The 72089-nt window shown below is 37.2% G+C and overlaps 2 protein-coding genes across 5 annotated transcripts in view; both read left to right on the forward strand.

Annotated features, from left to right (window-relative positions):
* Positions 1–442: 442 nt before the first annotated feature.
* On the forward strand, positions 443–44536 carry NEK1 (NIMA related kinase 1). 4 transcript variants are annotated; one of them, XM_026846849.1, is made up of 35 exons: positions 443–685; positions 1580–1728; positions 1805–1901; positions 3845–3942; positions 5422–5505; positions 5949–6016; positions 6137–6223; positions 7305–7359; positions 8600–8800; positions 10674–10734; positions 11856–12013; positions 14063–14119; positions 14373–14432; positions 14574–14621; positions 14711–14785; positions 17821–17999; positions 18082–18213; positions 21423–21525; positions 24506–24589; positions 25133–25216; positions 28167–28244; positions 29274–29369; positions 29898–30071; positions 31499–31564; positions 31655–31886; positions 32940–33092; positions 33747–33932; positions 35319–35439; positions 35646–35728; positions 36650–36867; positions 39364–39518; positions 40387–40598; positions 42722–42855; positions 43147–43279; positions 44283–44536. In XM_026846849.1, exons 2-35 carry the CDS (start codon positions 1612–1614, stop codon positions 44294–44296), a joined length of 3903 nt encoding a protein of 1300 aa, XP_026702650.1. In that variant the 5' UTR covers positions 443–685; positions 1580–1611; the 3' UTR covers positions 44297–44536. The 4 variants fall into 4 exon arrangements, with proteins under 4 accessions (XP_026702650.1, XP_026702651.1, XP_026702652.1 ...); XM_026846850.1 differs by lacking the exon at positions 14063–14119 and having other exon boundaries at positions 32937–33092; XM_026846851.1 differs by lacking the exon at positions 14063–14119 and having other exon boundaries at positions 444–685.
* Positions 44537–64523: 19987 nt separating this feature from the next.
* Positions 64524–72089, forward strand: part of SH3RF1 (SH3 domain containing ring finger 1) — an 83495-nt gene continuing 75929 nt past the window's right edge. Inside the window, exon 1 of the mRNA XM_026847207.1 lies at positions 64524–65009. Coding sequence (XP_026703008.1) covers positions 64623–65009 — 387 coding nt within the window. The 5' untranslated portion in view covers positions 64524–64622. The remainder of the gene's footprint in view (positions 65010–72089) is intronic.

Raw genomic sequence — 72089 nt, forward strand, 5'->3', positions numbered from 1 at the left:
CTAATGCATCTGGTTTAGTTGTAGTACGGGTAGGTTGTTTCATTAACAAAACAGGGGTAGGAAAAGAACTTAGTAAAGCCATGTGAAGTTAAAGTCCTGTCCCAGCTGCTATGTTTTACAATTGCCCAAAAATGAATATTGATGTTAACATTATCACTTTCAGAAGTGCGACTTCATACACACTAAATTGCCTTTTTGTACTTCAAGACAAAAAAAAACCAAACCAAAAAACCAAAACAAAACATCAAGACATTGCAGACCGGTCGTTTTCACTTTTTTTTTTTTTGGTTTGTTTCCTGGTAGTTATCCTTAGTCCTGGTTGTCTTCCCATCACCTATTTTGCAGAAAAGATTACTTGAGTTCTCCTGTATTTTGTCTCTCTATACTAATCAAGCTTATTCATTTTAGTCTGCTTTCATGGTATGGGTTCTTCATTTCCCTGATGCTTTAGCAGCATCTGTGTCTGCTGCTTGGTAATTCTGTGACAAAAAAAATGATCCTAAATTGAGGAGAAGAGCCTCACCTGAGATGCACGTGGAATATGGATCTAAGCTACAAGAGTCTGCTGTTGGGAGGCAGCTGGGTACAGCAAAACACAAATGTTCTTGGTGCTCTCAACTGAGGCTTGGATGCAGAAAAGCTTGGGAACTTTCTGTCTTTTTCAGCTTACAGAAACTTCCTCAGAGTATGGAAGTTCTTTCTACTGTAGAAAAGATGACCTTTTAGGCCACTATGGATTTGTTTTGACATTTATCACTTTAGTCCTTGGTTTGCCAATCCTCTTTGCTGTTCTGACACTTCTCTATATTGCCATACCTTCCACATACAGATCAGTAGTGGCTTATTTTTCTACCAAACTGTTTTCTTAATCCAGAACCTTAAACACCATCAATACTTACCTGAATAATCTGTTTAATCTCAAAAGGTAGTCTAAGTGGTCAGATAGTACATTAAAAATACTGATTTCCACCATTTGGTAATGAATTTATATGCAACATGAAATCTGAGTTTTTCCAGTCACAATTAAGGTCCCACCTTTCTATATCAAATAATGATTCTAAACTTCATGGGGATCTGTGGAATTCAGTCCATTTTTTGGCTTCATTATAGTGGCTAAGTTCCAAAATAGTGGATTTAGAGCTTCTTGAGAAACAACATGTAGGGATATTTTTCCCCCTACTATCATGGTTCTTCCAGATAATGTTGAACAAAACTTGTTAACCTGGTGCTGTAGCTCTAGGTGACGTTTGTGTGCTAGCTGAATCAGAAGTTAGAACACTCACTTCTTGCTTTATTTGAAGATAAAATACATCCTTACTTTATACTGTTTGTCAAGATGAAAGATTAAACCAGTTTTAGCAAGGCAGCCCTTTTTCTACACCAGGTGAACCAACTGTACCAAAATTAAGTTGAGACTAAGAGTAGATGATTTATAGAAAAGCTACAAAGCGTGTGATGCGACTGAAGAGACAAATGGATTGACATTTTGAGTAAAAAAAAAAAAAAAGTAACATCATCTGCCAGGCTGAATGACTAAGGATGGCTAACTAAATCTGTTTTGTGGGGTTTTTTTGCCTAGTGCTTGAGTAAGGATGCCTTAAGAAGATAACTATGGATAAATATATTAAAGTGCGGAAGATTGGAGAAGGATCCTTTGGGAAAGCAATTCTTGTTAAAGCTAAAGAAAATGGCCAGCAGTATGTTATTAAAGAAATAAACATCTCTAAGGTGAGTGATTATTCTTTATTACTGAACAATTCTTTCTGTATTTTTGTTCTCAAAAATCATTATTTTCCTTCTGAAGATGTCAAATAAGGAGAGAGAAGAATCAAGGAGAGAAGTTGCTGTATTGGCTAACATGAAACATCCGAATATTGTCCTGTATAGGGAGTCATTTGAAGGTAAGTTTAATTAATGCAGTAGAACCTGAAGTAATGGTAGTAGGTGACTGTCTGTGCCCTACTTATTGCAGTCAGTTTAAAAGTCAAGGGGTTTTCTCTCTTTAATTAGTCTTTCTTATACCTTTATTACTTCAGTTCTTTTTGTTGTATTTTTTTCGCAATTTCCCTACACATTTAAAAACAACAATTTTTAATAGTGTAACAATTAAACAGAAATGTTCATGTCTCTTCCTTACATCAATTTTGGTCAATGTTTAAATGAAAGGGTTATAGTCCCTTGTTTCTCCAGACTGTAAGTATCCGTGAATGCTTGTGTATGTTAAATACGAGTACAGTCTAAATTTGGGTATTGATAACCTAGCAAGAGCAATTTTATCTCAAAATCTATTATTTTAGAATGCAGTCTACAGTCATTGCAATCCAAGCATTGCTTTCAGAGCTGGAAAAATAGATGGGACTGTTTACCTTATCAAGCTATGAAGGAAGGAGAAATACATTTCCACATTGTTTTCGCACTGAATGTCTTGGGGAATGAGCAGAACAGATAAGAGTATTCCATAGGTTAAAATACTATTTTAAAACTTAAATATGATTTGAGATACTGTTTAGGGACACTGCTACTTTCTTCTTTCCTTCCTTTCTGCTGACTTTCATCTATCTTTTCATTGGGGGCTTTTATTTTTTCTATTAATTAAATTAGAATTTTGTGTCATTGCACAGTCATAGTCTGGTTTATAAATCCATGTTTACATCTTTTCTGTAACAGAGGCTGCTTTTTTTCTTTCTTCTTACAAGGTAGATCATGTAGTCTGTAGTTCACAAGACTTCACGCTGCATCTTTATTGCTAAAGCACATTGACTTTGAATATACTGAATTGGTTTATAAAAGAGAACTATTTCAGCAACAGGTCTGGAAGAAATCCAGACTCTTAGGATCCTCTTTTAAAATAATACTGATTATAAAGCTTAACCATGATACAAACAGCTGTTAAGCACAAAAAAAATCCTCATTGTGATGTTTTGAAAGACATTTCAGAAGCGTTGTGCGGGAGTGAAAACAAAGTGATTTAGACAATTTAATGAATTTTGACTCTCTTTAGAGTTTAAGTGCTATGACTAACTTATAAGAGTATTTCTTTTGAGCAGCATGTGATTGATTTTATCATGGGTAATATGTAAATAGTGTAGTTCTTGTGGTTTTGGTAACTTGCAATTTGCTTCTGTCTAATCTCTTTTTTCATCAGTAACTGGAAAATACTGCATCTGGGAACAAAACTGTAATTTTGTATGAAATGTATTATATTTGCTCATAATTCCTAGTGGAAACTTGTGTAGGATTTTTGTAAGTCTCCTAAAATGTCATTAAAAATGAGAAAACAATTGTTTCCTTCAGTCATTGTCTGCTGGAAGTTTTATTGCTGTTCTTCAGTCACTGAAATGAGCTGTATGAGAGTTGATGATTGTCACATTCTTGCACTTAGTGTGAGTCCAGGTAAAAACTCCCAAGAAAGAATTAGGCAAATCGAGGCAACTACCTAAATTAGAACTTAAGATCTCTATTTTTATGCTAGGGGATCTCTAGAATGTTTGAAAGCAGGTTGAAGAATGGTTTTATATTGCATTCATAAAGTGACAGCTTTAATTTTGTAGTGGTTTTAAACCCCATTTTGGGGCGTTGGTTCAGTAGATGTGATTTCTTTCTCTCCGTTTCAAAGTAGTCCAATGTTACCAAAAATGGGAAACTTATTTTGTGAACTTCAAAATAATAAAAGCATTTTTGCTTTAAGTTTGAAAAAAGGTCTAATAAATTATACCTGAAACTGCATGTGAAAAGGTTAATTTTTTTTGTTGTTTTTTCTGTGATAGCAGCGAAGATATTCAGAAACTTATGTTAAAGATGGATCTTTTTTTCTTTTTGAAGTAGTTTGTGTTTTATTTTACAGAAAATGGCTGTCTCTACATAGTGATGGATTACTGTGAAGGAGGAGACTTATTTAAAAAAATAAATGCCCAGAAAGGAATCTTATTCTCTGAAGACCAGGTAACAGCAAACTGCTGCTATAGTGTTTTGTTGCATGATACTTTTTCATGAGTTTTAAATTATTTTGCTTCAGTTTGGTGGATATTGTTGCTTAATCTAAAATGAGGTTCTCGAATTGTGATTCTCATTATCAGCCACAGTTGTAGCCTTAAAAAGAAAAAGAATAGAAAATGTAGCTGGGAATCCTGGGGCTTTGTCTGTATGTATAAGATGATTTAAAAAAAAAATTATCTCTTGCAAAGTAAACCAAATCTGAGACAAATCTGACAACATGAATATTTGTAAACCTTTGATTTTTTTAAGGTATAATGAAATACTGATTCTCATTTATCAGAAGCATAAAATAGCAAACTTTGTTAGTATAAGAATATGAAATATGTCAATATGAATTTTGAATGAACATCATTCAAAAGTTTATTTTTCCATTAGAAAAATAATGTATTGGAAGTACACCAGCAGATTTTGTTTTTCCATGATACTGGTTATAAACTCATTTGTACTGTGGGAGAATTTGGAATGAACGAGAGGATTTTATGTACAGGTTTGATTAAGTGAAGATAGATTATATAGGATTCAATTTTTTTTATTAGAACTGACAATATGTTTCCTTCTTTGTAAATGGTTTCTGTGCTTTTGTCTGCATCCAGTAGGATCTCAAGTTACCTGTGGTTGGAAAGGCTTAGTAGTATAGTAGGTCTATTGATGGTGCTTAGAATAGGGTAAACATGAAACATTTTGGATATAATTTGTAAAACTTTTCACTTTTGTAATTCGGGCTTACTTTTGCAATAAGAACTTAAAGTGGAAGAGTGAAAATTGCAGCTTGTATTATATTTTGACATGTATGTACTTCTAAGTTGGGAATGTGAAACCACTATTCACATGGAAAAGTTATTACTGTTAGTCACTTTTTCTGTTGTGATTTTTACAGATTTACCAAAAAAAAAAAAAAAAAGAGTTTGGTTGTCTTGTTTATAATTATCTAGTTATATGTTGTTTGTTGCTTTTCTCATAGAAATCTGCTTTTTACTACTTGTTAAGATAAAATTACTGTATGATAAAATAAGTGTTTCTGTAAACATCAGTATGGCTTTCGAGGACTCCTAGAAAGTTGATAGACTGCCAGAAGACTTGTATTGGTTACAGCAAAAGTACAGTCTTTAAGATGCAAGTTCTATGTCTTAAATGTTTTAGCCAATCAATCTTGCATACTTTTGTTAGGTTTATAATATGTAATAGAAATATTAATCTCAAAATTAATATCTACTTTGGGTAATATGCATATTTAATTTAAAAATTAGCATTATAGCGACAGTACTGTTATGTTTTTTATTATACTACGGTATAAATGAAGACAGGTTTGTGGAAGAGGGTAAAATCTTGAGTTATAAAACTGATTTGATAATATCTTCAGTTATGTAACTGGGGAAATTTTCAGATAAATAACAATGCTGATGTTGCATTTTCTTTTATGCATAGATTCTGGATTGGTTTGTACAAATCTGTTTAGCACTAAAACATATACATGATAGAAAAATCTTGCATCGGGACATAAAGTCACAGGTATGTAAGTAACTATTTTTTTAACCAACTTTATTTCCAAAATTATTATATTTATATCTTACTAGTGTAAGTTGGCAATTATAGAAAACAATCTTCTTATGTAAACACTTCCAATACTGGAAACACTTTTTTTCCTTCAGAATTGTCAGGAAGAGCTTTATATGATATTTGTAGAAACAGATTAGGCTATTTGGTGAAGCTACTTGAGTGTTACTTCTATATTTATGTGTGGGGACAGAAAACATATTTTAAGATGTGTAATAGTGTTTAATTTTGATACAGTAGGACTGGAGTAAGACTGGTGTGTTGTAGTCAGTAACACTACTGCTAGTGACTTTGAATAGTAGCATAGGGTTTACTCTTCCCATAACATGTTGAGAACAAAAAGTGTGCAATTGTATGAATGTTTTAATTAACAGACTTCTTAAAATTTCTATATCAAGAATATATTTTTAACCAAAGATGGAACAATACAGCTGGGAGATTTTGGAATCGCCAGAGTTCTTAACAGGTAACTCCATTTTGTTGCTGTTTTCTCTGACTTAATCTAAATCACTTTGATATAGGAAAATGCAATCTGTGCACTTCATGTGAGTTAACTAGTTAACGTTAATTCTTATTTTTTTCTTAGTACCGCAGAGCTGGCTCGCACTTGCATAGGAACGCCATACTATTTATCACCTGAAATATGTCAGAACAAACCTTACAACAATAAAAGGTACTAATAAGCACTTTATTAAACATTTTTGGTAAGGAGAAGAAAGTGAGTTTTTAGAAATCTAAAGCTGTTCTAATAATATGATGGTGAACAGCCATTAGTTCATCTCTTACCCAAGAAGGTACTGAATCTCACTGTACAAGTGGCACCTTATTAGGTCTGTGCAATGGGATGCAGAGATGACTTAGCTTAATGCTCTGAGTTCTAGATCTAGCAGTGTTCTTAATTATGGCTCTGCTTTTGCCTATCTGCATGCAACTCGTACTGCCTTAATTTATGCAGTATGAATGTGAAAGTGTGTTAAGGATGAAATCGCACACACAGTAATTGTATTCTCTAAGCATGTGCATGGATAGGTGGCTCAGCTTGCTTCAGATAACAAAGTCATACAGATACTTATATGTTTGCTGTTGTGGCAGTAGGCTGTATCTGGTAACAGTGTGCCTAATGTAGCTAAAATGGTCATTATCAAGTTAGTCTTATACTGCACTAAGCTGCTGCACCATTGCTCTGAGTGCCTTACACTAATTTCAATTGGTTTCTTAAAAGAAAACAATTATTACAGTTCCTTGTCCCTTAATTTCTTCTACATGGGATTTATTATCCAATGGTGTTCTAACCAAATTCTGTAATCCTGTAATGAGTGAGGGTAGGGTAACTCGATGTTAAACAGAGTAAACAGACTTTGAGAATTGTATTTGCGGAATTAGGTGGTGAGTTTTGTTTGGGTTTTTGTTGGTTTAATTCAGAGACTTCAGGTGCATGTGTATATTTAAAGAAAAAAAGCCTTTGTCCCTATTTTGTTGGATTTCTGTGCTTGGGAGTGGTTCAGATGAAAAGGTCTAAATAAAATCTGGAGCCAAAATAACCTCATCTGGTTTTCAGATTGACCTTGGTTTTGGTGGTTGTCTTTTTTTGTTTGGCCTTTTGTGGTTTGCAGGGTGGAAGATGTACATACAAGGGAGCTTGTACATACTCAAAATACAACCTTTTCCTTTTCAAAGATAAACTTCATAGATATAAGTTACTTGGCAATGTCACACCTAGAACTAATTCTTAAGCTATGTTCTCTTTGATTTAGTGATATCTGGGCCCTTGGTTGCGTTCTGTATGAAATGTGCACACTTAAACATGCGGTGAGTGGAAAGTTCTTGTGTCTTTAAAAGAATAGTGATTTCAAACAGGAATTTTTCCTTATGTTACACAAATGCATTTCAGGTCATTGAAAGGCTTTCATGGTGACTGTTTAAAATTACCTTCAACTCCTCTTTCTATACTGACCCATATTTTCCATCTGTTTTCGTTCATGCCAATCTCTGTAGAAATCTTAGCACTGCATATTTTGTTTTCAGTGTAGGTTTTTAAGGAACTGTGTTAGCTGAAAAAATTGTTGGGTGTTGTAACAAATGATACTGTGAATAGTGTTCTTTTCTTTCAAAAACCTGTCATTTTCATTGAAAGTCTGAATTTGGACTGCCAGCTTCTGTGCAGATGGATTAATGCATTTCTGTTTAGAACAGAAGAAACTCCCATGGTGAAAGGGTTGCCTTCTTTTTTTTTTATATACATGGTTGTTTTGAATAATATATCTTTATCATCCATTTTTCGGTTAGGAAGGGAAGTAAAAACACTTCTTTCTGTCTTGTTTTGGGGTTTTTGTGTGGTTATTTTTAATGGCTATTTTTATTAAAATAAAAAGATTACAACAACATGAAAATCAGGGGAAAAATATCAAAGGATAAGGATTTAATTTTAATTTCAAGTTTTTTGTAATTTCTTATTGCTTGTTTTTTTTTCTGTGGCAACAATGATAACCATGTTGCCTTTCTGAGAGTTGATGGCAATAGGTTGTTTTCTGTGAGCTGAGTGATTTGTAGTGTTTTCTTTTTATTGTACAAAGGAATTGAAATGGTGTGTTCTGTTTCCTGATCTTAAGCTGAAGTCTAAGCATTCCTATGGATTTGACACTAAATGATTATGAATGCTTTACATTCCTTCATTTGAAATGTGGCCCCACTAAAAAGGGCAGAAGGCATGTGACGGTTGAAAGTGGGACAGGAGGTCAAGCAGATAAATATATAATTCTTTTATCCTTAATGATATATTATTGTCAGTCTAGATCTGGCGGGAAATAATTATTTGTAGCAGAAATTACATCAATAATATGGAATATCTGTATGATTATATATTTATAATACTCGGCGGCAAATTGTTTTAAACCACTGATATAAACTGTTGATGGTCTTGAAAATTTCTTTTGGTATGTTGAGGCAAGGCAATGTGTGTTGTTTGTTTTCTTCATCTTTATATGCTGCCTTGCATGTGGACAGACAGTAAGTAATATGCAGTAACTGTTCTCTTTCTCATGTAATACAGTTTGAAGCTGGTAACATGAAGAACTTAGTACTGAAGATAATCTCTGGGCCTTTCCCTCCTGTTTCTATGCATTATTCTTATGACCTACGTAATCTGCTGTCACAGTTATTTAAAAGGAATCCTAGGAATAGACCATCAGTAAACTCCATATTGGAGAAAAACTTCATAGCCAAAAGGGTTGAAAAATTTCTCACACCCCAGGTATGGACTTGGTTTTTCTAATTTTGCTAAAAACGTTGTAGACTTTTCTTTATTCTAATATTAATACACAGCATGACAAATTGGAGTAAGATATTCCCTAGAGCTTTGGTAAAGACACTTTCAGTTGAGGAAATAAGAGTTTTACTCTGAGCTGTTAAGAAACACAATTTTTCCAGCTGCATGACTAACATATTTGACTTAGAGATAGATACCACCTAATCTTAAAAACAACAGCAAACCCCCATACCCAGAAAACACCTTTTACTAACTAGTACATTTGTATTCAGCCAGAGGTGGTCATTATGTGACACAGCTGTAATGCCTGTTTTCTTTGTTTATCCATGGCTAAATGTCCTCTGCTTTTCTTAGTCTAGGCTTAAGAGATCTTTCATAGTTGACATCTTCAGCCTGTTGCAACTATTGCTGATATCCCTGCTCTTAACTGTCAGGAAATCAGTCTTCCAGTTTTATATAAATTCTTTAATTTTCATAGTTACAGTAAAGAATTGATCTAAATTAGCGTCCTTTTTTTTAAAAAAAAGGGCTTTTTGAAAGGTACTGAAAAGTCATGTTTCTTTTCTGTCAGTAGGTGTGATAGAAACATTACACTTCAGTTGTTACAGCTTACTACCCAAATAAATCCTTCAAAATCAATGAAATACCATTAGTAGGGGAGACTGTACTCATGTGTGACTTCTTGCTTACAGAATCTTTTGATGACAGACTGTACAGGTTAAAAAGTTTCTCTGCCATCGTGTGTGGAGTCCTAAGTTCTGCACTTTGGTTCTTGGAGGTTTTTTTCAGTTTTAACTTCTCAGCATCTATTGTAACTGACTGTTAGCCTCTAAGCAAATCAAAATAATCTGGATAGTTCAAGATTCTATAAAGACTGTTCCTTAAAACCTTGTGGTTTAGGTTAATCTTCAGTTATCATTGCTGTCAGTTGTTGTCAGAACATTAAATGTAACACATTCTTGGCATGCTCTGTCTCTAGAAAGGTGGTCTTGTAGTATGGCCATTATCTGTCTGCAAGTAGCACTACTCTTGTGAAAAACACCTTTGCAGTTCCCATCCTTTGAATATTCTGTATTGGTAGCACCAGTGGTGGCACTCAGATTGTGCAAGAAGTTTGAGAGCAGGATGTTAGAAAACGAGGGCATGGTGCTGGCTCAGCTAAAAGTCTGTGTCACTCCATGTCCTGTGAGCAGCGAACACTGACTGTAAACAGTGCCTGGTTGAGGCACAGAACAAGGCAAGCCTACGTGACATTACCCTATGATACTCCCAGCCTTTATCTTTTGTTGGCTCAGCTCAGGAAGCATCGTCATTGATATTCAGTCATCCTCAACAGATTTCTAGTCTGTGAGCTTATCTGATTTCTCCTTGTACCTGTGTAAATTGTAAGAAATCAGTAAGAAATTTCACAGGTCTGCTACTTGCAGAAAGCATCAACTTCGTTTATTCTAAACCTTCCTCCTTATATTCAGTTGTACCCCACTTACATTGGTATTATTATTTGCTGCCTTTGTGTGTTTCTCTGCAAAATCACATGTGGTATTCTAAACCTGTCACATTACATCTGTCATCTTTTTATAGGCTAAAGAGCAAGCTTATTCATTCAACACTTTTAATTATCCTTGCTGCTCTTTGAACCTTTTTCATTTCTACTACGTGGTTTTTGAGGTACTGGGTTCAGAACTACATACAGTATTCAAGATGATAGCCTATTAATGTTCAGATATTCTTCATTCATGTTAAATTTAAGTTACAGTAAGTACTATTAGGTGTTTACTGGAAGTGGCACTCTTCTCTGAAAAGGTTTTTTTTCTGGCTTCAGTCATACTGTTGGCTAACGGTTCAACTTTTTGTTTAGCTTATTGCAGAAGAATTCAATCACAAAATCTTCCAGAAGTTTGGACCACATGCTGCACCAGGTAAGTGTGTAATGTGCTTTTGTTTTCAGCTCTGGCAAGATAGTGTATGTAGCTTTGTTCTCTGGCTGTTTTTGGAGTGTTCTTATACCTGATTCTAGAAGTTTCAAGAAAAAAGAGAGTAACAATTTATTCCCCCTCCCCTAGGGGGCTGGATATATGTAGGGTACAAATGGTGCAAACACAAACTACAGCCCTGTAATATTTTAGGTGTACATTTTCCTTTTACAGTATGTAATGCTTCCACAATTTAAGGAGTGAAAACTACAAATACTGGAAATAATTTATATGTTGTTGTACGATTTTTTTTTCCTTCCTAATGACAAATCCATAATGAGAAATACCATTTCTTGTAAAAATGTTGGAGGTTTCATTAGAGATTCCATGATTAATTCCCGTTTAATTCAGCCCAGAGCAGTAGAATTTCTACTACTGGTAGCAAATTAGATCGTGGTTCATTTTGTCAGGATGTTCTTACCTTACTTTGTTTTTCTGCATTTGTTTACCCTTTTTCTCCTAGATTTTCTTCCCCTTTCTTTATTTCCTTGTAATTACTTGAAGCTGTGGCAAGTGCTTTGGAGTCTTCTGAATGTGTTGTGTGTTTCACTTCAGTCCTGCTATTCTGTAGCAAGAGAGCTCTGCTAATAGAGAATCAAATCCACAATATTGGCATATTTTCAGGAACTATACAGTGAAAACAGTATCCCTGAAGGCCACTGAAGCTCTTCCAGAGCTGCTCATCTGCCAACATTAGTGTTGCTGTTTGCAGTCCATTGTTGTTAGTGGAGGGAGGCCTGTCTCTCCATTCCATTAGGAAGACTTTTCCCTGTGTCCATGACAACTGGATGGTAAAGCATGGTAGCTGAAATAAGCTTCAGTTCTCCAGTTTGACGAGTTGAGAGTGAAAAAGCTCAGGGATTGTGTTCTGCTCTATCTTATCGAGCATGAAATTTAGATGAGCTGTTTTGGATGACTGGGTATACTGCACTTGCACATCAGATCATGTGAATGACATATTAGCAGTTCACCCATTTGCCTTCAGCTTTGCTGTTCCAATACGTTGGAAAAGGGAAATACGGTACGCTGGTCATAGCTGTAAAACAGGGTGGTTTTTTTCTTTCTAGCTAAAAGACCAGCTCAGGAACAAATACTGACTTCAGTTGCACCAGCTCAGAAAATTACCAAACCTGCTGCAAAATATGGAGTGCCTTTAGTGATCAGGAAGTCTTGTGATGCACCTAAAAAGCCTAATGAGAAGAAGCCATTGGCTAAATCTAGGCAGGTAAGAAGCTAAGTTACTTAAATTGAACTGTTTTGATCATACCTTATTTGCATGCTGTAAAAATACTATGCATTCCTTTTCAAAGTGTCTTCTGTGTGGACACATGTATCTGCAGAGAAAATAGTAGTTCAAATGCTTGATTTGCTTCATTATTGATTTTTTTTAGTTGTTGTTGTTCATTTGGTTTTAATATAATGATTTTTGGAGACTGCTAACTTAGGCTTGGTTTTTAATTCCACTGCTGAATTAGACATGCTTTGTATGTTTTTAGTTCCTTTGTTGGTGTTGACCACTCTTGGAAATACTGGATATCTGTCGGGTATATCAAGATCACTGATGGCTGGATAAGAATCTTTGCATCTTTCTTCCTTGTTCAAAAATTATCTCAAATTTTTCAAAACACAGAAAACTTTTTTAGTAACTTTCTAAAGAGTTGTCAGCCAGAGAAATTGTGTAATTGGAAGAGGAGTTTCCCAGGTTTAATTCCATGAGCTAATGAGAAATAGTCTTCTGTATACCTTCATACAGTACTTTTGATCTTTCTTCCAGTCATCTTCTCTGTACTCCTTATTAGATAAAACTTTTTTTTTTTTTGTCCTCTCTCTTTTTATTCCTTTAATTACTGCGTGGCCAGGAGATGTTTACAATATAGCTAGTTTTAAGCTATATGCATGCACCAAACAACTAGCAACCAAGAAGCTTCCACTTCAGCAAGAGAACTAATACAAATGTTCTTCTGAATAAGTAGTATTTTTGTTGTGGTGGTGGTTTTTTTGTGAGTTTTGGGTTTTCTCCTCCCCATGGCACTTCGGGGAGCATAATACTGAGATCTTTATCCATCTGTCAAACTTGATAGGTGGATATAAAATTATCCTTGAGATATGAATTATCCTTGAGGTTTAAAAGTTATCAGAGGTTTAGGGAAAAGCTCATTAATTACAGAAGCCTTTTTGGCTTGTGATACACAGTTTGAAAGAGAGCAAGAAGGGAATGGCCAGATGACTTGTGTGTCCTTATGAGACCATGAGGTTTTTATGTTATGAGTCTTGGTTGTGCAGCCACCCACCAGTCTCTTGTTCTTTATAGTCAGTTTCACTAGCCAACACTGATCCAGCTTGCATAGAAACTCAAAGTGGCAGGGTAGCAACTGAAGAAGTATCCTCTTCCTGCATGTAAGGAGTCAGTACCGTTGCAATTTAAAGGCATATTCTTTGTGTGGATTGTAGCTCATGACAAGGGATAAAAAGTAGGATAGAAACAATAGCTCCAGTGTAACATAAATTTTCTTCCCTTTGCTGCTGTTCCAGGGTAGTTGAGCTTACAGCTCTCAACTGGCTTTTCAGAGGAGCATGTAACAATCATCTCCTTTGTTTAATGATATTATGTTAACTCAGTGTAGTTGAACTGCATTGACTTAAGTCTCTAAAGACTTCTATTTTCTGAAATACTTGATTCTTGAAGTACTTATTTGATAGGATTTTAGGTTGTCAAAATACTATGAAGCTCTTTGTGTTCTAGTATGTTCAGGGGAAAAAAAAACCTTTAAAAGTAGCCATCACTTTTTTGAGATTATAGTAAGCAGCATGGTTTGTTACATATAGCTGCTTCTTACCAGTTACTCAATAGTAGCTGTGTTCTCTTCCACTGGTAAGAAGAACCTTGCTTAGAGTTACCCAAGTGAAAGAGCCTAATGATAACCTAATAAATCTGTTCTTCAAATAAACGAGAGTCTTAATATCTAGGAACCCTCAAAGATTTGTAATAGAAAAAGTCTATAATGCTGAGAAGAAAAATTAAGACAGAACAGATTTAAAAATAACTGCCTTCACCTTTCAAGACAGCCTTTAGTAGAGGATGAACAAGTACAGTAGCATGTACCCCTAGATCCTAGCAGTGCTCTTTATTTAAAACTTGCTGAGTAGTTAATTATTTAACAGCCATTTTGCACATACTAATTTGTGAGTTTAAGATTTGTTTTTTCTCCAATTAGAAATTTTGTTCTCATTCTGGCATTGTGCTGTCTAATTGAAGGTTTCACCTTTTATCCAGGCCTTTCCAACTCCAATGAAGAAAACGAAACCAGGAGAAAGGAGGAAAATGTTTGAGGTATCATGAAATCATCTGTTAATTTTCAAACTAAGCAAAAGCTAAGTCCAGAGCAAGAATGACAAAATAAAGCCTTCAAACCTTTCCTCCTTATCTTTTTTCCGAACATTATGTAAGAGTGATTTCTTTAAAATTTATTTGTTTTTAATCTTTGTGGACATACACCAGCAATTGGAGCACTAACCTATCTTGACAGAGACTTGACAAAATAATAGCTCAGTAATAAATACCAAATTAAATGTTTACTTTTCAGGAACTTTCAAAAAAGAAAAGGTTGGAATTGCCTGAAAAAGATAAACGCCCGAGAGATCAGGTAGACGGTATTTTTGAGACTTTCTTTTTCCATCCGTAGTAATTTTAATGAAATACCTTGTGGTGTGTTATATGTTGCATAAGAATATGGAGTAGTTTGATTTCCCAGTTACTAAACATGTTTAATCCTTACGCATTGCAGATCAGTTTGCTGAAGGCAGATGAAATGAGAAGACTGGAAAAAGAACGGGTAAAATATGTTTAAAATGTGTCAATAGTGAAGTTCAATTTTCACTTAGTGATTCCTTGAATTACGTTTTCCTGTATTTTCTCCTTCAGATGGAACGAATAAACAGAGCCAGGGAACAAGGATGGAGGAATGTGCTTGGTTCAGGTGGAAGTGGTGATGTTAAGGTTGGCAGCAGATGCAGAAATGTGGTGTAGTCTGTTCCCCCCACCTTTGGTTATCTGGCATGGTCTTATCTTTTCAGAAAGATCTGTTCTTGGAGGTCAACTCTTGGGGCTGCCCATATTTAATCTATGGATAATTTAAGAGAAACTGTAAAAGACTGTATTCCCTGGCTTTTTGGAGGGCATGTGCAATTTTCATTTTTAATACTTACTAAATTTCAGAATCTCTACTCTTTCTGCCAGTAATGCTTTTCATGCACCACTTTCTTTTTTTCCACTCCTGCTTTTGCTACTTTTCCTGTGCTGAATCTATGCATGAACAGCTTCTTTCACATTCAAGTTTGTTGTTGAATTCTTTTGCTGAAATCTTTTTCCAGGCTCCCACGTTATGATAACGGCCCTCTTCCCCAGTATTAAACACCAGCTTCTGAGCATTCTTTGTTCTTTAGCAACATAAATGCTTATATATGCTGATAAATTGTTTAGGACAGAGGTAAAAAATCTTGAGTGAATCTAATTATTTTTTTCTGAAAGCAGTAAACTTTCTATATCCATTCACTTCTTGCAGAATTCAATTATATAATTTAATCTGATTCCTATAACTGTTTGCCTGTTTGTGTCATAGTTTCATGGAAACATAAATGTTCTGGGAGGTAGTCTTATGAAATTAGTTAAATATGAAGGTCTAGGTACTTTCATCAGACAGAGCCAGTGCAAGAGATTAAGTATTGCTGTGGTGTAAATCTATCTGACAATAGAAGATGGATTAAAACACAGCTATTTGTGGTGGTGGTAGTGAGTCTTACAAAAATACTTGGCCTAAACATGTTTAGCAGGATTTGTGTAAACAAGCTCTGACTGAGCAGTAAAGTCAAAATGAATAGAGGGTTTATTTTCTGTTCTTATACAAGTATGAGGATTACACAAGCACTTGACTGGGTTTCAATAGCTGCTTATTAAATATTCTGCTTCAAAATAGACATCATCTTTGGATGTGTGCCACACATCATGTCAGTAAAGCTTAAATATAAAAGCACACTTAAGGTGCTGATATCTTTAATGGAAAAACTACAAGGTGCTGATTTGATACAATGGAAAAATAAAAAAATATCATTTGGTTCCTACACAGTCTTTCTCAAGATGAAACTGGCAGGCACCAATACAAGCTTCCACACAACACAAGATATCAGCGTAGTCATGTTTGGATGAGAGCTACATACGTTCCTGATTAACTTTGAGAGTTTTATTGCAAGGTCCTTAGACAATGTCTATTGCAAATGTATGAAGTGTTATGTTGTAGCTACAGCTGCATCGTTGTCAGTGTTCTCAGTCATCTAGGGAAAGTGAGGGTCAGTGGCTGTATTTTCACTAAGTGTCACTGATGTAGAATGTCATGGCAGACGTGCTTTAAAATTCATTGAAATGTCTTCTCCAAATTGGATAGTTTAATACAAATCTTACTGCAGGCTTCTAGGTTGTTATCACTCCAGGTTTCCATGTACTGTTAATAATATTCTTGACTTAATTATCCTTTTCCTTTCTTCAACATGAAAACAGTGTATCCAGTGACTAGAATACCATTGTTCAAGCTTTCCAATAATGCAAGCCATATAGTCCCTTAAGAAGGCACAGCAGGGTCATACACTGCATGATTTTCTCTTTCTGTTGTCTTTTTGGGTTGGTTGCTGGCACCTATTTCTAAGGTGCAGCAAGGAAAGAGGTGGCAATGATTTCACTTCAGCTTTGTGGTTCTAGCAGGGACTGTAACTGTTCTGAAGATTGTTGATGAGCACCTGCCTCGTAGCATTTGCCTAGAGACTGATCATACTATTTCTTTAGATAACTCTCTTGAAAACTCTAATATGATATATGGAAACCTTGACTAGTGTCTAAAGTAAGACTTTTCCCTCTATTTGTAGAAGCTATAGTCTTGTATAGTAAATTATTTTTATACAGATGAACAGCATATGTGCATATTTATTTGAATGTCTCGATAAATCTTTCACTTAGTATTCTTTCATATGGATTATGGAAAACTACTGATGGATGTTGAGCAACTGAAACTCAGAATGTGAGCTAAGTTCCACTGTCAAATATAATCTGTTCAAGAATTTCTAGGTAGGCAATCTTAAACCTGTCACATCTGCACTCACCTATTTGAATGTATTTAAAATTTTGAAGACCACTCTGGAAGGAACACTGACACTGTTGTTAAAATCAGTTCCATAGATCCGCTACTATGGGCTATTTGATTGCTTCCCCCAGCTGTAAAGGGAACATTTTTATGCATGTGCTGACAACCTTAACCTTATTTTGCCAGTTTCACGTTTTCTGCATCCATCCTTGGCTACTACTGTACACAGCTGCTTGCAACATTTTTTTTTTTTATTTTCACATGAAGGTTCTGTAGGAATTCTAATTCTTTCAGAATGACAGAGGTAATTTGCACAAAGCAGTAACTATTAGTAGATGTTCCTGTGATCTGACCTTTAGTAGGGAAGCATCTCAGTTATGGTGATGAAACCAAATTACAGCTTGGTCACAATGGGAATTCTCAGATAAATCTGCATTAATGCCATTAAGCCACCTTAGAGGTGTGCTTAACTGTTTCCAGCTTCATGGAAGAATGTGTGTTTGGCTACAAGTCACTTATTACTACTTCAGTTAGTACTGTATTGCTTCTAGCTTGTGCTAAAAATTTGACTTTTGCCGTGTAGAATGTTTGTCTCCAATTATTCTTCAATGGATTTGTTACCAGTAACTTCCAAAATGTGTGACAGATGTCTCATGTATAGCTAGACTACTATTGGAGGGAGGTAAAGTGATGTATTACTCTGGAGTACTAACAGAAAAGAAAAGTTTTTAATTTATCTATCTTGTAGTTTGTTAAAATAGGGCCATGCCAGGAATAAAAATAGGACCAATTCAGAATTGTTGCAGGACATATTAATGCTTTTATTCTGCTGAAAAGGTGAAAATTGGAAGGGTTTGTTAAAACCAGTATTTGAAATTTCTACCCTACCCCTTCTGATTTCCAGGCACCATATTATTGCAGTGGAGGTGGTGTTGGTCCTTTTCCCGTATCTTCCAGAGGACAGTATGAACACTATCATGCTATTTTTGACCAGATGCAACAGCAAAAGGAAAATGTTAGAGTAACTGAAGAGAGAGAAGCCAAATTGAGGGCGAGAGTACAAGGCCGAGAAGTAGTTGAAAGGTATGGCTACCTTCTGTTAGAAGTTGCATGTGGTCTGCTTTAGATGAAAGTAATGAAAGTTACTGTACGTGTTTATCTACAGAGGAATTCCACCTGGAATACATCCAGGAATGCCTAAGGGGCCTGCAGGTCATCACCATTTACCTGATGCTGGTGCAGTTAGGAAAAAAATGAAAAGATTGAAGGAGGTGTCTAAACAAGCCAATGCAAACAGGTTGGACTACAATAATCCATAAATCCGTCCCTACATGTTAGATTCTTGTCCTGTGTCTTGTTTCATTTAGTAGTTGGACATGTCTTAAAATCACTTTTATCCATTGGTATTGTGCTGTCTGTTTGTCTGTTAGTCCCTTGCAGACCACAATTCTTTTAGAACCAATGGAAACCTTGGCTTCCCCAATAGTGGAAAAAATTGATTACTCACAACTGTAACTAAACTAGATTTCAGACCAAACTCTTGGCTTAATACAGTTGCAGATAACATTATAAGCCTCCTCCTTTGCTTTTTTCATGGTTCCACTTTGTGTTACCTGCCAAGATGCTTCCTTCTGTCATCTCATTCTGAGTGCCTTCTCTACAGCTAGTTGTTGGATGCCCTAGCATAGGAGTGTCTAGAATGCTCCTGGAATTGTTAGTTCTTGTTTACTGATCAGTGGAAAGCTTCTAGGCTCTTTCTTCAAGATGTGAATGTCAGGTGTATGGTGTGCAACTGCTAATTCAGTGATGCATATTCTTTTCAATTACCATAAACTGAGTATTTTATATATAAAAGGATTGTAAACAAGTCTTGATTTTTTTAATTATTTCACTCTTTCAAGCAGCTTCTTCGAAATTTCTTTGCTCTTCTTCAGATCTGTTAGTATTGCCCATAAAACTGTCCACACTGGTAAGGAGTAAATGGGAAAATACCTTCTTTCTAGAAGTTTAGTACATGAGAATTACTAACTTTTCTCATGTTATTTAAACGTCTGCAGATCCGATGATATAATGAAGAACTAAATGGAGTTAATATGAGGAAAAGTGGCCAAAGAAAACATTTGTTGTTCTAAATTAATTTCATTCATTTTTATCTTTTAATATAAAATTTTTGCCTTTGTAAATTTTTTCTATTTTAAGACTTTCAACAATAATATAACATGTTTAACACTGATGTTAGTTTTGCAAGCTACAAGGTGTATTTTATTTTCTTTATAGTAAAGTGGGCTGTTGTGAACTATTTAAAATTCCTTCTAGTACAACCCAGTACTGGAAGGTGTGTTTTCCCAGCATTTTCCCAGATGATGTAGGTGTGTATTTCCATCCTCTTTTATTCTCAATGCTTTGCACTAAGTGACACAATTCCCAAACCTTGCCTAGATCAGGAAACACTGCCTTGCACATTTGACAATATTAAATGATAGTTGGCTGCACCGAGGTAAACTTGAGAGGAACTATAGTAGACAGCTGCAAATTATGAATAATGTGGACATCATGAAGAGAAAATGATTCAGTGTTTTTCAAATACATGAACTTGGAACAACTCAGTGAAAATACTGTGCAGAAGTTTCAAAATAGATAGATGGTTGGTTTTTTATTTATAAACTGGATTAGCTTTAGTCTTAGGTTGAGGTGCCATTTCTTAGCATTTATAATGTGGTAAGTATTTGTACTTTATTATGTAGCAGCAATTTTACTATCATAGCTAGCATAGCATTATTTCTCTGGCACTTTATTCTTTCAGCTGGAGGTAAAATATAAAGGTAAGTGTTCAGGATGTTTAGCTCAAACTAAGAATTTTAAAAATTGCGATTTTCTTAAAGATAGGTAATTGAGAGTATGCATTAAAGAAGCTGAGAAATCCTTAAGTTGCAGTGTTACTGATTACTACAACTAATGTAAAGCTAATTATATTTAACATCAACAATCTTTAAAAATCATCTCTTGGACAGAAATGCAGCCCATAAGAAATCTAGTTGAAATGCTTTAGCAAAACGAGTCACTGCTTTAGAGTATGGAAAACCATTTTCATAAAATTTAGTTGAAATAAGTTTTTCCTGTGAATTTGGCTTCAGACAAATAGGTTGCTGATGTTTTATTCTTTTGTTTGGGAAGCACCTCTCCTTCAACACTGTAAGCTAAACTTTAGCTATATGACACAGGTTTGGACAGATTTCGTTATCTACTAATTGAATTCATATGTAATGAACAGTTACACTAAAAATCTTGCTGTGAGTCAAAAAATATGTATGTACAAAGATTATCGAGTGTTTGTGTTTACCAGTAACACCTACATGGATCCTCTTGCCTTTTCAGAACAGCTACAGTATTTGTTTCATTGTGTCAAAGTAGTTTTATCTCTGTCTTCCTTGTAATGAATTGTAGAATATGGAAATATTAATTTCCTTGTTGCTTGGGGTTGGGGTGGTGTGAGAGGAGAGACAAAACAAGATGCAAGGATGTTTAATTACCGTGCTAATTCACTCATGAATTACTAGCAATAGCTCCTGTATTGCAAAATGATTCTTTATTTAACTGTCTCAGCCTAATGGGTTATTGCGATCAGCTTCTTCCAATTTCTTCCTGCCTGTTGCTAGACCCCTAGTACTCCTCAGTCAAACAAGGCCAGGGGAACCTTGGAAAGGGGATTGCCTTATCATTCTACCATTTGTTAGAATTTATTTTTTTTTTTTTAATAGAAAGCTTCATCTGAGTCCACTTCTAACCAATTTGTCAGAAACTGGTTCCTCTACGAAATCATCATATGTATATGCTAGGAGACTTGCCAGATGCTCAGTTACAGTAACTTGAATGTAGCCATCTTGTGTACACAAACAGGTCCCTGACCTGGGGTGGAACATGTGAAAAACTCCCATCTTGTTGTGGCTAATTCTAAGGTAGGAAAGTTTGTTCACAGTCCCTTTAAAAACAAACATTCTCCCACATTCCCCAAAAGGAGTTGCCAGAACACTCTGAGAATACTAGTACTGTAGTAGAATCCCATACTCCAATCCTAGGTCAGTCCTGAAAGACTGCTGAAGTATTTACCTTACTGACTGGCACGTGTGATGAATTCTTGCTAATCTCTAAAGGGAAATCTTGAAGGCATTTTCTTTTTCACAAACAACTTTAATGAAAAAAGCTGAGACATTTTCAGAAATACTTGCACTAAGTTTGTGTTTTGACATTCATTTTTGTTTTGATGACCAGGATCTGGAAGGACAACATGGTGTTTTGTTTTTTCAATTGTTCTTTTCACTTAGTTGAGCTTATTTCCCTCCATTTTGTGGAAGTCTGACTTGTATTTCGACTGATGAAAGGCATTTTTTGCAGATGCCTTGCTCATAGAAAGTTACTTTTTTTGCATGTGTTCTAGTTAAATGGGGTGGGGGGTTTGAATGTCTTATTTCAGAGACTTTCATCTTGCTTTGTGTTGCAATTACTCAGGCAAAAAGGATGGATAGCTGCAGATAGAGCAAAGCAAGTTGAAGAATTCTGGCAACGAAAGAGAGAAGCCATGGAAAACAAAGCTCGAGCTGAGGGACATATGGTATGAAATCTGGTCTTTGTATATGTTACTGTTTCAGCATTCTTTATGAATCTTAGAAGTAGCATCACAACCATGAAATGCTAGCTAAATATTTTCCTTAAGGTTTTTGTTTGATTGTTTGTTTTAAAAGAGAGAATTGGAGGTAGGTTTTTTGCATTTTGTTATTGATTTTATTAAAATGTAACAAAATTATGAAATGCATTTCTCATAACTGTAAACGTATTAACAAAGGAAAAATCTTTTGCAGTGTCTAACTTGATATTGTGAATTTTAGAACTTTTTCTTTTCTGTTCATAGCTTTAAAATTTTGGTTAAAATTAAACTTTAGGTATTATTTAGTAGCTTGAACCTAAAATGAAGTTTGATTAAACTGATACTACTGTATCTGATCATTAGCTGTATGTTTTACAAAAACACATTCTGCATACAAAGAAGGTATTATAAAGACATCCACCTTTGTCAAGGCTGACCTTTTTGCTTTAGAGATTAACTAGTGAACAGAATGTTCTTTGTTCTTTATTTTTGCAGTTCTAAATTTAATATTCCTTTAGGAAGTTTATTTTGCACTAAAGATACCTTGGACTCATTTGCACTAGGACTTTGTATGATTGAACTGTGTTTTTATCATGTGGAGAGTTTTGCTCTTTGACTGCTTCTCCGCACTATTCACCCAAGTCACAATAGAACTATCAGCTGTTGAAATTAAACTGACTCTGCTGTCATTGCAGTGAGATGAGACCAACTGCAGATTTATAGAAGTATCTTGCATCTGAATATCAAATCATGATTTACAACTAGATCTTTGTTTCAGAGATTATTTCACTTAGAGTAAGCAATTCTTAGATGTTTTGATGGTGAAGTATCCTTAGATTAGTATATATGTTTTAAAGCATGAGTCTTCCACTTCAAAACTATGGTTCTGTTTTTTAAGACCAGTATATACTTCTGAAAAAATTAACAGCTATTTTTAAGACTGCCTCTTCTTAGACAAGTCCTTAGTAGCACATTCTTCAGTTTTGGTTTTGACTTTGTTGGCATTAATATAAAAGCATGAGATAAATTAATGGAAGACACCCAAGTAATTAGGGTAATGTTTCTCAGGTTTCTCTGATGTACTCAGCTGAGCTCAAATGTTTTATTCTTAACTGGCTGCTGTAATAAACCAGGGAGGTTACTGAACAGTTGTAAAAGTAACTTCCAGATGATTAAGACTTGTAACTCGAAGCCAGGGTTCCAAATTCATGTATTATTATTTGCTATTGATAGCAGAAGTTCTTAGAAGCTTTCTCATATTAGTGCAGGAAGGTAATTTGACTAGCTGGCAGTAGTTCTTATATAGGGATCAGACTATTGTGCAGACCATGATGATCTGAGAGGAGAAATCAATAGGAATCAACTAATATGCAGCTCTTTGTCATATAAAGAATTGTAGGTCAAATGACTTGTAGTAATTGACCCAGCTTCTGTTAATACAGTTGCTGTCAATTATAATTTTCAAGTGACTGACTAAAGTTTGATTTAGTAGTTGAATTGATGATACTTCAAGTCATTTCTTAAAACAGCTGCTGACCTAACTTGCTACTTCACTGTTGCTGGGTGTCATTGAAAAACATTGAGTCCTGGTCTTTGGAAATTTTAATGTAGGCAGACAAATAAAAGTTAACAATCTACAGAAAGAAGATCAGTTCTCAGAAATCTTTTTTCCAGTTTTTTTCTTGTGAAGAGCAGTGATATAAATCTCCATCAGTTTGCTGAAAATACCTAAACTAACTTGAATGCTATAATGAAGAACGGTGAGATGATTTGAATAGTGCCACTTGGTTTTTGTAAAGGTCAGGAACATGCATAAAAAAGTTAAAAATAAAATCAAATACTTTCTGAAAAGGTAAATATGGGAAATCATTCCTTTCTGTTTTGTATGACTTTGATGCTCAAGATGAAACCAGAATTCATGGAGTCCTTATGTATGTTACCTCTTATCCACAAGATGGTTCATTTAATACGTTCTCTGATTCCCCCAGTCACTCAGCCACAGAAGTGTGGAAATGTGCTGTTTACTTGACTTACTGATTTTTTGCTTAATCTGAGCGAGTATTTAGCCAGAATATTTGGATTCAGTCCTCCCTATTGAGACTTTAACTTGCTGATGGTTCTTTACATTCAAGCTTCAGAAAGCTAAAGCCCTGGTATTTTATAAGGCAGAAGGTCCATGTAACTATCACATGTATGCTTACCATATTTATTGTATATTGAGTTAACAAATCAAGATATTTTTAACCTTAGTAGAAGCTTATGGTATTTCATAAAGAAAGTCATTCAAATGTTTTATAATTAATCCAGGCAGGAAACTTGGAGTTAAATGATTCTTGTACTGTTTTGTACTGGACTTCCTTAAAGGTTGAATCCTTTTGGTGACACTTGAGGACACTTGAGTTCATCACACTAACCAAGATCATACACTCTGAATGCATGTGTATTAAGCATTTAACAGCTTGTTAGATGAACTGTGTATTCAAGTATTTTGTTAGGTTTTAAAGTTTGCTACTTGTATATTTTTTTTACAATTTATCATTGTGGAAAAAGCTTAATCTAGGAACTATAAAGATGCCACTTTTATTTTACGCTTGGCTCAACAATGGCAGAAGTGCCAGCTATTGTTGTTGCCACGATTTGTATATAATCCAGATATAGCAAAACTCGTTTGCATCAGAATTTAGGCTTTCTAACATAGGAAGACCTGAATTGCAGGGAATGTAGTCAACTATATTCTTAAAGTTCTAGTCTCTCTCTTTGGCTACTCAGGATTTTTGGTTACTACTGTCATATGTTTTGTGTAAGTGGAAAGGGGTTATCAGTTAACTTCAGAACGACTGCAGATCATTGATGGATTTGGTTTCTTGTAAGTGAACAGTTATTGGATAAAGCAGATCATTTTACTGCCACAGCCACCTTAAATTTGATACCATTAAATGGCAAACAGGGTACACTGCAAAACGTGGCAGATATCTATGGAGGCAGGCCCATTCCTGCAAGAGGAAGGAAATCCAGAAACAAGGAGGAAGAGGTATGCTTGCCGCATGTTTGCCACTTTGCTCATCACACAAATAGCACTGTTTTGACCTTGACTGTGCTTCATTTCCCTGCATGGATCATCTGTGTAACAAAAGGACTTTATAAATTCCTAGGAGATCATTAACTGTATGAAGTTTTATAGTTTGGGTTGTTTGCTGGGGTTTTTTGCCTTTTAAATAATCAAAGTAATAGTTGTCTGCATCAGTCTGTCTCAGAGAGGTTCTTGAACATGCAAACATATAGATATGTGTCTGTATATCTTAATCCTGTTGTCATAAATATAACTATTCCTAGACTTCGATGATGTAAAATGTAATGATAGCTTCATACTGGAAAATAATCGTTCCAGTTTTCTTTATTTTCATTAGATGAGAGTTCTTCTGGAGATTAGTAATACAATGATAATAATAGTGTAGGATTTTTCTTTTTTTTTTTTCACCCATGTTATGTTTTTGTGGAATCTTATGTATTTTAAGCTAACCATACTGGAGACAGTTTCAGTATAAGTGAAACTTATTTTCTTTCTTTGCGTTAGGAATATTTGGCAAGATTAAGACAGATTCGCCTACAAAACTTTAATGAACGTCAACAGATTAGAGCTAAACTTCGTGGAGAGAAGGTTGGTTTGAAAAATAATCTTAAATATTTATGGAAGTTGGCTGTGGGATATGTTATTTGTATCCCTGCAGGAAGACTTTACTTGTAGGCAGTTTATATATATATTTTTTACATTTAATTCTGTTCCACAGTTAAGTGTCCTTCTATCTCTTCCTCCGGAATATGCAAAATCTGTTTGTTATTTCTGTGTTGGGGGTGCAGCTTCAGTGCCTGTAAACTAACAATGTTTTAAAACCAAGTTGACACAAGGTTACATCTGAATTTGAGACACAAAATTCTCATCAAGCACTAGTATGTGTATAGTTATTTGCTTTTTGTTATAGGAACTTCTCCAGAATTCACTTTTTAATAATAGTTACACAGAATATGTATGAAGCCATTCTTTCCATACATTCTGGAGGTGCATATTAAAGTTAGAAATTCCTTGCATGAGCTTCATTTGTTCAATACACTTTTTTTCAAACATCACTTTTCCAAAATAGGTTCATAATACAACAAAACCAAAATAAATTCATGAAGTAGATTCAGAACAAACTCTTCTTAAAGTGTCAAATGAATAATCTAAGGCACCCTTGGAAATAATCCATTTACTTACTTTAAAAAAATTTAATTTGAGAGGTAATCTATGTACTAAATATAGTTTGAAGTTTGTTTCCATCTTTTCATTAGCGTACTGTGGGATCTTGTACTTCTGGTTGGTACTTATGTTTGTTCCTCCCCTTCCTCTTTATTTGTCTTAAGAGTGTTTGGATTTTCTGAAGTGATTATGCTTACATATTCACATTGTATTTTGTGATTTAAACTAGAGAAATGTTCCTGCCCCATCCTCCGTAAGCACCCATATTAAGTGCTTTCATGCATCTTATGTATAGTGGGTGGACATATATGCCCAGTTTCTTTGGACCGCTGTCCCAGCTACACAAGAGTTCTGCATTGCTGTAGGTTTGGGGTTTTTTTCATGCTAAAATTCTGGGTTTTTTTTTCCTGTATCAGTGACTTCTTTTGAATTCTTTATTTTCTTTAACCTTGATTGCATCTCACTGGTGAGATGCAAAAGAGGCAAATTCAGTTCCTTGATTAAAGTACAAAACTTACTTGGTGCAATGATGAGCCCCTTTGAATCTAAAATGAATGATCCAGTGCAGAAGTTATGTGTGTTTCTACCTGAGACTATACAAGCTTTATAACAGGTGCTAGTGGCTAAGTCTGGCATGTGACCAACATGGGCTATTCTCCTAAATGTGTCTTGAGGAGCGTGAGGAAAGTCAAAGTCTTGTGACTCTACAAAGTTACTGTTAGAGGCCGGTCAGTGAGGTTTATCACTAGTGCTGACTCACATAAAATACTAAGCTGATGCAGCGTAAGACCATGCTGTCTTAATTGCATTTGATGCTAGTTTCATTCATAACTCAGTCTCCTCTGCTGTTTTGGCCAAGATTCAAAACTGCTGCAGTGGGACTAGTCATGTCCATACACAGCCCTCCAAATCTTACTGTGTCTCTTGAGTGCCCCTGGAATACTGTGGACAGTGCTAATATGTTACCAGTATAGAGCCATTGCTGTACTGCACTGTTACTTTCATTTTTTTCACTGAGCAGCTGCCACACTTCCTCTAAATATTAGGAGCACCCACACTCTACCTGCAGTATGGTTAACTGCAGAAGTAAAGGTACTCTCCAGAAACCTTTTCTCTGGAGGCCAAGGCTGTGTATGTTAGTAAAATCAAGCAAAAATGCTGTTACTGTTTAATTCTCTGTATGGGTTATTAGGTATATTAGGAACTTAACTTCCTTTCCCAGTGTCTGTACCTTACCTGGGGTAGTGTTGTATGCCCCAGAAGGTATGCCACCTACAAAGGAATGGAGCATAGATTAATATCTTTCCACGAAGTAAACCTAAACCAATTTTCAGAATTCAGAGACTGAAGTTTAAGAGGTTTTTTCTTGATGGCCTGCAGATGCAAACTTTAGCATGGAGGTTCAGAAAGACCATCTCAGACCAAATCTTGTCACAGATGTGTTTATTTCCTTATGTTGATTAACAATTTTGTATCCACTTCTACTGCATAGTATCCTGTTTTATATACAATAGATTAATATATGCATTCTTTCCTTTGCCTGTGAAGAGTGCCAAATTTTTTTTCTGAAGTTTTTCTATCTCCAGTGTTCTTTCCAGTCATCTTCTTTTCCTGTTGGCTGACTGAAGCCAAGGTGGGCATGACCTTATTTTTTTGTTTTCACTTAAATTACCTAATATTCTTGTTTGTATTTTGCCAAATTATTTCTGATAACTCTTTTTCTTAAACTGCAAGAAAGCTACTAAATAGGCCTTCTAAATTGTTTCTTTTAAATAAAAGGTCTGCACAAGTTGGTCACGTACAATAAAAAGCTCCCGTCAACCTTTTTGCATATCTCTGTCAGTTTGTTTTGTAAATAGGAATGTGCAGAGGCCATGGAAAGAAGTAAGAGAGATTGAAAACAGGTATTTCAGAGGTAGACCTTATATGTTTTTACTTGTTACCATTTTCCCCCTCACCCATTCCACCTTCTTTGGAGCACATACAGTGAAAGAAAATAGAGTTCTAGAGCACCAAAGCTTTCTTGTATACCTTACCTGCAGAGCATGCAACAGTGATGAGAGGTGGCAGGTGAAAGCCCAGCATCATCAGGTCACTTCCTGTGCAACACTAGGCACATTACTTTCTTCCTGGCTTGTAAAAGGTTCATATCTTTTAAAGCCAAACACACACACATCCCCAAACCTAAACAAATAAACAAAACACCCCACAAATCTCAAAAATGATAGACGTTACATTTGAGTGAGGAGTTACCTAGTGAAATTATTACCTACGTTAGTCATACAGGTACTCTAAATAATCTGTGTAGTCACTTATCACTCAGCTTTTCAATACATGAATTAATGATAATTCTCTTAGGACTCTTCTTTTGCAGAACGAAGCTGCCAGTTCTGATGGACAAGAATCAAGTGAAGAAGCAGAACTGAAACGCAAAAAGATAGAAACGCAGAAGGTAATTACAGGGAGGGAGGAGATGGAACTTACTATATCAGATAGGTTTCGTATCTCACTAAGTTTCTTACGTTTCATTGTGCTGTGAATAGTTAATTCATACATCCACTACAAGATTTTTTTTTTAATTTTAACTGTATTGAGGTAACAACTCTGTTAACTGTTTTCTCTCTGTAACTTTAAAATATATTGTGACACAGCAAGTCAAGGATTTTTCCTACCCCTACCTTGGAGATTTTTTTTTTCTAGGTTAGCTTTAGTTCTAAAGGAAATTTGGGATAACTAAAATCGCATTTTGATATTTGAAAGGGAAAGGAAGATGTACCTTAAAAATAAAGGTGTTACTGGTTAAAAGAATAAAGGAGGGCAAAACTGCTGATATAGGCTACATGTGGATTGGAATTGAAAGGTGAGCTATATACCTCTGTGATAAAGTACATTTAAAGCAAATGTTTCACAAAAGTTCACTGTTTGATTGGAACTTTATTCCATGTGGTGTTCTGTATCAATAACTATCTCTACCATACAATACATAGCAAGTATTTATCTATTCTACAATTATTTTTTTCCCCATCATCTGCAAAGAACAATCTAAAAACAAGCTAACCATAAAACTAGAGGTGAAACAGCAACTGAAGCTTTCTGTGTTGAGTAAGTTTGTAAAGTTTAAACTGAGTATTTAATATTATCTGATTCATGCATTTGGCTTCAAAAATAATTTTAAGTAGATACTTTAATTTTACATTCCTCTCCTTAAGATTGCTATGTACACGAAAAATATAACCGTGCAAATCAAGAACTGTTACTAAGTTTTGAGTTGTTGCCATTATTTTCAACATAGAAGATCAGTTGTTATGCTTGTGTGGTGATTTTGATTCTCAGTGGAGTCCCTTCTCAGTCTATACAGTAATAGATGAAAGGAAGATGAAGTAGTCCAAGAATGTTTCTTTTTTAAATGTTCCATGGAATGGGGCACTAATGCTTTTTATGATTTTAAGTTAGTCTTTTTTTGCTTGTTTGTTTACTATAGGCCCAAGCAAGTGCTCGAGCTGCAGTTCTGAAAGAACAGTTAGAGCGAAAGAGAAAGGAAGCATATGAAAGAGAGAAAAGAGCCTGGGAAGAACATGTAAGAAAATAAATCTGTTACACGCAGTCAATGTAGTTCTGTATGCTTGTATAACTGAAATCCTATACTGTGATTTTTCAATCTTAGATAATTAGTTTGCCTTCTAAAACTGTGAAGAGCATCTGTCAGTCAGAATTCTCTCATTAGAAGCCTAATCTTAGGCATACTTGAATGAAGAATTTGATTCAAGAATTTAAGAACATCAAACCTAAGAATCATTAGGATCACCTTAAGTATTTTATTAATGATCTGTAACTTACCAAAATGTCCTTAATCTTTCTTTATTTCTGTGTGCTGTGGAGTGACAAGTCCAACTAATAAATATTGCTACAAAAAGCAGGATGTTGTGAAGCTGATAAGCTGGAAATAGTTCACATGTGCAGTTGGCAGTTGTTTTTTGTGTGGAAACATGCAGCATTATTGCCCTTTTCTAAGGTTTACATGAGCCTGTTTGATAATACTGTGTTTAATGTGCAAAGTCTTGAAGGTAATTCTCTGATTTAAATTTTTTTAATTGAATCTATACAGCTGATAGCGAAAGGGGTAAAGAATCCTAATGTGCCTTTTCATCTGGGAGCTTCAGAACACAGTCCTGTACATGGACTACAAGAGCTTGGAGCAGCTCTTCCTAAGCCACAGCTTCCAGTGAAGCCCAGTACACCAATCATCTCCATGACTTCTGCTTTGAAGGAAGTGGGTGTGGTAGGTACTTTTGCTAAGAGGGTAAAATTGATGAAAGAAAAGAAACCCAACGCAAAGACATAAAAAATCCCCACAAAAAACCCATCTGATTGGAACAAGAATTTTTAGAAGAATGTGTAGATTAGATAGGAAAGAAGTCATTAAGGATACTTGCTGCTTCTAATTAGGGAAAGAGGAAAAAAAATGTAAGAAGAAACCAAAACTTGGAAGCTGTTGAAATGCATCTGTACACTGAAACTCAAATTCAGTGAGATTCAAACAAAATGGCTTATGATGAACCCTTGCCTGCAATTTCAGTTTTGATCAAGGCAGCCATGATTAGTGGAAGAAGACATAACTAGCTAGCATTTTCATTAGCCTCTTAAAGAGGGGACATAAAAAGTCTGTATCCTGGTAGAAGTGAGAAAATACATTTTGAATGATAGGACTGTTTTGTATTAATTCTTGATTTCACTGAGTTTGAAAGTATGTGCTGAATGTAAAGGTTAAAAGACTTGAATCTAATAGTGTTGTTTCTTGTCAAAAAGAGTGTTAGAGACTTACTAATTTCTATTTGCTGTGATCTTGGGTCCTGATACTATAAATGCCTACATGTTTACCGTGACTACCACCATTTGATTTAAATAACAATTGTGAAACTGAGCATACGAGTGAATCATTGTACAATTTGAATTTTTAATTTGAATGCTAACATTTGTGTTTTTACCTAAGCTATTTATAGACTTCTGAAGGCTAGGACTGTGGGAATATAGTGAAACTTAATGCTAAAGAGTATAGAGAAAATGTGATACACTGGAATATGTCAGTTGATAGCTGGAAAAATAAAAAAATCATGTTTTGACAAATTCTTATATCATTAGCATGGTTTTTTGCACGTGGATAGTTTGTCTTACATCAATGCAAGATGGTGACTATAACTGACTAAAAATGAGCACACAGAGCAATTGGAATTGGAGAAGACAGGCCTTGTACACAAAGATTATAAGTTCTACATTTTTTCCTTCCAATTTTTAGTTTGGTTATTTTACATATCACTAAAGTTGTCTCTCCTGCTTTCCTTTACAGGCACTCTTTAACTGTCCACTTCTTTGTTTTCTTAGCTTTGGAATTTGGTGGCATTTTGCTGTAGAGGTCATATCTAGCTTTATATCTATATGCTCTGCACTTGTCTGCTTAAACTGAGTCTGATTTGCTCAACACTTTCAGATAGTGAACAGTTCAAAGATGGAAGCTGCCCTTGAAATTCTGTCTTTGGGAAGCCCCATAAAAACAAAAGTATAGTACATTCTGTTTCAGTCTATCTGCAGTTGTCAGTGAAAAGGTTTTAGAGGTTATTTTTCACCATTAAGTCTACTAATATTTCTCAAGATTATTTTTTTTCTGATGTGTTCTTCTACATTGTGTTTCATGTTTCTTGGACTTAAAAGGATGAAAATGTAACTGCTATCCATGAAGCTGAAGAGGAAATAAAAAAGCCAGATTTTGCAATGCAAGTATGTCAAATTATATTCAGTTTCATTTAGTTTTCTCTGCCTTTTAAGAAAGGTACTGGTTTAAGTGATACATGTTGGCCCTTATTTCAGAATAAACGAGAAATTCTGAGAAGATTAAATCAAAATCTTAAAGCTCAAGAAGATGAGAAAGGAAAAAAGGAGTGTAAAAATATCTCTGAATCAGCTGGGTCTGAAGATGGTAAGGAACAAGAAGGTGACCATCCACTTCTAGGAGATCGCAAAAAATGGGAATCTGGGGCATCTGAGTTGGTAGTTCCTCTAGCTCAGTTATCAATGGAAGATTCCCTCTGTGGAACAGACCGTAAGTACTTTTTTTTTTTTTCGTCACCATGATATTAGTAAATCAGTTTACTATGTGTCTGTTTTTATAAAGCAAGTACTCTTTATTATTATTGTCTTGTTGTGTGTTATCTGCTTCTGTGTATTCCCTTGGATAAGGTATAAGGCACAGGCTGAGTAATTAAACGACCTACAGGAGATTCAACAAATCATTTCCTGATTTTGACAAGTAGTTACCTAATTAAATGCATGATTACTTTCTTTGAGCTTTCTATAAGTGTCTTTTTAAAAGGCACTAATTTAATGGAAAGAATAAAAAGCATTTAAGATATGTGAAAGTTTCTTATTAACTTCAAAATCCTTTTATCAGTAGAACAATAAGAGGGTTTTCTCAATTTATATCTGTTACTTTTATTGCACCCTTCTTAGCTTTTTTTCTTCTTTTAAATCAAGCCTGTGTTTCTGTCTGCTTTCTCTGGTCTTGTGGGTGGAAGACCTTTTTCCTGGTTTCAGTGTGTCTTACTAAGGATCTGTTTCACATTGTAGAAATAAATAATCATTGAGAACATGACAGACTTACTTCATAACATAGTAGTTTTACTTGGCTAGAATGTTAAAAGATCAAGAAACTTCTTTTGCTCTATTACTCTTTGTTGCATTATATCCTCTGTTTTCACTGGAGGGAGAAATAGCAGAAAGAAATGTCAAAGGATATCAGGACAAGAGACTTTCTAGTTTCCCATTTCAGGTAAAGTTAAGACCATATCATGCCAGTTTTAAACATTTCTCATACTGTTTTCTTTTGGAGTGCCTGAATTGCTGAAAAGATCTCCTGCTGCTCTTAAGTTGCAGATGTTAACTGGCATTTAATAACTCCTATTATTAAACAGAATTGGCAAAAGAAAAACTCCAGACTTCTGAGCACAGTCTTTGGGTTGTCTGACTTGGTGTGAGGTAACATGAGTTCTGGCTTTGTAGCTTTTATTTTTGTGGAGGTTGTTTGTTTACTGTATAGAAAGTGAATAAAAGTTTCTGATTTCTAAAAGTTCCTTAACTTGTGTTTGTGTCCCAGCAGGTCAAACTCTGGGGGAAGTAATCAGGTTAGATGTTGGTGAACCCCACAGAAAAGTCTGGGGCAAAAGCCCTACTGATTCAGTCCTGAAGATCCTAGGAGAAGCAGAGTTACAGCTGCAGACTGACTTACTTGAGGAACTAGATGTAATAAATGGTAAGCACAGCAGGTAATTATCTGCACTGCAAGTGTAGGAAGTGCCAGATTGCCAATTGGTTTGCTGAGAACAACTTTGAAATCACAGAAGCATATTCTATCCTTGCTCTTGCTTTCCACTTCTGAGTGTTGCCTCAGTTCCAAATGTTCCTAGAAAATGTCAGCACAAGCTGATACTGAAAGACACCAAAATATTTCACACTTGGTGAAGTGGTAAGTAATTAAGAAGCATGTGCTGAAAGGGAAGGGTCTTCATTTTGTTGAGAAGTCTTGGACTTTGTTTGTTAATAGAAACAAGCTTTTTATAAAGGATGTTACCAACTGAATATGGTATTAGATAGGTCCTGTAACCTTCTGGTTAGCATGTGCCTTGCCATATCAGTGGATAGGTTTTTTTTTCTGGTGAGCTCCTTTTTGTCCTTTCCAAGAACAAAAGGACTTACGGTTTTTCCAAGTATAAACTTGTACTAATGATAATGTAGCAAGTAAAATTCAAATTTTAGTATTTCTGGCTTTCTTCTAAAGCATGCAAATTTTTCTATTCTGTTTTCCTTTAAAGAAATAAAAATTTTCAACTTGCCTTGTAGCCACATTGCAGTTTATTATCAAACTGTGCCAAAACACTGTTTAAATAATAGAATAATTTTGTGTTAGGTACTGCAGAACTTCTTGAAGGAGGCCATCAGTCCTCAACAGAGGAGAAGGAAGAGAAAGCTTTTCCTGCTGTTGGAGCTCAGTCTTCAGTACCAGTTGGTGTTACAGAGTCTGACATGACTGTACCAGAAGAATCTCAGAGAGCTGGACCTACCCAGGTGCAGAGCCAACCTATTATGCTGGATGGTAAGTTGTTTCATTAGTAGTTCTAATTACAATCTGTTTTCCAATTCAGTGAGGGAAGTAATGATCCTGTATAATTTTATATCTTCTCATAAGTAATGTGTTTTGAGTTTTTTTTATTAACACCTCTTCACAGAATCACATAATCATCTTGGTTGGAAAGGACCTTGAAAATCATCCAGTCGAACCACTAACCTAGCACTGACAGTTCCCAACTACACCATATCCCTAAGCACTGTGTCAGCCCGACTCTTAAACACCTCCAGGGATGGGGACTCCACCACTGACCTGGGCAGCCCATTCCAACGCCTAACAACCCCTTCTGTAAAGAAATGCTTCCTAATATCTAGTCTAAACCTTCCCGGGTGCAACTTGAGGCCATTCCCTATTGTCCTGTCGCTTGTTACTTGGTTCAAGAGACTCATCCCCAGCTCTCTGCAACCTCCTTTCAGGGAGCTGTAGAGGGCGATGAGGTCTCCCCTCAGCCTCCTCTTCTCCAGACTAAACACCCCCAGTTCCCTCAGCTGCTCCCCGTACGACCTGTGCTCCAGACCCTGCACCAGCTCCGTTGCCCTTCTCTGGACACGCTCGAGTCATTCAATGTCCTTTTTGTAGTGAGGGGCCCAAAACTGAACACAGGAATCGAGGGGCGGCCTCACCAGTGCCGAGTACAGGGGTTAGATCCCTTCCCTGTCCCTGCTGGCCACGCTATTGCTGACACAAGCCAGGATGCCATTGGCCTTCTTGGCCACCTGGGCACACTGCTGGCTCCTGTTCAGCCGGCTGTCAATCAGCCCCTCCAGGTCCCTCTCTGACTGGCAGCTCTCCAGCCACTCCTCCCCAAGCCTGTAGGGCTGCTGGGGGTTGTTGTGGCCCAAGTGCAGCCCCCGGCATTTGGCCTGATTGAAATTCATGCAGTTGTAGGACCAAGTGCTTGCTATGCCTGTGTTGTAATTTGATTCACTGATGTCTTTTGTAAATTTCCAGAAACGTTTTTATGTGCTTATAGAAAACTCTCTAGAATACAAATGGAATTCTAAAGTGCTTCCAAGATTTTGTTGTTGTTGGGCTTTTTCGTTTGTTTCTCCCCATCAGTTGTGCTGGAATCTTTTCCCCTAGTCTAGCAGGTATAGCAGCACCCTGCTGACATCTGGGAGAATGTTACTGAAGTTTTTAGAAAGCATAGTTCATTGGAGCTGTAAGATACTTTCTTTGTATCAAAAACAAGCTTTTACCTTTGGGGTTAGAAAACTTTAGTTGTTTCTGCAAAATGCAGAAAATTATTAAAGCCGAAGGATTTAATTATAATCTTAAAATGTATAGTCTCTCCTGTCTTTTTGTTTGGCTGGGATTCATTTTCAATGATGTATATGACTTTATTAATTTTAGAGCCTGATGATTTGGAAGCAGAGATGTTGGAAGAAACAGAAGATAAAAAGGACCAGAGTAAGGAGAGTAAGGAATTTCCCATCACTGTTCATGAAGTGTGGGTAAAAGAGGAAGAGGACAAGTAAGTACTCTCTTCTGATCCCTCTCTCTCCAGTTCAAACAACTAGCTTTATCTGAGAAGGATTTAGATACATCAGTTAAAATGTTTAAGCTTAGGTAAAGCTTCATGGCTTGTCTGACATGTTACTTTTACTGTACTTGGTAACTTTTTCAGTAGACTAATAACTTTTTACATGGTGTTTACCCTGGATTGGTATTTTATAATAGGATACAATGTGACAGAAAAAATGAGGCATCTTCTGAGAAATTAGTGCTTGACAAGATGCAACCACAAAAGGAAGCTCCAGAAGGTCAGTCGAAGTCTCCTGTTTTGTTTATTGTAGCTGGCAGTGTGGAGTACTTGAGCCATCCCTTCTCACTTCTTCATTATCCCCAAAAGAGCAGGTTTTCTGTTTTCATTTTCTCCTTAAGTTCATAGTTCTAAAAAGAAAATTTCTGATGGATTAAGAAGAGAAATTGTGGATGTTAATTTTGCCACTTTGGAAGAAAACATGTATAGATGAACAGGACAGTGGCCCACACTGACACTTAGAAGTGAATGTTGAATTTCTGAATGTTACAACCTTTTAAAATTACTATTTAAAATGTTATGAAATATGATTACATAAAAGTGTAAATAAAAAGTGTTGCTTTGTTTATAGACATCTCAAATTAATATTGAGCTGCAGCTTTTATAAAAACATGCTTTAAGAAGCTGCTAATGATAATTTTTTTATCTTTACTGTGTAGAAGTATTGCTTGCTCTTGGAGGCCTTTGAAGTAACTTCAGAAAGTCTGCATATTTTACAATAGAATAGAAAATATATTGTCAATACTGTCAAGTACCATTGGTGATGATATTGCATCGGTTTATGGGTGGCTTAAGCAAACTGGGTTTTTTTCCAGTGTTTGGGTAAATTACGTTGAGGTGACTTCAAAGAAATCTAGTATAAGGGAGGAAGCAACAGATAAAAATGGATGACACCATAATTTCAGGCATGGACTAGATAAAAAGAAGCTAGAAGGCATGAGAACAGAACAGGCTGTAGCTGAGGGCTGTATATTCTCAATAAGTTAAAATAGGAGAATTTCACATTATATATTTTATTATTTTCCCCGTTAATTGTACAACAGAAATCAGTTCGTTATATTCATTTTAGTTACCTTTTGCTTAAGAGCTTGGGGTTTTTAATCTATTTTGATTCGTAATGGACTTTCTTTTACCACATCAGAAACTTGTTCCAGTGACTTTCTGCAACCTGAACCCTTATTCCAGAGGGTAATGCAACCCACAGCTGTACCAACAGCCTCACCAGTCCTGTCAGCTCAGTCTTCACAGGAAGAGCCTTTTATACCTCGTTCACGTTCGGTATCACCAGCAAAAAAAAAAGGCAAAAGTTCATTGTTGATTGGACTTTCTACAGGGCTTTTTGATGCAAACGACCCCAAGGCAAGTTTAAAAAACTAAAATGCAGTACTTTTTTTTCCCTATAGTAATACTATTCTTATTTTCTTACTGAGGCTGAATGAATCCAGAACAGATGGCGTAACTGTTTAAGCAGGTGTTGGTATTTGTCTAGCCGTTTCTGCCCTGCAGTATGATGTACTGCCTTCATTGTATCAGCAGGACTCACACAACAGTGAGAGTCTCTGGTTTCACCCTTGGCACTCTATGTCCAGGCGTTTGCAGAGGAATGCCACCACTTCTCTGGGACGTAACTGAGGGACTCCATGAGGACATTCTTTCCTTATCTACTTTCTCCCTTTTATGCAGTTTTTCAGACTTAGCACTACCTTGCCATCGTGAACATAAGCACTGAACAGATCAGCAAAGGTATCTTGTCATTTCTGGCAGCCAAGTGATTGCGTGTTTTCCTGTAGGATTTAGCCACCTAGCACAGGTTCTGGCTGTGAAGCCAGAAGACTGGAGAGCAAATGGAACCAACTGCTTTCTTGAGGGCATTTCCTGTGTAGCTACATAGGGTTGAGTGGCAGCTCATAGTCTGTGAAATGCGAATAGGGTGATGGAACCTGGTTTTGATATGGATTTAAAATATTTTAAGAATAGTTATGGAACTAGTAGATGAAACAGACTTCTTAAATCACGTGCAGTACTTGCCTGGGTTCTAAAGTGGAAAGTGAGCAAAAGGGCAGCTGCTTTTTTGAGAAAGGGTTCTCAGGAAACCTGCACACCTGTGTTGCATGCAGTCAGTATGTAGTAAAGGATTTTCTAGGTGGTGAAATGCCAGGTAAGGAAGAATGTTTTTTGTCTCCCAGCCTTTTTTTTTTGAGTGCATGACAGAAGTTGCATTATTGATGATAAATTGAATATTGAATAATATCTATTTGTTGATGCATTGCTAGGAAACATAATATCAGGGATAGTGCTGTTTGCATTTGGGAAGATAAGGCTTCTTGAAAATCTTGCATCTGTTTTCACAATCTGTATATTCACATCAGTGGATTTATGACTTTTGATTTCCCAAGAGTTAGGCTATCATTAACTCTCCTAGTTTATGAAGCTGTTTGGCAGTTAGACAATGATTACAGAAAAGCTAACTTATGGATAGGGGGAAGATGAACATTCTTTGTACCCTTACCAGATTTATAAAGTAATAGATATGCTTCATAATGAAGTTCAGTATGAACTGCTTCAGTATGTTTCTTGTTACTGTGTATTTGGTACATGTTTCAGCCATAAGTGTTTGTCACAGAGTTGTTAATGCAGTACCAGATGAGCTCTACATAACAGCAGAGAGCTTGGAGAAAAGCAACAGATGTGGTGTTGTTACTGCAGCAGTAGACTTAATGAAAGAGCAAAATTTCCTTTTCTCATTTGGTTGCAACAAGAGGACATTCAGTACATCTGCAAATGTAACTTTCTGGAATTTCTCAAATATGCCTCTGCTGCAGCTCTTACCCAGAAACTGAGGAAGAGTTAGTGTCCTGTCTGTAGGCAGGTCTGTATGCTAACAGAAGTAGGCTAATGGGGGAAAAAAACATTTTTCAAAATACCTGCAAGCTTTGAAATGATGGGATAGTCAGTCTTCTCACTGTCCCTTCACTTTGGTAGTGGTGTTCAAAAAGGGTTGGTCACCGCTTTGATTGCAATAATATTCTGGCCCTGTACTGACAGATTTGATACTTGAGCGTATATGTGAATACACTCTCCTGGTATAAATTGAAGCTGAGTAAATTTTTTTGTCATTAGGAATCTTTAATTAGGAGCAAACAGTGAACATGCATGTATTCAGAGCTATGCTGAAGGAAGGTGAGGCTTATTGGTAAAACTTTAGTGCAGATTAGGTCTCGTCTCTTGTTTTATTAACACTGTGGTGAATATTTAGTAATTCTGGGGGATTCTTCTTAAAAGAGAGATCTGGTAGATAACTGAGCAAACACTTTGTTTCCATGTTGCTTTATTTCCATTGCAACAAATTACTGTTGTAATTTGATCTTCTTTCTAATACTATGGAACTGCCTTGGAATATACCATAAACTATTTTCACTATTTTCAGTGACCAACCTAGAGAAATAATAAAACAACATTTTAAAAAATATTCTTTAGTCAGCTACTTAAATTGTTCTAAGCTGTGACTGACATACATACATTGTAAACAATTGCATATATATTATTTATCTACTGCAATGTTCCTTTTCTTTAGAGAGGCATCAAAGAAACAAATCTGCACAAAACCAGTATCTTTGTGTCAGTTGATGTTCTTAAAGGTTTTCAATCACTGTAACTTGTAAAGTCAGAAACTTTCCTTTAAGCTGAGAGGCAAAATTCAAGATGTCAGATTTTCAACAATTAGAGTATCTGTGCTTGACATGGTGTTTTGAAACTGACCTTCAAATGAAAAAGGACAAAAAAAATCTAAAGTATTTTGTAATCCCAGACTAGTTTTAGTGTTGTTACCAAACAGGCTTTCTCTTACTTTTGCAGATGCTGAGAACGTGTTCACTCCCAGATCTTTGCAAACTGTACAGAACTTTAGTTGATGTTCCCAGTGTAGCAGATGTGCAGCATCAACATAATCTTGAAACAGATGATACGGAAGATGAACAAGCCAAAGAAGGACACTCTGATTCTGAGGACATGTGAGTGCACATGTATCAAGTTTATCAAGTATTTCAACAGGCATCTTAGATCAAGAATATTTTTGGTTAGGCACCAACAAATATACACAGTATACCAGCATGGGGGTTTTATTCAAATTTTAAAAAACCTGTATCATTATTTACTTTGAGTCTTGTTCCAGAGAATTGTGAAGCTGATGTACTGCTTACAACAGCTGTCTGAATTTCCTTTCCAAATTCCATCCAAGATGCTATTCTGTCCGACTTCTGCACCTTGCATTCTGCTGAAGCAGATCAAAGTTGTTGGCTACTGTTCTTCTAGAAATAAAGATTTCTTGAATATTTTTTCATACATTGTGGGAATTTCGATCACCTATCTTCTTTACTGTTGCATTGGGATGTCCTTCATGTCCCCATAATTCTTTCAGGGACTTCAAAATCTGACCCTGGCTCTTGACTATTCCCTGCAGCTTGGGTAGTCTGCAGGGATAAAATGATCTGGTGTATCTATTCTGATGAAATATCTAGATTTCTTTTTGCTCCAGATACATTTTTATCTCGATTGGGAATGTTATACTTGGCAGGGTTCTATAATAGTGCACAAATACAAAGATTTTTAAATTATCTTACTAATAAAGTTGAATTGAGAATCTATCATCATCTTTTTACAAAATGGTCTGGTATCTGTTTAGTTAATCTGTTCCATGTGTCTTGCATGATACAGTGGTTATCAGTGCTGTGATCATGTTGGACTGAGGACACAAATACTTGTCTCTTCCCTGCCCCCTGCCCCCCCAGCTACATTGGCTGAACAAATGAGATGAGCTCTTCCTACAAGGTTTGCCTTGTAAAGTATTAATTATGTAAACTTTCTATCACTTTCTTTTAGTACGTTTGAAGAAGCAGACACAGATTTGCAGGAACTCCGGGCCTCAATGGAACAGTTGCTTAGGGAGCAGCCTAGTGAGGAATTCAGTGAAGAGGAGGAGTCTACTTTAAAGGCTAATGTCATCGAATGCATAACAAATGGTACAGAGCTGGATGAAGGTGATGAGAATAACCCCAGCAGTGAAAGTGCACTTAATGAAGAATGGCAGTCAGGTATAATCTCTCTTATACCTGTTTTATGTTAGTTATCAATGTTAACAATTCAAACACAGAATAATGTTTTTGCGTTGTATACTTACAATTAAATAAAGCTCTAATAGCTTTTATACAGAAGTTTTTAAAAAGCACATAATATTTAGACTTCTGAAAGTTAAGGTCAACATCTAAGCAACATTCAGTGTTGCAAATTAAATGTTGGCTGTTTGTTAGGCAGTGATTTTAAGTCATTGTTTCCTCTAGTTGTCTTAAACTTGTCTTCAAAGAAGATCAAAGACTCTGTGCACAACATATGTTTTGAATAATTCATGACTGCAGTGTAAGAGTGAAAAAGAAATAGCAATTTGACATGACTAGAGTATCTGGGATCCAGCTTACACTACAATTAAGTAATTTTAACAGGCAGTCAAAAGGAACATGAAATTATTAACCTTGTCCTTAGCCCAAAATAGCTTTCAACGTAGTCAGACTAAAAATGAGACACAAATTTATTACTGCTCTTAGCATTTTGCATTAGCTATACACAATGATGTCCTGAAATTTCAGGGTTTTTTAATTCTGGTTGAAATATTAAGTATTTAACTACTGCTGTAAAATCAAGTGCATTTAGAAATATAGTTATAAAAAGATGTAGAAAAATCTATAATGTAAAACATAGCTTTTGTGTAGTTTTGGTTTATTGAAGACAGTTTTAACAAACTGAACATCTGTGAATATACCTGTAAGATATTATCTATATAATACATTCCAATAAGTATTTTAAGGTAAAATAAACTTGGGTAGTACCATCTTCTTTCATTTTTGACAGTGCTGATGTTATACACTGATAACATACAATATTATCTGGTTTTGTGATTCTGCTGTTGTTGCAAGCGGTATTTGGTGTCAGTGTCACGCCTTCTAGATTCATGATACTTTGTAAGAATTGCAGTTTTATTGTTGGGGGCAGGAGGAGGGCATTCAAAACTCAGAGGAACAGACAGAACTTGAAACCAAATCTGTTCAAGATCCAGAAGGTACATAGAGGATTAGAAGTCATCTAATGGTTTTTAACCCATATACAACTTTCCTTTTTATTTCAATGATAATTTCTTATTGATAGTGACTGTTGATACTTGAATCAGGGCTAAGATTGGTTCAGCATTATACCTTACACTAGTCATATATAGGAACTGAAAGTAGCAGAGTTTTAATACTAACTCACAAAGTCTGTGACCTACCAAGCAATACTATGTTGTTTTTAAAGATCTGATAATATAAGCTCTGAAATCTAGAAAGTTGTATATTTTTCCCTTGGTAGATAAGTATTTGAATTATGAAAAGACGTCATTTTCTTGGGCAAAAGCAGCTTGCATTTTATAATAGGATTTACATAGGGACTCTATCTTCTATTTTTAAATACAACCTTTTTTGTTAAGCTTACCTAATATTTGACTGTTATAAATGTATTTGTAAGGTTTCTGTAGCCTATAAGCAAAATCATCTTGACTTCTCTCACGTAGCTTATCACACCAATTGGCATACTGAATGTGCTGCACAAAGGAGATGCACTCATAAAAGAATGAGTAACTTAGTAGCTAAATTAGTGCTGGGTTTTTTTAGACTTGCTCCATGGAACAAGATGCATCTCAGCGCAGAAATTAAATAACTGATTCTTAATATACATGTTCTTATTATGCTAGAAGACAGCTGCTTCATTAAGCAGCTTTTTTCCCTAGTGTGGGACAGCCACTGAACCCCTGCATCAGTTCCACCTTAGAAATATTTGGAGTGGTTAGTTGACTTACTAACGTTGCTTTGCTAAATAAAAGTCTGCTTTAATACCATACCTTGTTTTCCTTCAGTATGGATAGCCTTATGGCTAACTCTGAATGGGGTTTTCGAGGAGGTAGCTAGATGCTTCCCATTTGGGATTCAGAATTTCTTTCTTGTCAAGAAAGGCACTGTTCCCATTTTCTTGCAGGTTGTTGAGAACATCTGTCAACATACAGTGGTCCTGAGCCTACCTGCTTTCATTACATTTAGAGATCTGTGTGGATATCAAGTTTATGGGCATAGAAACAACATCAAGAATATAAGAGAACTGACGGGGTTTTACTGTTGTTTTGTTTTTTTTATAGATAATAGTGATGGAGAGATTGCCAGTGAATGTGAAGAATGTGATAGTATCTTCAGCCATTTGGAAGAGTTGAGATATAACCTGGAGCAGGAAATAGGCTTTGATAAATTCATTGAAGTTTATGAGAAAATAAAGGTTTGTGGAATAACCTCATGTTACAATACTCTGTCCACAATACTCTGAGAAACAAGTACCGAGGGCTGTTGACTGTGCTGATAACTAATTGCGCTGTGTGACTAGAATCAGTGCTTATTTCTTTAGTCTTTTATTCTGTTTCTACACACTAAAATATAAACAGAGAAAATGCCATGGCAGTAGATTAAAGAGGAAAACTTTGGGTTTAAGCATGAATTGTATTTAATAAATTTGAACTATTTAATTCTATATCCATATTTTGGCCATATTAATTTTTGTCCTTTCTTCTAGGCTATACATGAAGATGAAGACGAAAATATTGATATTTGTTCAACCATAGTTCAGACTATTCTTGGAAATGAACACAAACACCTGTATGCCAAAATACTTCACCTAGTAATGGCAGACGGAGCCTACCAAGAAGGTAATCTCAATACATCCTGGCAATCATGGCTTGTCTTATGTTATTTCTTGGTCATATACAATAGGTTCAAATATACTTTTAAAACATACCTGTGCTTTGTTACATTGATTTTTTTTTTTTCCCACGAAGGGTATTTTTAGTCCTGCAACAAAATGTGTCAACCTTTGATTAAACATGCTGACCGTTCTGATTTAACAGTATGTACATATACTATCAAGTGTAACAATAGTTGTCTCGTGAAAGGTGCAGTATAATTATTTAATTTTTGTAAAACAGTTATGCGGATTGGGAAGATGGAAGTCTAAAATAAGACTTTCAGAACTAAAAACAATTTTATCTTAAGAAATAATTAATTTTTAGCTAAAATAATACTCTTTTTTCCAAAACTCTACTTTTAATGGGTTGCAGTATCACTGCTTTTCTAAAAAGAAAATTTCATGTGGCTCTTTGTCCTGTAATTGTCATTTTTCGGAACAACTTGATGTGGAGGTACCATCCATCTTAGGTTTCAGGTGGCTCAGTAATACATGAGGAGAATTCATTCTGATTTGGAGCCCTGCCTAGCCCTGCCCTAATTCTTTAAATTTCAGACTTGTAAAGAAAACATCCCTTGCTAATAAAGGTTTATAAGAGGACAAATGACAGAGGCATATTCATGAGCTTCTGTCTCAAAAGTTTTATACTCTTCAAATAAGAAAAGTTAGGGGAAAAAAATCTATATTGCTGTCTTCCAAGAGAATTTTTCTAACTGAAGCAAGCCACTTGAGGTGAAACTATCTTAAATTTGCTAATCCAGGAAAGAAGACATGTTGTTCAGTATTTGTACACATAGTGCTTTCAAGGCAGTTTTGGTAACAGTCACCTCATTGGTGACTCACTTAGTGAATTCCTATATTATTGCTTACTAAATTGTGGTTTCTAGTTTGTTTTGTTACCCCAGCTTGCTTTTGTGTGTTTGGGTCTCCTTTTCACTCTGTCTCTCCCCCTCTCATGCTTTTTACAGATAATGATGAATAAACTTGACTCAGGAAATGCCTTAATACCGTACTACATATTGGTGTTTGAAGTCTGCACAGCTGAATAACAAATTTTAGTGGAGAACATAACGTGGGATGGGAGAAGCAAGACTTCAAAAAAGAATGTTGATTGTATGAAGAAGAGGACAAACATGCCATTTAAAATTGAGAGACCTATACAGTTCTCCTGTGTGTACTTGCATATGTGTTCATCAAATATTAGATGCCCAAAATAAAAAAACCAAAGCCAAACCAACAACAAAACAAAAAACCACAAAGCCTCTAATCTTCCCAATTCCAAAAGAAATAGACATGAATACCTGTAGATCTTCTGATACAATGCTGAGACCTAAGATGTAAAACAGAATTTCTGCCATGTCAACAGTTGGCTGGTACAGTTAAGCAATTGGAGGTATTACTGTGTTGTGGAAGTACCCACATCTAGCTATTCACTTACATTCATTCTCTTTACACCTACGTAAAGCAATTACTTAATTTTTATTGAACCCTGTGGTTGTATTTTAATAGCTTCTTAATCTAGTTTTCCAGTTTCAGCATTTCACTTTTTCCTTAATTAAAAAATTACTATATTTTGAAGCTGAAGGCTTCTGTCACTTCTTAACCAGTGTCATCTGAAATATCTTACTGGTGTTTCTAAATCAGGGCAAACTGATACTTCAGTCATTGAAATGTCTGGATTTTTTTGAGATTGTAAAATTCATTTGGAGCGAGAATACTTTTTTCCTCAATATTTTTCTTCCCTTTCCCAAAATCTCCAGTATTTAGCTCTCTGGAATTTTGTTACCTGGTTGGTGATAATATAGTATGATGTTGAATTGAAAGGAGTGGTGTTTTCCCATTTAAAAAAAAAAATAAAAATCTTACTGTTACATTCCAGCAGCCACAGGGGAGAATGAAGTATTGGAGGCATAAGACTTAACATCTTTGGGCTCGTGTTTTGTAGCTTGATTTCCAGCACCCCAAAAGAAAAAGCAAGTTTCTTCTGCCCCGCATTTCCCTGTTCCTCCTGTAAAAGCAGTACTCTATAGGGCAGACGTTAGGTATGCTATTGTTTTCCAATCATCACCTCTGGAACAGCTGTATTGGCTTACCTGTACAATAAGTCTTTTGTTACAAATCTGATGAACTATGAAACTTCCAACTGCCCTATGGGAGAAAAATAGATTCTTTTTTTCAGCTGTAGCCAGTTACAGTCTAAAACTGTCAAAAGTTACTCTTCCACAAAGTAAAATCAAGTATATACATATATATATGTAACTTACAACTGTCAAAATATGTACATGATTTTTGTATAGTTGTTTTATGGTGGTGTTATTAAAGTTTTGCTCACTGAAAAGTGTTAATTTTTTTAAACACATCCAATTCTTAAAGGTAGAGTAAGTTTGATCTATTTCAGCTGTACCTTGGGAACCTGTGATGAGAATAAAATTAATAATCATAAATGTCTTTTAATTTTTCTATATCCTTATTTACCTGATGAAATACATCTTGTTTCATCTAATGAGAAAGGATGATCATTGTTGGAAACAGTGCTCATTCTGTCCTATGCTGCTTCTCTTTCCCCTTCTTTTTGTTTTTGGGGTTCTTTTTGGTTGGCTGGTTTCATTTAACTTCCCACAGTAACTTTTGGGTCTTTTCCCTAGGTTTCTCTTCCATTCCACTTTTCACTGATGAATAATCTAGTCAGAGATGATCCTCATAAGCTACATCATCCATGACATGTAGCAAATACACTCTAAAGACTATTAAAGAATTGAGTCTGCATTATTCTCCTTTTTGGGGTTTGCTTTTCAAATCATACCTTGCCCACCTTTTGGGGGAAGGGAGGACCCAAAACCTTCAGATTAAGAAGACTACAGATCAACCATAAGGAATGAAGAAAATATTCCAACTGCTATATTCTATGCTCTATGGTTTTGAGTTTTTTCAAGGTGATACAGTCTTACTGAAGTTAAGACTTAGGGAGTGTTTTATTTCTTAAAATTTGAATCTTATAATTACTGACACTTCATTTCTTATGCAGCGTGCTAGCTTGCTTCTGGTAAGAAAATGGACATAATATGCAGACTTCAAGATTTACAGACATGGAGCTTTTTATCAATTAATGAATTTACAAATACACAGAGATTGTGCACAGCTTTTCAAGAATAATCTTCAAACCTACCACCCAGTAGTAGATGTCCTTGGAATGCCTCAGGAGCTCATTTAAAATTGACACAGTAAGTAAATTTGTCTGCTAAACAAATAATTTTATCTGAAATTTTAAATCTCTAATGAATGTTATAAGAACATCAAGGACAGTGTGACTTCAGGATGATTTATTGGTCTGTATGTAATAATAACTTATAATAGTTTAATAATATATACATTATATATTATAACTTACTGTTATATATATAACTTACTGTTAAGCAATAACTTACTGTTGAGCATTTGGCTTGTATTCATACTGCACACTACAAACAATTTTTTGTTGTAATTCTAGTAGCAGATTGAGATACAGAATGGTATTCTTGGCACAAACATACTCTGTAAACTCTTTTACATTATGTCCCTGTCTTCAGTCTGTCTTCTTGACCCCTGAAGCTGACCACAGTTCAGATGAGGGATCTTTAAAAGAAACAAACAAACAAAAAAACCCAACAAAGAAACCACACATCCACCCCTCCCAAAACCCAAAAAAACACAACCCCCAAAACCCAAACTCATAATGTGTCTCTTCTGCTGCCCTACAGACATGATTGTGGCTCATGACACTGCAACCTCTTGGCTAACTATACTTAAATAGCTGTATGTGCACCTTTGTTTTTCGACTTTCAGCAGGAAGGAGTAAAACCCCAGCAGTGAGGCAGAACCAGAGAGGATGCATCCTCAGGGCTTGGGTCAGGAAGATGGAGTCTTGACTGCTCTTGGGGTTCATTTTGACCTGAATGGGTACAGTAATCCTACCCCAAGCATCTGCACCTGAAACGTTTTTCAAAGAACAGAGCCTGAAGAGGCTTTTGCTTTTCAGTTTGCTGGACTTTGAGCATGTACATATTTGAAGTTACTACTGGAAGGTACTTCCAGTAGGATTTATTACCTGGTTGGGCAGTGTGAACCAAAGCAGATCACTAACATTTCTGTGGTCTGGTAAGCGAAGGGTTGATTGAAACAGAAGTTCCAGTGTACATATTCCTGACATGGCGCTCTGTGCTCTTGAGACATCTACATCATTTGTCAATAAATCTTGTTTCAACTTTCAGTGCTTCAGTGCTTCTGTCTCCCTCTTGTTCTAATTTGTGCATAAATGCTGTGTTTATTCAAGCACGCATTCTCTTTTGTTCTAAAGCTTTACAACCTTTGCCTAAATCTGTTGAAAACTTACAAAATTATTTTGTAGTATTGGGTGTTTTTTTCACGTTTATTTGCAGAGGAAACTACACCCTCCCAAAACTCTGACTGCCCTCAACCCGGAGCTGAGCTGTGAGTTCTTGACACAGCATTTAGCACATGCATGCCTGAGCCAGCCCAGGCCTGTCACCGCGCAGCCCAGGGCGCAGCATCATGGCAAGGGGGGGAAGATGGAGGGGGGGGCTCCCCAGGGCTGCAGGTAGGGTCCTGAGGGTGGTGGAGGGTGAGTCTGAATCAGCATGGAAATGCATAAGTTCCTGTGATTTGTAAGTGTTACCCCGTGCGAAGCCAGTTCTGAAAACCCTACACATAAACACAAATCTTCATAAGTTTACAAAACGTTGTTACTCAAATAATTTACAAATCAAAAATATAGAGAAATATACAGAACTTACTCAACTGGGTAGCAAGCGTTTAGCTAGAGCACAGTTTCTCAGCTTGTATCAGTGATGCCATCCTTACGCTCCTTTTTCTGGGGGACAAGGGCATGGCACGGTATGTCCAGTTTCCCCAAATGACTAGATGCAAATTGAAATAAAATATGATGCTTTTAGCACAGTTATGACGTTGTGTATGGTTGCACTCTGTATCAATCTTCTCCTCAGCCAGCAGGTGGGGTAGAAGCATGCCCCTGACTAAATTACTGATTTGACTTTTATCTCTTCTCTAAAAGCACCTCATCAAGGCTCAAATGAAGCTAGGCTCTACTTAATTTTATTAACTGTGATAAACCAAAGACAGATATAGAAACTTGATTACTCAATCCTGTAAAACGTTTTTCTTCCCAAATAATTGTGTGCTTTCTCAAATCTTATTTTAACACTTGTTCATTCATGAGCCATGTAGACAAAAATCTAGCATATAATAGAAACCAATGGTTACCATTCCTAGAACATTTTGCTATTTTTGTCACAGCATTTTAGATTGAGCAATTCACAGAGTTTAAGTAGTAGTTTGAAAATCCATAAAAAGCTTCTTCCTTTAAATTAAATTTGTGTGTTAATGCAATATGCATTTCAAATGCATTTCCAAGTTGATATGTTTTCCAGCTGAGCTGATGAGTTCATCAGTTCAAACAGTATAACTTTGAACGGTTGGCTTATGCAAGAGTCTTAAAAACACGTCTTCAGCAACTAAAACCTTAATTGAACTGCTTCCATAAAGATATATTAATTTGTAGTTACTTGTGAGACACATATATAGGAGTTCAGCTGCTCCTGCTAAATTGCTTGTCATGAGCACCTCTGATCTGGTGCAATCTTCTGGATTTTATTTCCAAGACATCTTTAAACCAAGATGGGATTTAGCTAATTCCATTAACTCTCTTTTTAATGATACAGTTTAAAAACTCACAGAGCCAAAGACTTCGAGAGTTTTTTTTCACATTAGCGGCACAAAAAATGCCAAAACCAGGCGGGTTGCACAGTGGGAAAACTCTGACGAGGTAGCATTTGCTTAGTTTCAAGATGGCTGTGACAGCTTTCACAAGTCATCTCTGAGGTTGACTGTATCAAGTGTGAGGCTGGGGCGTTGCATGACTCACTTCTGCTTGGCTGATGGATGTTCCCTTAGGGACTGTAGTCAGCCAGGAGAAAATACTGTTCAGTTTTAAGTAGCGATGTGGCTTAAACTGATGCAGACATGCTCTGAGGACAAAGGAACCATAATCAGGTTCTTGACATACCCTAATTTTTGCTGTATCCTGCAGACAGTCCTAACAGTAATCTTTTCTCTAGGGGAAGGGATGAAGCATGTATTTTTGCTGTACCCTCAATATAGGATAAAACTTCCTCAGATTCAAATTTTAGGTAAAAACCCTGAAATTCTAGCTCTCAATAAAATTTTAAATCTCAAGTAATACTTCAGGGACACTCTTTTTTCCTCCTATCACCTTCCCCATCAGCAGTCAAGAGTTCTCATTGCTGTTTGTTTTATTGCTGCTAGAACTATTTTAAATCTATTAGAGTAGTTTTGCAAAAGTAAGGTACATAGTCTTTTTCTGAATAAGTGATTGATTTGATATAGAAAAGACAGATAACCTGAGATATAGAAAATATAGATATATTTTCTATATCTCAGGATATATAAAAGACAGAAATATAGAAATAGGGATATAGATATAGATATAGGGATATAGAAAAGACAGAAAACCTGAGATACCATTAATGATGACTTAGAGCTCTGTCTACTGTAGAGCTATACCAGCATGACCACAGCTTAAAGGGTCAGTCAGTCTCCTTTTTATAAACTGCTGTAGCTGCTGTACTTCCTCTAAATTGTTTCTTACTCTGTACTAACCTGTAACAATTCTCGATTAAGATGTCTAAAAGACAGTAATAAAATGCATCTAATCTGCCATTGTTGTGGTGCACTTAGTTGATCCTTTCCCACTGACGCTAGTTTTGATAACTTACATGGCAATTTGGAGTAGTTTAGTCTTGTTCTTCAAATTTTGTAAGAGGAAATCAAAAGCTGAAGATTATGCCACTTGAGCTTCTCAATAGATTAAATTTAGACTTAACACTGGACCTACTTTTATGCCTTTTTAATTCTAAGAAACACTAGTATATTTTCTATACTTAACAGTTTTAAAGCCTTATTTAGTAGATAAGTATTTTACTGTTAGTAAACATATATGGAGAATTGTTTCCACAGCAGTAAAACATCTCTAATGCAATTCTTAGCTATTAATAATATAGCTTTTTTTTTCAGCTGTTGAAAAGCCTGATTGCACTGAATTGTGTATCTTGTTCCACCGTGGACTTTAGTACATCAGTTAAAGATCACAGTGCCCTGAATAACTTAACTCACTGTATTCACTTAATTCACTGCACTGCTCCTTTCCTCAGATGACTGCTATTGCTCTATTGCTTTCTCTATGCTGGGCAATCTTGTTTCTCCAGGAAGAGACGCCAGCAGTTTCTAAGAGACAGTGGGATTAAGCATTGCCAGCTGGGAAACGGAGCAGAGTTCAATCCTGGCCTGTGACCTTTGCTAAACATGCAGTGATACTACAGTAACTAGTCTGCCCAGATCAGGAATGATGGCTTTTCCACCACAAATACCAGTATCTAGCCATACATACATAGTGGAGCATGGATGAGCAGTCATAAGGCCTCCTTCCTCCCTGTAAAACTTAAAGAAAGCTTCGGTCAAATCCACTGTTACCTGTTAAGATGCTCCTGTTCTCAGCTGTTTATTGTATTCTACATAGCCTGCAGGGCTATGATCTTATTGTCATCACAGAGAGACCTGGTGGGATGGCTTCTATGACTGGAGCGTTGGAATGGAAGGATACAGGCTCTTTAACAAGGACAGGCAGGGGAGATGGGGGCGGGGGGAGTCGCCCCCTATGTCACTGACCAGCTGGAGGTCATGGAGCTCTGCCTGGGGATGGATGAGGAGCCAACTGAGAGCTCATGGGTCATGATTAAAGGGAGGTCAGGAACAGGTCTGCTACAGGCCACCTGACCAGGAAGACCAAGTAGATGAGGCCCTCTGTAGACAGATAGGAGCAGCCTCACGTTCACAAGCCCTGGTCCTCATGGGGGACTTCAAGCACCCCAGTATCTGTTGGAGGGACAGCACATCAGGGCACAAGCAATCCAGGAGGTTCCTGGAATGCACTGACAATAAATTCCCTCTCCAGGTGATGGAGGAGCCAATGAGGAGAGGTGCTATGCTGGACCTTGTTCTCACCAGCAAGGAGGGGATGGTGGAGAGTGTGAAGCCCAAGGGCAGCCTTGGCTGCAGTGACCGTGAAATGGTTGAGTTCAGGATCCTGAGGGCAGCAAGGAGGGTGCACAGCAAGCTCACTATCTGGCATTTCAGGAGAGCAGACTTTGGCCTCTTCAGGGACCTGCTTGGCAGAGTAGCATAGGCTAAAGCCTGGAGGGGCCCTCTTCCCTCACAACCAGCCCAAGAAAGCTGGTTGATATTCAAGGATCACCTCCTCCAAGCTCAGGAGTGATGCATCCCAATAAAGAAGAAGTCAGGTAAGAATGCCAGGAGGCCTGCATGGGTGAACAAGGAGCTCCTGGACAACTCAAACACAAAAAGAAAGCCTACAGAGGGTGGAAGCAAGGACAGGTAGTCTGGGAGGAATACAGAGAAATTGTCCGAGCAGCTGGGGATCAAGTTAGGAAAGGTAAAGTAGTGTTAGAATTAAATCTGGCCAGGGACATCACAGGCAACAATAAAAGCTGCTATAGGTATGCTGGTGGTAAAAGGAAGACTGGGGGAAATGTGGGCCCTCTATGGAAAGAAACAGAAGACCTGGTTACCCTGGATATGGAGAAGGCTGAGATACTCAGTGACTTTTTGCCTCAGTCTTCACCAGCAAGGGCTCCAGCCAAACCACCCAAGATGCAGAAGGCAAAGGCAGGAACTGGGAGAATGAAGAACCACCTACTGTAAGAGAAGATCAGTTTTGAGACCATCTAAGGAACCTGAAGTTGCACAAATCCATGGGACCTCATTACATGTATCCATGGGTCCTGAGGCAACTGGTGGATGAAGTGTCTAAGCCACTATGCATCCTATCTGAGAAGTCGTGGAAGTCCAGTGAAGTTCCTAATTACTGGAAAACGGGAAACATAACCCCCATTTTTAAAAAGGAAGATAAAGAGGACCCAGGGAACTACAGGCCAGTCAGTCTCACCTCTGTGCCCAGCAAGATCATGGAGCAGATCCTCCTAGAAAGTATGCTAGGGCACATGGGCAATAAGGATGTGATTGGTGACAGCCAGCATGGCTCCATGAAGGGCAAATGGTACCTGACAAATTTGGTGGCCTTCTATGATGGGGCTACAGTGCTGGTAGATAAGGGAAGAGCAGCTGACATCATCTACTTGCACTTGTGCATAACATGTGACACTGTCCTGCATGACATCCTTGGCTCTAAATCAGAGAGACATGAGTTTGATGGATGGACTATTTGGTTGATAAGGAATTGGCTGAACAGTCACACTCAAAGAATTGTGGTCAGCAGCTCAATGTTCAAGTGGAGAGCAGTGAGGAGTGGCACTCCTCGGGGGTCAGCATTGGGACCAGCGCTAACATCTTTGTTGGCAACATTGACAGTGGGATTGAGCACACCCTTAGCAAGTTTGCCGATAACACCAAGCTGTGTGGTGTGGTCAACACACTGGAGGGAAGGGATGCCATCCAGAGGGACCTGGACAGGCTTGAGAGGTGGGACCGTGTGAAGACCATGACATTCAACAAGGCCAAGTGCAAGGTCCTGCACATGGGTCAGGGCAATCCCAAGCACTAATACAGGCTGGGCAAAGAGTGGATTGAGAGCAGCCCTGCGGAGAAGGACTTGGGGGTATTAGTGGATGGAAAACTGACTGTGAGCCAGCAAGTGCACTCACAGCCCAAAAAGCCAACTGTATCCTGGGCTGCATCAAGAGAAGTGGGCAGCAGCTCAAGGGAGGGGATTCTCCTCCTCTATTCCACTCTCATGAAATCCCACCTGCAGTGCTGTGTCCAGCTCTGGAGACCCCAACATAAGAAGAACATGGACCTGCTCAAGTGGGTCCAGAGGAGTCCATGAATATAATCAGGGGGCTGGAACACCTCCCCTCTGAGGACAGGCTGAGAGAGTTGGAGTTGTTCAGCCTAGAGAAGAGAAGGCTCCAGGGAGACCTTATAGCAGCCTCCCAGTACTTAAAGGGGGCCTGCAGGGAAGATGGGGAGGGACTCTTTTTGTCAGGCAGTATAGTGGTAGGACAAGGGGTAGTGGCTTTAAACTGAGGAAGGGTAGATTTAGATCAGATATAAGGAAAAATTCTTTACTGTGAGGGTGGTGAGACACTGGAACAGGTTGCCCAGAGAAGCTGTGGCTGCCCCCTCCCTGCAAATGTCAAAGGCCAGGTTGGACGGGGCTTTGAGCAACCTGGTCTAGTGCCTTCCATGGCAGGGGGTTGGAACTAGATGATCTTTAAAATCTCTTCCAACCCAAACCATTCTATGATTGATTCTATGGTTCTTTCCCTCTGCTGATTATCAGGACCAGCAGAATGAAATGTGCACACACCCTCATGCTTTGGCACAACCATAGCGTCATTGATTAAACTTCTGAGAAAATAGGTTTTAGCCATGTCACCAGACTCTGAGCTGCAGTTGGTGGGGATATGAACACATCTTCCATTCTTCTTACTCTGTCACAATGAAAGCAACCTCCATCAGAAGGATGGGGTGCAACAGATGGAGGTATAACTTAAACCACTTCATAATAGTTCCTAAAGCTCATCTGTCAAGAAATATGCAAGACTCTTTGTGCAGTGTTAGTAAGAGAAATTTATGTATGAACATGCAGTGTGAAATAGGCCTGCTGAGGAGCAAAAGCGGTGTAGTATATAATGTTTATCTTGCATTAATCAATTGTGATGTACTTACTTAGCACTATTTTTGTTTTCACTTGCTGGCAAAACTCCCCACAGTTGTTGTCTTCTGCCTTACAGCAGTTAAAAATGTGAGAAATGTATAACTGAGTTTAAAAAATTTACTAATTGTGAAATTGTCTGTTTTATCATATGATAAACCATGGGTGCTTGTCAAGAGGGATCACACTAATCCATAGTATGAAACAGGTCAGATCCCATCCTACAGTCACTAGCTTTGACAAAGCTGTTTAATACCTTAACTCAGGTATTTGGAGCTTAAATTCAGAGGCCTTGCATACAAGGACTGTAAGACATAGGGTGTCTCTCCTGCCCCTCCATCCTGCATTTGTGTGTCATAGTGGTGTCTGAAAAATATGCTGCTCACTTACTGTTACACTGATGTTCATGGAAACTGCAGGTACCTCATTTCTGGAAATCAAACCCTGATGCTTTTTCAGCCTTAGGGAACTGTATTTCCTTGCCATAGGATAACAGAGAGGTCAGAAGGCTTTGTGGTCCTTGGACAGAAGACTCTGCAGAATAATAGAATGAACTGGGGGGAAAAAAAAAAAAAAGTGTGTTGAAAGCATCTGGGAGTTTTTTGTGCATACTAGACAATATATTCTATATGCATTTTCTGTGACTAAGTTTACTGTTACCAAGGCCCAGAATTAGCCAAATAAAACAGCAGGGAAGCCTTCTCTGTGTTTCTTGACTCCAGTTCTCACTAACATTTTTACATTCACTAACTCCCTCTTCTAATGGAAGCTGGAGGAAAAGTGCCGAGTACAGCACTAATGACATGAAGAAAAACACTGAAGGAAGCAGCAGGGAGGCCAGGGTTTCAACCACTCTCCCCCTCTTGCCCAGGAAAATTTCAGTGACCTCTTGACACCTCTCATGGGAAACTTTAAATTGACAAGAGTATTTGCCAAGTAAATACAGAAAATGGCATTAAAATAGTATTGTTTCTGACTTAATCCTCCTAAAGTCAATGAAAGTGAGTTAAGGTTCCCGCAGCAGCTATAACACACTAACCTCATTCTAGATGGCAGCCTATGTGGATATGTATCAGAACTGATTAAAAAACACTTTGACACACTCCCTAGTATTCACTTGGGAAACTGAAAACAAAAATGCAAAAAAATAAATTACAACTTGTTTCTGGATTGTCCTGGTATTTTGGTTAAAACTGCTATGTTTCATGTTATGCAACATTACCTAGAGTCAAAACATTGTTAATTTCTCCTATAAAAACAAAATGGGAAGGCATTTCAAGTTTGTTATACCCTGATTGTTTATTCTGCCCTGTTTTCACTGGGGTAAATTACTCAGGAATGATTGTTGGGATTCTTGGAATATATTCTGACTTTATTATCTGCCAGTTGCCAATTTTTCTTCTGAAATGTGATGATCGGGAATGGAGGGATATTAGAGTACACTGCATCTCAAGCGTCTCCATACCATTTCTCCCCACACCTGGGGAATGCATCCGCTACCCAGCAACACTTGCTGGTCATTACTAATTCTAATCCTGCTCGTTAACGGTATTCCAGGAAACAGGTCACTAAACTGGAGATCTGTGGTTTAGTTCTGGGAACTGTCCCTTTGCTTCCTCCCCAGCAAATGATTTAATTTATCCTGCAAAGATAATTGAATCTATGACAGACATTATCTCCCCTCATTTGTCTTGCCTTCTCTTTTTCATGATTAGCTGCAAAGTCTTCAATGTATGAGGTAACTCTGCCTTCATACTCCCCATCCCTGTCATATAGAAAAGGCACAGCACAATAAATACCATAAATAAGAATTCTTTCAGACTGCAATACCAGAAAAATACTGACTGACTAATGTGAACTAGCATGTAGGAAAACACCTAGCATAGACCATTTGCCAACAACTGTTTTGAACACAGCTGCCTTAGCTATATTTAAGGACTATGACATGGATTAAAAATATATATCCTTTTTTTAGTGTAGGTGTGACCTTGGAGAAGAATGGTGGTAGAAATGCATTAGCAGTTCACAGTGATGCTTGCAAACAGGTTTTTGGCACCCTTATCCGTTGCCAGGGCCCTAGTCATATCCACACGCAGAGAGTTGCTGCTCGCATTTTCTGGGACATGTGGGAAAACATTTCTTGAAAATGAGTTTGACTATAGCTCATATAAAGCGTATATTTAAGAGGTATTTAAGGGCTGATTCTTAGCTAAAAGGATGGAATCCAGCTGCCTGTTTTCTTTGGCCCTGAGAGACAGTTTGATATGATTTACATTTTCAGAGCTGGCTGCACAAAGAGCTAGAGGGTTGGTTTTGAGGCTTTTTGAGTTGGTTTTTTTTTGTTGGGTTTTTTTTTTTTTTGTGTGTGTTAGTAAATATCTTACAGCCTGAATTCCTAGTTCCACAGAATCAGTGACTCCAGGCTGTGTGACAATATAAGTAAGCACACAGGCTGGAATTTATTGCTAGTAATGATCTATGAGATAAGATTTCCAACTAAGCCAGTGCAGAGAGGTCTCTTGCCAGATGTGTGGGAGTGAAAGTGACACAAATCTACAAAAAAAAAAATATCTTTGGCAGTCCCAGAGTGATTATATAGCCTTGTAGCACTAGCAGCCTCAGAGAATTCATTTTGCATCTCAATGTCTTCATCGACTTAAAAGCCAAGTCCCAAGTTTTATAAAAGAAATCCAAAGTAGTGCCATGAATACTCCATAAATTAATCTCACTTCTTTAATCTTATCTGAACAAGGGAAGTTCTGGGGTTTTTTTCTACATTCCTGTTTGTAAAGAACTGTGGTAGTAGAATGATAGTGATTCTGCAAAAAAACCCACCAGGGAACTTGTCCTCTTACTCCCTTACTTTCATCCCAATGTAATTAACTTTCCTCCAGACTCAAGCTACATTGGAGATGCTTGTTTGTTGCTTCTAAGATATCACAGACAAAAACAATGGTACATGGATGGTACACTGATCACATCCAAACCTCTGTCTACATCCTTTCATCAGTGTACAGAAATTGCAGCTAACTGAAGCTGTATAGGAGCTTCTGTACCTTTCAGACAACACAGTAAGTATAACTTGCGTAATGGGAATGCCACTTTCCTTGTAGCTGAGGATACATTCCAAAAAGGGATGCTTCCATCCAAGAAAATGCTTTACCTTGGTGTAAGGACACTGCTTTGACTAGTTCAGAATGGAAATGTTAGTGCACTTGAAACACTGTAGCACATTTTAATTTTTTTATATCCTAGTACACAAACTATTACAAAACCCATCTCATCACTCATGTGTTTGATAGCACAGCAGAACTGTTTAAGTGTGGCAGGGATGTTTGAAAAGTAAACATGCTGATAATCCTACTTGCCTGTCAGATAGCTCTGCCCAGCAGGCAGTTTTAGTAGGAGAATGCTATTTTAAGGAAATAAATCTCTTTGAAAAAACTAGCTGAGCATGCTTTTAAGAACTAACAAGACAACTCTTATTTTTGGCAAACTATCAAACTGTTGCAGCACTCAAAATTCTAAAATGGCTTAGTTTACAATTTAAACAAGCAAATTATTTTTTGTAGATTTTGCTCTAAAAACACATGAGTTTCCTATGGAAATATGTCACATATTTATCCCGGAACGTCTTATCAGTCCCTGCTCCTAGCCTGGGAGTGTGGCACAGCTACATTCAGACTGTCTTCTGGGACAAAATCCAAATGGACTTACTGCAGAGATTTAGGTGAAGGGAGTACAGTGCTTTTCAACAGATTTCCTGATTTGGACAGTGGAAAGAACTGCAGGACTCACCGTAAAACACACACAAGCCACAGTACAGGCATATCATTGCTGTTACTATACATTTCTCATGCTTTAATGACCACAAAAGCACAAGCGGTTTTTAAGAGTTGCTTCTCTGTAAATGCACTTCCAGTAGCTGCTCTTAGAATAACGCACCCAGAATAAGGTGTTCACTAAAACCTGCAGAAATTTCTGAGTTTTCATTATGTTGTTGTACAGTTGCCCAAAAGAGAAATAACATCCCTTACACCTGTTGTACAGCCTATGCTCTGAGTGTACTCGAAAATTTCTTATCTAGAAAGACTGAAGGGGGTGCTTAATACATTCTGAAGATACATTTGGTGTGAAAATGAGATGAGGTCCGAGGTTTCACCCTTCTACTTTTTGGAGGATGCTCTTCTGAGGATAGGACCCTGAGGCTTTGGCCAAGGATGTTTGCTCTAGGAGGGTTAATTTGGATGCAGGACCCCCCCAGACAAAGTAGCACAGTACTGTGAATTCTTCCCTATTCAGACAACTTGCTGACTAGCTTTGTCTGTGTCTCACAGGATTTTAGAGAGTGAAGCTTTAATGCATTTCTAGAAATACAAAATACAACAAAAGACAGAATCTAGGAATTGTAGACCTGACATAATGATGCAGACTTCTTCCAATGCCCACAACCTCCCTCTGTCTGCCCAGTCCACGTGCAAAAGTGCCTCTGACTACTCAGCAGTTCTACCTCCTCCTATTTAATACTGTATTTTTTTGTTCAAATAGTATACATGCCAAGTATCCAGTCTCCAGACATTCAGCTTCTTTCAGATGCTTTGGAAATGAGGTGTGGTAATGAAGACTAAGTAAACCTTTATGAATGTTGAATATTCTTTATGATATTATGTTTTGTTTATATAAAGGAAAAAAATTGTTTGGGCCCCACAACTCATCTCATCTGTTTGGATTTTGAAAGCTCTGAACATTTGTCACAATGTTCCTCAAAGATAAAATTGGAGTTTAGTCACTTCAGTTCACTATCACTCAGAGTGGCTGATTACAGTTCTGCCCAATCTCAGTCTAGATTCAGCAACGCAGCAATTCTACTGAAACGTTTATATGATTATTAGTTGACTGTTCATATGAAACTGCTTTACCCTGTGACTTGTATGTAGGCTTTGCCAAGTGGGGAAAATATTAACAGCTTTTAATAGCTTAAAATTTGCTAACGATATAGCAAACTATTAAAATGGAAATAAGTATTCCAAAAAGTCTAGAGCAGTCAATAATTCTAAAACTACATCCTGAATCACTTAAAAATCTTTGGGAGAGCAGATCTAAACAGGATTGGGAGATACCCAGAAAAAGATTGAACATAGAAACTGGCATGCTCTGTCCCCACAGGACTCTCCCCTGTGGACATGGCACTCATTCTAGAGACACCAAAGAGCATTAGGACCTACTGTGCAGCCTCACAGATGAAGTCTGTGGCTTATCAGCTGCATGCAAGGAAGGAAAAAGATAATTTGATTTTAGAATAAACTTCTTAAGAATGGATTCTTACATTTCTATACCTCTTCTAAAATCTTTACAGCTGCGCCATCTAGTTTGCTTTCTTCAAATATTCGCCTTTGTTTTTTCTTTAACCTTGTTTGTAGTAAGGGCAATTCCAAGCTTGCTGGTCAATGAGGTGCAGGCACTAATGTTCCCATCAGTGTAATGATAATTTAAAAGAAGTACTTGACCACCCCCACACCCCAACACCTTACTGCATTTTTATAAGGTACAGCAGTGGACGCTGCAGCTAGGCTACGTGGATCATAAGCACCCATAAGCCCAGTAAGTGTTGTCCTGTGACTAGCATGGTGAAAATGTCCTAAGGTAACAAAGAGCTCATCTAAACACTGAGAATTTGTAACACATTTATTCTGTAATGCCACAGCCACTTTTTCTGTTGCATATTCCCTCATTGCAACACAAGTTGTTATTACAAAAGCATCAATGTGTGCAAATATACAATCCCAGCTTCATGTTGTTAGAGAGAGCAAGTTCACATCACTTGTATGACTTTCATCACTTTTTATCACTTTCCTCAAGAAAACAGGAAACTAAAATGTGATCAAAAGTCAAATGTAATCTCTGTCCTGTCAGGTTTGAGATGCAGCCAGGCATCTTTTGTCTATACCCCAAGCTAGATGCCTAGAATACAGAATAAAGGTGGAAAACTAGAAGCCAAAATGCACTGAGAGGGCAACAACCCATTTCTCCTGCCTCCTCACAAATACAAAAAAAAACCAGCAGACATCCTTCTGGCAGGATACAGAAGCCTTAGAAGTGCATCTGTATTACAGTCATTGATCTAGTTATGACTAGTTCACAACACACAAGGTGCAGCAGGGGCAGCACGGAAGTCAGTTTGCCAGTGAACTGACTGGATCAATACCAACCATGCTGAGCTCCATGCTGCTAGAATTCCACTAACTGAGCTAGGCAATTTAAAGCTAGCACTAACTGCAGCATAAACATCTTGTAAAAAAAAAAATACAAAACACCACCACCACCACCCCCAACAAAACCACAAAAAAAAAATCCCCAACTCTTTTAATGAAAAACGGGAACAAAGTAATTGAAGGACATCTTTGCTCATTTCTGTGGGAGACTGAAGAACTTTGCTATGTGCTGTACTTGCCCATATAAAGCCAGAAATATCAGCGTGGCCATCAGTGGTAAACTCTCATTAAATTGATGTCAGTGGGAATTTTGCGTGGCCTTTGAAAGAAAACCGCCACTGCATCTCCAGGGGTCCTTTCATGATGAAATAAGATTAACCTTCTTGGTTTGTGATCGAGATCTATTGTGAAAAGATGGACTAATTTGGACATGACAAATGGGGTAACATCATCCTTTCTGACAAAAAAAGCGCTATAAAAATAGTTTACTACAAAGCATATATCTTAAAAACATGCTCATTCTTCTCAGTAGAAATAATCTTAATGTTAAAATTAATTCCTGAGTTAAACCTTCAGACTATGACTGCCACAAGACACTATCTGCTGTTATATTTTCTGTCTGATAGGATGTAACAGTTCTTGTTCCATGATTCTTATTGAGTCTTTTGTAGTTGTCTCAAGATTTTAAGGATGGAATTAAAAAATAAATATGTCTTCATACATTTATTCTCACAGGCCAGGGTTTCTCTACTTGGCACTCCTTCAGTAGACTAATCATACAGACTGCTAATGTGACTTTTTCAGGTATGTTATCCTGCCATCAGGGTCACAATCTTCGGGGACATTTTGCAGTATTAGAATTGAGACTGGACCTGGTTTTGTTTTTCAGTGCACTACTGTATTTTAGTGCATTTAATGCTTTTGCTCTATTGTGCATTAGTTTACAAATGTCTGTATGTTTCAAAAGATTTCCATGCTAATAAGTGGAATCCTATTTTGAAATGTCTCATACTACTTCTTAGCTCAATTTTCTAAGGAACTAAGTGTGACTAGAGACTACATCTGTCAGCCCCTCTTTCCAGTTATTTATAATTCATTGTCAAAACCTAACAGAATATTTGTAAAGATGTTAAGATTCTATAGATCTTATGGAAAACAGTGGTCATATCCAGAAAAGACCTAAAATGTCACGTCCCCCCTACAGAAAAGGGTGCAGCAAAGGTCAAGTTCTCTCTTCCTGTTAGCCTGCCAAGTTATCAATTCGCCAACGGTGCTCAGACACAGTGAACACTGCCTTGCATTTTAAAGACTGGAAAAACTAAAGATACTTAGAAATGTGATAAATCCAGGAATTATTGCAGTAGGGTTTAGGGAGGAACAGAATGAATGATTGCTTTGGCAGAGAGGGCTGAAGACATGGGGGGAGGCCTTGGCTGGTTGGCTCACAGAAGAAGAAGGTATCAGCAAAACAGGAGAAGCAGCATAAAGGACATAGTGGGTTTACTGCACTAAGGATCCTGGACCCAGAACACAGAAAAAAAAAAAAGAAAGAAAGAAGGCGTTACCAGTACTGCTACTGACATCTTGTCTTCTGATGCCTATCACCCTTTGCTTCTTCCTTTACCAATGGCTTCCAGCTGAAGAGAAACAGCATATGCTGGAGAAAAAAAAAATAGTTTGTGCCTGAAAACTAACTTCAGAAGTACAATTTATTACATTAAAAATGTGTAAAATGTTTTCACAAATACGAACAAATACTAATAGCATTATATTCATAGAAACCCAGAGATTAGAGTAACTGGAGGGCCTCTTCTTCCAAATCTGTGTTTTTAATGGTTCTCTGCCCTGGGCAATCTCTCCTTTGCAACACTTAGCAGAAGTTGTGCAAGGAACTAATGAACTGTACATAAGCACGGAAGGGTTTCAAGAAAGGAGGTCTCCTCATGTAAAAACATGCAAAGTATAAAGTTCCCTGCTTGTGGCTAGAAGTGAGAATGAATAAATGCTTCAATGTAACAGCAATTCTGTTCCTTGTAGTCCTGGCGTCAGACTATTCCAGTCACTCTGAACCAAACCCTCGATCCGTAAGAGGGCAGTGGCGTACATCAGCATGCACACCCGCAGTTTTTTAGAGATTGTATTCGTTTTAAAATTAACTATTGCTGCTGCTCAGGAAGTAACGTATTTATCTGATACTCTTCAGAATGTTTACTGCTTTCACTAGTATACCACAATATATTTAGTATTTTACAGACTTTACATAAAACATTATCAAAGACCAGCCCTGATTAAGGGCTAATCTTTTTATCCTGCTTGCCTGAACTTTCATCTTGCTTCCCTGATGCACCATCTGTATTGTAAATTCTTTTACTGTTTTGATAGATATTTTACATTCCTTAGGCAGCAAAATAAGTTTAGACAACAGTAACAGTGTTGCTTACAAAACTGTGCTGGAAAGGCAAGTATTGCCATGCAACCTTGATGAGATCTTTGGGAAAAGCTAGGGCCAAAAGGGAAATCCAATTGTGAGATGAACTTTTGTTTAAATTCAACAAGTCCCTACTTTAAATGTACCGATTACCCTTCTTTCTGTAGCAGCAGTGCTGACACGGCAAGATAGAGGAATACTGCAAAACACGGGAGTATTCTTACATATTAGATGTTTATACCCTTCTATTTATGTTATGTTACTCCCTAGAAAGCACAGACACAGACCAGAACCCCATCTGTATCAGTTTTCCTAAACTCCAGAATTCATGGGGGAGGAAGCCTTGTTTCTTAACAAACTGTAGATATTTAGCATTTTCAATATTTCTACTACTACTAAAAAAAAAATAGAGATGTATTCAGTATAAGCGCTTATTTGGAAATCCTAATAATTACAGAATGTTATTACCATGGGAAACAACTAAGCTAACAAACCCAGAAATCAAGACAGAAAAGCCTGTCATGCTATCAACTTAAACAAACATACACAACCCATAAAAAAAAAGTGCATCTTTTCATATGTACAGAAAAATTCAGTAAGGACAACAAACTTGAACTAGTTCAAAACTACACACAAGTAGGAAGCTGTCCTTTTTGAGTTGCAGCTGACAAAATGATTAACTGGACCTTATGCATTTATCTACATTTTTCCCCCCATCCATAGATAGGTGCCTCATCCAATTTAAAAAGTGGGGGATTTTTAAATTCCTTTTTGCTGTTTCCTTTTGTGTCCCTGCCGAGCCGCCGCGGGAAGCGCTGGGCCAGCGGCCCGCGCCGGGGCTGCCTTCCCGCGCCGAGTACGCGGGCGCGTAGATGCGGGGACGGCCGAACCCAGCAAGGCGTCTTCTCCCCTGTGGGGCAGCCTGGCGTGACTTCCCGCAGAATGACATTATGGAGGGGTGACACGGGCCCACGGGGCTTTTTGGTGGCGGGATTTTTTTTCCCTCCCTTTTGCCGCCCCTAGCTGCGTACACTTAAGCTGGCCGAAGGCTTGCCCCTGCCCCTGTGGCTGCGTACGCAGCACTCGTGTTGTCCTACCGATATGGCAGTAGCACTTCCTGCTGTAAATCACTTGGCGATAGTTTCTGAAGCGCTTCTTAAAGGCGGCTCTGTAACGAACCCGAGTCAGTGCCTGTGGTAAGCTTAAAACCCTAGAAGCTAGAGAGGCTGTTTTCAAGACCGATGTGTGTAACGTGCTGCTGTTACTTCTCACAGAAATGGTAGAAATGTAGTCTGCTCTTGGCTTACTCTTGGCGTAAATGTAATTCCCCTTGCTGTGCCCTGTTGCGTGCACTCCGTTGTTTTGGGCCCAGTTCTAGTTACCTTTGCCGTCGTCTTGTGAAAAAAGCTAATTTCAAGTAAATGTTCAGAGATACAGGTGTATTAAGCAAGAACTATGAAAAGTAACCTTTATTATAATGCTGTACTGGGGATAGCTCTTGATTCTGGAATAATTTGAGAAAACAGAATCACTCAAGATTAAAATTTATGGAGACAAATTTAAAAACCTTAGCTGTTAGCATTTGTTATAATATTTTAACTAAGTAGATGTTGATCACTTATTATTTATTGCTAATCTGAAGTTTCTTTCATTTATTGAAAATATCTACTGAATTTAAGTAGAGGTCGTTTATTTTGCTCTTTGTATGAGCATCTTCATATAAAATAGTTTTGCTGGCTCTTTTCCCAGCTTATTAATGCCTTTTTTCCTCAAAAAATTTCAGAGTACAGTCAGAAGAGGAATGGATGTAACATGATATCCTTGGAGTGCTCAAAACACACAAATTCTGCAAAGATTTGTTTTTTGCTTAAGTAATACAAAGAAAATGGATGAATCAGCTTTGCTGGATCTGTTGGAGTGTCCTGTTTGCTTAGAACGCCTTGATGCTTCTGCAAAAGTCTTGCCTTGCCAGCACACGTTTTGTAAACGCTGTTTGCTGGGCATTGTGAGCTCTCGAAATGAGCTTCGATGCCCAGAGTGCAGGACTTTAGTGGACTGCAGTGTTGATGAACTTCCCAGTAATATTTTGCTTGTTAGACTACTGGATGGCATCAAACAGAGGCCTCAAAAACCCGGCGCTGGTGGTGGGACTGGTAGCACGAATGCTTTAAGGGTCCCCATCAACACTATAGCTAATTGCGGATCAAAGGACCTGCAGAGCTCGCAAAGTGGACAGCAGCAAAGGGTGCAAGCACGGAGCCCTCCTGTTAGGGTAAGTATGATGTGCTGATGGTATTTTGTTGCAATCGTATCTTTTCCTGCCCCATTTCAAAACAGTTGATGGCCTCTGCTTCAGGATGAGGACAGTCAGATAGTAAATACAACAAAACAAAGTATTTTTGAGAATTGTTGTGGATTTCTAGCAGAACACATCAGCGTTCTTACCATTATTTGTTTACTGTTATGTAAATACCTGTAATAATACTACCTTATTAAAACTTGCAGTTGTTAAGGAGAAGAAAAGCATCTCAATACCTTAGCTGTCTTATTAAAAGGAAGTCAAATAGAACAAGGTAATTTATGTGGAAAGCATAAGTAATTGTTAAGGATAAACATCCTGTGAAGAACACTTGAAATTGTTATTAGTTTGTCAACTCTAGAGGTTTTATTTTGGCAGTTGCACTTTCTGTAGTGATTCCAACTATCAGTAAATTTCCTTTGAGTTAGATATAACAAATGTTAAACACGAGCAGGGAAGTTACGTTCTTGTTGAGTCTGTGAAGGTTTTGCCATTGGCTTCTAATGGGTTATGTTTTTACTTCTCTTCCTTTAAAAAGAAGTCTTGGAATTACTGTCATCTAGTAAGTTATTTGTACTCTGTCCTCACTTTAAACTTTAGTCAGTTTTTCCTCAAAGTATCTTTTCTAAGTGATTTGGAAAATCTATGTAGTGTGATGAGAAGACATTGCCTTTTGTCTGTACTGTTGCTTCCTAGGATCTGTGCAACCCATAGACTCTGTCATACCTTGTAATCAAGACTTAGTAGCCTCATTTGTGATTATCCATTCTAGAGCCTGTATGGGGAAATATAATTTTGAGATGACTGACCTTGCTTTGTTTTATTTAATGACAAGGCAGAACAGCTTGTCTGAAAGGTCTTGCTGCCCACTTTGTGATGGCTGCATATTCAGAGTTTCTGTGTTTGAAGTGGAGTTTCTGAATGGTTTAGGTGGTTTCCTCCTTGTGAAGTTTATTTTATTTTTAAGAAATTACTTAAGGGGTTCCAAGGAGAGGGCTTAAACATGTATTTGGCAGGACTAGTCTTTATTTATTTTAAAGCATAGCTGAATGATTTAGTTTACTTAGTCAATGAAGGAAGCCTTACACCGATTTGCCCTCAGTTGTATTTACATGATTGGAATATCTTAAAAGCATCTTAAATACACCTCTTAAGTTTGCATGAGGATTTAAAATACAGGTGTTCTTCCATTAGACTGTATTGTTTTCTCTGCTTGGTAGAGACTCTCATTAGCTTCTTTACTTTAGAATATAAAAATAATAATTATCATGCCACTACCTGTTAATGAGTCTTGTTCTGTGTATAGATTAATTGGTAAGAGATGGTGATGTGTGGTTTTGTGTGTGTGTGTTGTGTTGTTTGTTTTTTTGTTTGTTTTTTTTTTTTTCTTTTGGAAGATAAACCTTAGAAAATACTGCAAAGAAGCTTCAGCAGTATCAAAACCAGTCTGGTCTTCTCCAGAACCTGAAGGTGTTGACCATGATACCTTGCATTTGCAAAAGCTCTTCAACTTAAAACAAAGCAAAATATCCATCTAACTTGTTTATATATTTTCTTGTTGACCTTTGTAAAGGTCTCTGTATTTCCAGATACTGCTTCTCCTCCAAAAAGGTTTCTGGTTTGGCAGCGTACTGCATGTGTGAATGGCTGTGCTTCGGAGTTTCTCAAAGCCTTATTAGAAAAAATAACTTGGATATGGAATATTCTCTCTCTTTTTTTTAAATGTTCTATAATATCCTCTTGTGCAACATTTGCATTTCCAGATGTTGCGCAGAGTAGAAAGTGATAACATATGGAATGTTGCTTCAATTTATTAGTTATTCTGTACCATGTGCTATTAAAATTGTGACCATGCATGTCCTTATGCAATTATCTGATACTTGGTGTGTATTAGTGATAGATTTCAACATTTTACAGTAAGGCTTGAATATATCTTTGTTTCTGGGGGTTTCACAGGCATTCTTGTGTCTTCTTTCCTTTGGGAGACAGGGAAAGATGATCTTTTCATCTTTTGTCCACTTTGCCCAGAGCTTGCTTTACTAGGAAGGCAGTACTTTTAAGAACACGAGCTGACTCTGAGGGATAAGAAGTGGGAGATAAGAGCTTTTCTTATATGAAAAGTGTTGTTTAAAAAAAAAAAAAAAAAAGTCCAGAAAGCAAAATGCCAATTTTATGGACAGCATTGAAGTGAATTAATGCCCTATTTGTTTTGCTAACTATAGCATAAAGATGATTGCAAAGACAGTTTCTCTCTGGGAATTGAAGAAGAAAATCTGTTTCTAGATGAGTGGCAGAGTCAGATTTCCTAAACTAATTTTGCTGAAGGGGAACTAGTAAATGAAAGTTGCTGTTAAGTTAAATGAAATGAACATGGATGAAGGCTGTTAAGTCATAAACATTCTGCTTATACCCCGAAGTAGTACTAAGCTCATAAATGCCCTTTCAAAAGATGCCATAATTTTCTGAAAAGGTTAATACAGCATGTAGTGCGGTGTGATTTCCTGAACTGTATCAATGACTATGGAGCTGCCAGCCCTGTTATTGCACAGCACTATGTATATTGCATTCTCTGTATTATGTATGTGGTGACACATGGCAATAAACAAACTAATGGTTCCTCGAGTCTTAAAACTAATGAAGCTGGGTGGGTGGTGGGGATTAACAAATCCTGTGCCTTGTATCTCCCCCACTGCAATAACCCTGTTTCTTTCTATAACCTCTGTAGTCTTTCACCAGTGTAACAACTGCAATTTCTCCTTGCAAGTTCTTAACCTCTTTCTATTCCCTGCTGTTTTGATGCATAAAGCCTTCTGTACTTCTCCTTGGGTACTGGTTGGACAAAGGCAGCATACTGCTGTACCTGATGGAAAACTCTGCTGACTGCCCAGCTCTTCTGTTCTGAGCAGCCAGCTTGCCTGGGAGAGCAAATAATAGTTACACTCCTGCTGCAGCTTCCTCTCTGGTACAGATGCTAATTTAATGCTTTCTGGTGTGGTGGTGGTTTTTTGTTTGTTTGTTTGTTTTGGTTTTTTTTGTTACTGGTAAGTGAAAGCCTTCAGCTAGGTTGATAGTTTGGAAAAGCTTTAAGAACCACAGTCAGCTGTCAGATCTGCTTGGGACTGGTCATCAGGAGCAAGTTGTTGAGGGACTGCATGATCACATGGGCTTTGTTTCCTTCAAAAGAGCATATGAAAATTTTAGGGTACTTACTTTCAGATTTTTGCTCATGTTATTCATCTTGTCATTTTCACGAAGTATGTTGACCAGGTATTATCTTAAGTTCCTTGTCAGAGTTTTACAGGGGTATGCTTATTGCAGGAATCTTAAATGTAGCTCTATTTGTAAGTTGATAGATGTTGGAGAGCTGTTCTAATTTTTCTGCTAGAGGATAGATTTAAGATGATACACATTTAAATTTTCCCTTGAATTTGTATGTACCTAAGACATACTGGTTCTCCTGCTAGTTTCTTTAATAGTCCGAGTTTCTGAAGTTAGGGCTGTCTTCTCAGCAGAACCTAAAGCAGAGTTGTCTAGATAGTCTGAAATCTCATCACTGTCGAAAGTATTTTTTAATAATGTTTTCAGCTGTTTTCTGGACCAAGTGTAGACAGGAAGAGAGAAATGAAGGATTCAAATGATCTCCCTTTTCAAAAGAAAAGCATGAATAGCTCAGAAGTTGGCCATGCCTAATAGAGTTGATGCTTATGCTGAGTAAGTATTGATGGTGTGATTTGGCTGTATTATACTCAATGTCAGTGGGAAATTTTATCAAGGAATGTTGCAGTGCAGTCAGTGGGCAAGTACTAAAGCTATTCGTTTTTTTTCTTGTTTCATTCTGGAAACCTGATAGAGACCTCTGGCGATACCACTTGTTGTGAAGTCTTCTTGAAACAAGAGGGTAAAGGAGCATTACAGGCTATTAGAAGATGCTCATTCGGGTGTTGAAGGGGGCTTTCTAACCGCAGCAATAATTTCTTGCTCTGGGCACTCCTAGAACTTCGTTTTTCAGTTGAGAACCACTAACATCTGAGATATTTGAAAAAAACTTTTAAACTGAGGCCGAAACTAAAACCCACAAACAGGAGGTTGTTTTGTGAGCTTCTGCTAATGCTCAGCTGTGTTGCATTGTCATGTAAACCCACATGTCCATTCTCATGCTTGTGTAACACAGGAAAGCAACAGTAAAATTTTCAATTCCCACATCCATACAGCCTTAGCGTCGGTCATTTGTGTTCTAGTAGGCTTGCCTGGGAACTGCTGAAATGGCCTTAATGCCAAAAAGGAAAATAAATGGAGCCAGATTCTCTTCCCCCAGCCATGGTGTTTGAACTTTGCACACAACTTGCGGTGGTAGGGATGATGGGCCACCTTATTGTCTGTGAGGACTTAAGCAGGTCAGGCTTCTCTGTTGGACTTAATGTATGATGTTAGCAATCGGTTTTCTTTTATCCTAAGCACCCCAAAGAAGGGAGCTCAGGGTGGCAGCTCTCACAGTTTGACTATTTAGCAGAATTCAGAAACCAGATAGGAGCTGAAACAAGTGCTGCTGTTGGGGGCACTAAGATCTGCTAAGATCCTGGCAGAAATTAATTATCAAAGGAAACTTCTTAGAGAATTTATAATGATTAGAAAGCAACAGTGGGGCTCAAAATGTGCATTCGCAGATCAATAACGTTATTAAAGTATTGAAAATAAATATTGGGATTGCTAAGCATAACAGCAGGTGTAGATTGGAACAGATGTTAAAATCCTCTCTGAACAGTAGTTAGCAGAATAAAACAATAGACAGAAATGTCATATCAGTAAACATCTGCTGGTCAGGTACTCTTAGAGGCTCACGTTGTGATAATAGATGAGATTATAAAGTATGCCACTTGGAGAAAAAAGTGGTTGCAGAAATATGCAAGAGACAGTGGCTAATGCAGTTAGTTTCATAGTTGGCGTTTGTGATGGTAGGCTGGAGAATCATTCCTTGATGATACCTGATTTTGATTGTGTTTGTATGAATTTATACAAAATCTGCTTTCTTTTTTTAAAAAAAAAGAAACAAAAGTGTATCTTATTGTTGTCTGTGTAGTTTTAATTCTGCATTCCTGTATGTATTTCATCCTATATAAGTAGAGTGTTGAGGTGCAACTTTGACATGTGAAATGTCTTAATTTGAGAATGTGGAGGTAGGCACCTATTCATATTCCAGAGTGATCATTAGAAAACATTTTGGGAACTTTCTCTAAATCATGCATGCTTTTGTTTCTTCTCACACTTGTTGAAACACCACATTCTGCTTTTACATTTATAATTGCTTGTACAATTTTAATTATTTCTATGTAACACTTATGTATGTTAAGCTAGAGAAAATTTAATTAAGATTATAAATATAAAAGGAAAATAGACTGTCTTTCATGGTGTTAATGTGTTTCCTCTCAGAGATAAGTATTTGAGAGAGGGAGGATAAGCAAAAGGAAGAATTGTCTCAGTATCCAAAGGTATTGGGCTAGGATTGAGAGCTTCCGGGCTCAGTTCCTGGCTCTGCCACAGACATCCTTTATAACCTTGCACAGAGTCATTTAAAGCTCTTTGTGCCTCTATTTCCCATCTGCAGATATGACTGATAGTACTTCCTTTGTTTGACTTGCAATTTAAACTGTATATTCTCCAGGGCAGACATTGACTTTTTTATTTTGGATATATCTATAGGGTGTTTTACAATGGGTCCACAGTCTCAGCTGAGGTCAGTAGATACTGCTGTTCACTCATGAAATCATTGACTTCCACATTACTGGAGAGCTCTTCAGAATCCATTTCCTGTACCAAAGATGGTGCAGTGCCTAGTGTTACATTGTTGAAAGGATTTAGTTTTGTTTAGAAGTTTAATAGCGAATCGCATAAATACCTCAGGGAGGAAAAGCCAGACACTTAAAAAAATCCGTGGAAGCTGGTTTTCCATTCTTCAGCTAGGAAAATCTGCATCCGACTGGCACACTGGTGTGTAGATTTGAGTGTGCTTTGAAAAGAATAAAAAGAGAATATCTACTGTGAATGGTGTTGGTAGTACAGAAATATTTAATTCCATACTCTGAACCTTGATAGCAATCTTAAACCTGCCAGCTAACATAAAGCTGCTTGATAAAATAGCTGTGAAACTCGTGTAGTCCCTTTATTTAGAAAATAATTAGGTTTCGAAGTTGATTTATAAACTAAAATACAAATCCACAATATTTTAGTTTGATGCTTAAATTCCTTCTTATTTTATTTCTGATACCCTTTTTATTGTGTATTAGTGGAAGATGCTTTTGTGGGATTGCTTTGTTTTCAGGTGGAAGAGGGGGCTGTCTTTATTTCCCTTTATTCTTGATTTAATGTTACTCCATTTCTGTAGATTCGTTTAAAAACCCCTACCTGAAATAAAATGGTGTCTTTTTCCCTCCACTTTAATTTGGCTGGTGAGTTACAGGTTATTGCTCTACTCAGAAAGCTTTGATCGTTCAGAAAATTTCTGTGCAGAAGGGAAGTCTAAAGCCCTTAACTTTTAATGGGCTTGTGAAGGGGAGCAGGTTTTTTTAAAGAGAATAAAAATATTTTCATTTTTTTCTTATTATGACAGAAATCAAATATCAATAAAATTGCTTTACCTAGGTGGTCCAGGGTCTGATTAGAAAATTAAGTCAGTAGTGCAGTTGCTGTGTTTCTGTATGCACAGTGTCTGGCCTTCTGCAATGGGTACCTCTGGTTCGGTGGCTTAATAGACATCCTGTATGGTAGGAAGAGCTGAAGGGGCTGACTGGGATGGGGTCAGCTAGGAATCCTTCTCCTCCCCTCTCCTTAAGCGGAATGGTTTTCACATGGTACTTCCCCTTCTTGCCCCCGTGTTTAGTGCATTGGTAGGAACTACAGAAAACAGCAAGCCTGGAACTGCAGCTGTGATAATAAAACTGGAAACTTGTTATGTTGCATTGTTTGTCTTTGGTGGACTTCCCCTGCAGTGCATTTGCCTTTCTCCTTATGGTATGCTTAACACCTTCCTTGGTCTTTTCTTTGTCTCCATCGTTGTCC

This window comes from Athene cunicularia, assembly GCF_003259725.1.
Source record: "Athene cunicularia isolate RWA chromosome 4 unlocalized genomic scaffold, athCun1 chr4_part1, whole genome shotgun sequence".
Lineage (NCBI taxonomy): Eukaryota > Metazoa > Chordata > Aves > Strigiformes > Strigidae > Athene > Athene cunicularia.

Coding starts and splice junctions, on each gene's coding strand:
- NEK1 (XM_026846849.1), top strand. CDS start 1,612: ATGGATAAATATATTAAAGTGCGGAAGATTGGAGAAGGATCCTTTGGG. Junction 24,590..25,132: donor CCAGAAACAAGGAGGAAGAG/GTATGCTTGCCG, acceptor TCTTTGCGTTAG/GAATATTTGGCAAGATTAAG. Junction 36,868..39,363: donor TTGATGCAAACGACCCCAAG/GCAAGTTTAAAA, acceptor TTACTTTTGCAG/ATGCTGAGAACGTGTTCACT.